Raw genomic sequence first — 62,594 nt, 5'->3', positions numbered from 1 at the left:
CCCTGGAAACCAGCCCACCCGTACCTCCAGTTCAAGTTACTGAACCTTTGTCTGGCCCTAAATGTCACGATGACATCCCACCCCCGGTCCTGCGCCTGCCGGGGGATTTGTGCCTCCCAGGGGCACGGCAGCCCCCGAGCCCACTCCTCCGCACAGTCGTGACTTGCGGGGAGCCCCGCACCCTCCTCACTGTGTGACTCAGCCCCTCCAGCCCCCGCAGGGGGGTTTGTTCCCCTTAAAAGCCGGAGTGTTGCTGGGCAAGCCCTCCCTGACAGGCAGAGCTGGCCCCCCCGGGAAGCAGCTTCACCTTCGCTTGCTGGGATAGAGACGTGCCTGGGAGTTTGCCAGCGACGCATGGCCCTGTTCCCCGTCCTCCTGCCACCCACGGGCACCGCGGAGGCTGGGAGCAGGCTGTGGGAAGGGAGAAGCGGTGGGTACCCGGCTGGTGCAGAGGGACCCGTGGCACCTCGCTGCTTCTCGCTACCCACTGGGTGATGCCTCCCTGCGTTGGCCATGTGCTATGAGATCCACCTTCACCCGTGCTGGCCGGGCTGCCAGGGCAGGGCAGAGCTGGGCTGCCCAGAGGAGCTACAGGGTATGGAGGATGCGGGTCCACTCGTGCTCCCAGGAGATTTTGGCAAACATCCGCGTCTCGTCGCTCACGGTTGAAGGAGTCAGCGGCTGCCGTGCTGAGGAAGGGGATGGCCAGGCTGGGGTGGATGCGATTTGGAGGCTGGGGGTACGTGGGGTCCGGGTGCGGGAAGGAGGGGAGAGCCACCTGGGGGGCATTTCTCACTGATGGCCTCGTCATCGGTGCCATAGGAAAGGAGTTTCGGGGAGGGAAGCTGAGGCCCTTATTGCAGGAAACCTCCCAAGAGCCAGGCACAGCAGAGCTCAGGGGTCACAGCACCTCTGGTTGAGGCAGAGAGAGGGGCAGGACAGTGGGTGCCTCCTGCCTTCCCACGGGGGCTGATCCTGTGCTACAGAAAGCATCTCTGGGGGAGGAGCAGCCACCAGAGGATTTTGCCCCTTTCTACCCATGTGCCAAACCGTACGGCTGTCACACAGGCAGCGCGTCCAGATTTTGTGCGTCTGGAGAAGAGGAGACATCACGGGATGTGCCTGCGTGAGGGGAGGTAAAGGATTGCTCAGGCTTCTGCATCTCCCTACCCACCTGTCTCTGCAGGACGTTTCACATGTCTGTCACTAATGGGGTCACCTTTCCCTTGGAGGATGCCATCAGAGCAACCTGAGGACGTGGGCAGACACTGGCTGGGGACAACGTGGCTGGGCGGTGGGGTTGTGTCAGTCCTTTCCTCCTGGCACCCAAGGCACCCTTCACTCGGCCAGGTCACCTGCTTACCTGGGGCACAGGCCTGTGTCCTCGGCAGGGATTTCCTTCTGTGTGGGCATGCGGGACGGTGCAAGGGCAGCTTGGTGCTACCATACAAACCCCATCCTCGTTTTTGGCAGGCGCAGGAACGGTATGGGCTTCCTAGGAAGCAGCATTTCTAGTAAATAAAGCTCTGGGAGGGTACAGTCTCCTCCCCTGGGTGTAAGAAAAGGAACCTCCACCCTGCTCACCTGTAAGCCCCATTTCAGCTACCAGGTTCGAAAATCAACACAGATTTGTTGAGGCTGAGGCGGGCTGGGTCAGCCTCCGGCCAGGTGCCATTGCTATTAACAAGCCTCAGCACCTGGGGGGTGTCAGGAGGTGAGACCGCCCGGTTCTCCCCAGAAGGTGTCCAAAAGCCCGGGCTCCTTGCCAGGCAGCAGGACGGAAGCCTGCCAATCCCATGATGGATCCGTGTGAGAACTGCTAGCACAGTCCCAAATGTTGACAGCAAAAGGGACCACGTCAGGCTTGGAGAGCGGGGCTGCTCTCCTGAGAGCCCTAATAGCACATGTCCTCCTGTAACAAACTCAACATAACCATCAGGTTGCTGCCACGCACTGCCAGTGGCCTGCTCGGCAGCGGTGAGATGCAAAAGCCAATTCTTTTCTCTTTTTTTTTTTTCAAGTTGGCCTGGTAACAGAGAACAGTTGGGAATAATTTGTCTCTGAAAAACGAAGCCCGTGTTCTGTTAGCATTCTTTTGTTCAGGGCTTGTACATATCGACAGTGCAGAGGCTTGTTAGAAATGTGACCCTAAATGGGCAAAAGCCCGGCTTGGCGTGGCAGATCTTGGCTGGGGGCATTTGGAGCAGACCCAGCGTAACTGAGTGAGGCTGAAGGTGACTTGTAAAGAAGGTGCCCTCACGCTTTGCTAATTCTCTTGTTCCGCTCTAATTAGTCGCTGTAGCCAAATTGCTAGGTGTGATTGTCTGGCTGTGTTTCGGGAGGCATAGTGAGGATCAAAAGATCCTAATGTGCCTCTTTTGAGCAGCTCAGAGTTATCCGGTAGACTGCAGAATTAGGAGGATTTGTCGAGATGGAGGGAAATTTGCTCCTGACGGACAGGGTGTTCTGCTCACTCCGTCCACATCAGTGTTAAAGGAGCCAAAGCCTGAGAACTCGTCCTTTTAAGAGCTCCCCTCTTGCACCCGTTTCCCTTGATGTTTTGGAGCGTGCATGAAGGGTGCAGGCCAGAATGTCCCTGGAAGGCAATGCCTGAAGAGCTGGGTGATGTTTCACCAGGGGTGAGCAAAGCAGGACCCCCTCCCTCGGGTGAAATCGGGTGGGTGAAGGGAGAAGCCTGGTCGCACGGTGGGGGACGGTGCATCACACTGACACAGGGGTAGGAGGCTGCTTCTGGACAAGGTGCTTCAGGGAAAAAGTCAGACCCTCGACTTAAAACTAGTTCTGGCCCAGGAGACAAACTGCAGGGCAAAGTCAGGCATTTCCTTGCATCCGTGGGCGTGCGTAGGGGAAGGGAGCTCTGCAGGGGTCTGTAAAACCCATGTCAGACTACCCACCATGAATCCCATGTCAAACCCCCTCTTGGCAGTACAGACCCAGCCAAGAAAAGAGAGCTCCTGTCTCTCCCAGCCACTGTTCAACGGCCAGCCCTGTCACAACAGTGTGGCAACATCTCGGTGCTTTACTCCTCTCCACCAAGAAATTCTTATCCACAGAAAGAGATCTTTGCAAGCCCCGAGCCTCATAGCCTCCTCCTGTGGCAAAGTCAGAGCCCTGCTGTACCAGCCCAGCCAGAGGCGGGAGATGGAGCCACCTTTTAGCATCTCTGAGAGGGGCTCCTGCTTGGGCTGCCTTCCAGATGTGGAGGGCCTGATTGCAAGGAGTTGTTTCAATGGCCAAGTTCTAACAAACCCACTTGGAGCCTTCTAGAAAATGAAGATTCATTTTCTAGACCCCCTGTTGCCTTGTGTTTCGCACAAAATCAGGACAAAACCTATCAGTTTTTGCAGATGTAAATGGACTGTCAGAGGTACAGGCTGGCAGCCAGCCAGGTCCCCAGTCGTTACCGATCTGAGCACAGCTGCACTGCTTTTACAGTTAACAGAAGGATTTAAGTATTTTTTCAGACAGGATGGGACTAGAGCCATGGTGCTACTAGCAGTGTCTTTGTTGTACAGACCCCTGCACAGCCCCTTCATCAGAGGAGATCACTGCACCTCATAAACTTTCTTCCATGATCTTCCTTCCTCCGAGAGGATGATGTTAGCAGTATTTCAGAGGGGGAGAAGAAACTGAGGCAGAACAATTCTGACTTGTTCAGAACTGCAGAAGAAATCACAGTGCTGCTGGAAATAAAACATGCAAGTTTGCTTCTAGCCCCTGACACCGAGCATGAGGTCCCAGCACTGAATGAATTCTGCACGCAGCCAGGGAACGGGACAGTCAGGGAGCAGGAGGTGAGGAGCTGTGCGTGTGGGCTGGCGTGACAACCATGCCTCAATGAAAGGACCCGTCAACCCAGGGCTGATGCTGCATCTTTTTATTTTATTTTTATTTTGCTTCACTAAGCAAATGCAGAGCGAGTGATAGGAGGGGGGGAAAAGGTGGCTTGAAAAAACAAAACAAAAAAAAAAAACAAACAAAAAACAAACAGGAGGGAAGAGGCAGCTGCTGGAGTATAAGGGGAAAGTGAGCTGCTAACAAGAAAGAAGTTCATAGATGCCAAGCCCGCACTATTTCTTAATAAAATACAATACTGAAAATAGGATCTGAGAGTCTCCAAAATACAATATCTTAAGGGATCGGCAATAATACAAAATAAGGTTCATTATGTACAAACGAGTTCTGCTCTTGGTCTCTGTACAACGGTGGGAGTGGGAGGCATGGGGACATGCTCGGTGGAAGTGTTGGGGTGGAGGAGGGCGTGCTTGGACCCGGCAGTGGTTCTTTGTGCTGGGGTGGAGGCGGAGGATGGGGAATGCAGTGGTATCTGGTGACCAGCAGGTCCTGTATGAACCTCAAGAAGAGCAGATCTATGCTGAAGGCCTTCCTCTTCCTCACCCCACTGGTCACGCATGTATGGTTGCAGCTAGCTGTGTCCAAATTTGTCCTAAATGGCTTCAGGGGGCAAAACCAGTTTTCAAAAGGGAGAAAAGAGGGATGTGAGGGCCCTTCCCTCGCTTCTCCCAGTCCTTGAGCAAGAGCCATCCCATCCTTCCTCTCCAGGGAGCCCTCTCCACTCCCAGCCTGAGTGGAGAGGCGAGGCTGGGGCAGTGCAGAGTGAGTCCAGGGTGCTTGAAGAGAAACAAGCCAAAGAGAAGCCTGCTGTGAGACCTGGAAGAGTGCACAGGGACTCCCATGTACAAACACGGGGCAACCTGCCACATCCCAGATCTCCGACACTCATGTCCCACATTGTCCTTCCATCAAATGGCAGCTGAGGGAACGGAGCGAGGAGACACTTGAGCCTTTCAGCAGGGCTTTTGCCGGGGAGGAAGAAGGGTCAGAAATGGGTGTCTGGTTGCTAAAGAGGATGGCATAGGCTTGAGATGAGGTCATTTCAGCACCAAACTTGGCAAGTCTGGCCTGAAGGGTGGTATGGCAAGAGTTTGCTACTGTTGGTGCCAGCACTTAGAAGGAAGAGGTCTAAAACAGTCTTTGGTCACCCTGGCCAATTCCAACATGCCACCTCTTTCTTGACAGACGTACCTGTCACCAGAGATGCCAGTATGTCCTCAGTGACTTTCACAACACTGCTGTGCACACGGAGGATGTGAGGGGAACGATGGCTATCCGACAGCCTTCCAATGGGCTGCAGTGCTCTCCTTGGTGGTTCCTAGAAAGACCCCATTTGGCATGAAGCAGAACTGGGGATGGAGAGCTGGGATGGGGATCAGGTTATGGGAGCGGGTTTCTCTCACCCACTCTCAAGGGGGGAGGCCTGCAGAATGGAGAGTGAGAAGGCCACTGACCTGGTTAGCACTGCACTGTAGGGCCCAAGCTAGGAACAGAAAGGGAAATACCACCCCTACCAAAGCAAGGGTGCCGAGGGTGGGGACAAGTGGGTTGTGGGGGAAAATTGTTCTCTATTTCAGAGCTCTGGTTGCCCAGAAGCTGCTGGCTAATTTCTGGTGGTTTATGTGTCTGGGATCTGTCTCCCCCACTCCGTTTGTGTGCAGATCTTTGCAGATAGTTGGCGTGGAATTTATGTAAGTATGTCCCTCAAGAGAAAACTAGAGCAGGAAGAACTAGGTTTTCTCTCAATGGAAGCAGAAGTATACTAACAGATGGAGGGGAAGGAATGAGCTCAAACTCTCCAGAGCCATCTCTCCAGCACCAGCATCACCCACTCCTAAGTCTCCCCAGGCAGGACAGTAAATCCAGCACTCTCTCTCTCCTTCAGGTGCATCTGATGTAGCCAAGGGGTACACGCCTGGGGACAGCCCCCTTGGTCTGGAGGCTTTGGGGAGTGAGCTGAATAGTTTGGGGGCTTCCCCTGATCTCCCTCCACTCCAAGGTGAGCCCACATCCATAGGGTAGTGCTCATTTAAGCAGGAGGTAAGGCCAGGAGAAGAGGGTGTCTCAGGGTTTCGCCAGACATTTATTGCTGGTTCTGGCAGTCCTGCGACTCCCCTCAGAGAGATCAGTACTAACGGGGAGGCACGGGGAAGGGGAGGAGCTGAACCCAAGGCCAGTTTAGGAGTGTCTGAATGCAGTGTCCTCTTCCGCCAAGTCCCCTCAGTTGCTCGGTGAGGAGGGAATCCTGCAATCAGACAGGTGAGGCCTTGAGGTCCAGCAGCTGCTACAAGTATTCAGCTGTCTCACTGGAGCTTGTCTCCCTGAGGAAAAGAATAGACAAGGCATCAGGCGAGGTTCATTGCAGCCCCCTGTGCAAATTCACCTCTGCGTGCCCAGCCCGTTTGCTCTGACCAGGATGGAGCCCTTTCCCAGGGCACTGAATGAGCAGCAAGCCTGGGACCACCTGAATCACCCAGTCCTCCTCAGCTCTATGCCAGTGGGACACTGCTCTATGGAGTCCCAAACTTTTACTCTAGAAAACAAACTTGGTTTTATGCTCCGTGCCAGCATTGGCCTCCTCCAGTCACTGCTCTTTAGCTAATTGCCTGTCCTGGGCACCTCAGCTGTCCTTAACTTGCAGCAGAGGGGACATGCCTGTTGCTCACTCCCAGACACCATGTGTGTTTTTGGCTTGGAGGGTGGCCCCCATCTGCTTACCTCTCACGGAATTGCTCTTTGAGGTGGGTGAGAGTTGGGTCAGTTCGGTTCTGGTCAGGACCCTCCAGCTGGGATTTGCTCAGGTATTTGGACGTCTCGTGTGTCCTGGCCAAATGAGGCCTTCCCTCCTCAGACTGCCCTTTTTCAGCCTCCCACCCCTCAGGATGGTCCATGGTCAGGAAGGAGCTATAGCTCTCTTCTAAGGAGCCAGCACCCTCATCATAGAAAAGGAGGCTCCGTGACTGAACTGGAAAAAAGGAGAGCATTGGTTAATAACGAGGACAAAGTCTCTTGCAATGGGCATGGGTCACGGTGGTGGTTTCAGCACATTCTCACACAGCTGTGGCCTTGTCCGTGTGTAACTGTGCAGCAGGCCTGCTCTGCAGGATACCCACCTCCCCACAGTCTCAGAAGGCAAACGCTCCCCTGGACACACAGCCTCTTCAGAAGACAATCCATCTGCCCTGGGACTTTTCCCTTGCGTTCCTTCTTTTGACACTTGTCATGTTTTGGGACAATGGTTAGCAGAGAACGACAACAGGCCCAAACAAGGTGCTGTTATCAGAGTTTGTACCACTGACCGGCCAGGAATCTCCCCTCACCAGAGCCCCAGCCTATGCAGTAGGCACTGAGGGGAGGACGCTACCCCTGAACCAGGAGTGTCAAGAGCTGGAAATGGTTTGACAGGGTGAAATGGAGGAACAACATTAGACTCACTCTTACTAGTTGTGTAAATGTCTGGTGCTGGTGTTGCTTTCACTGTCTGTGATGCTGAAGAGAACTCAGGGAGACAGGGCATCAGGGATCCCAGGATCAGAACAAAGCAGAGTGCCAGCACCTAGAGAGGAGACCAGCACAGAGTTAGTGTCGCTAGCCATGAGGGAACACTCCTCCCGCAGCACAAAACCAGGAGGCTGTGTGAGAACATGTGGTCAGGCTGACAACCAGGTCGCTGTGGTCCCCCAGGGAGGGAAAGGGCTTGCTCTGCTAACTCTGCTGAAAATCTAAGAAGGGAAGTCAGAAGCTTCCTCATTTTGCTTTATTTGAAGTATTTCTGGTTCAATGGTGAGAACTTGCCTGTCCAGTTGATGAGAAATGGTAGAAGGCATAGCTGGGGAACAAGTTGAGAAAGAGGGAGACTCAACAGAAGGCACGAACTCTGCCTTGACCAAAGGGGACCTGACCATTGGCTCAGTAGGAGCTGTAGTGTGCTGTAAGAAAACAAGCTCACTGGGAGAAATCTGTGAGGTACCACAGCACATAGCAAAGTGAAGCTACTGTCCATGCGAGGACAGAAATGACAGCAGAACTGTAGCCGCCTAATACCTGATAGCAAGGATGGAGAGTCCAAGGAAAGGGTTAAATTTATGCTTGACATGCACGTATACAGGACCATGTGTCCGTGCCTTCTGCTGTCAGGCAGATCCGTCAGAGCTACTGGGCAGTGATAAAGGGAGAGAAGCAGATGAAATCTCCCTGGAAATCCCCCTCTGGTAGGTCTGCACCTGTCTGTAAATTCTGCTGTAATAGTAAAGCTTCAGAGTGATATGCCAGTGCTGATTGTAAGGGACTCTACAGAGTTTAGGGAACTACCAGTACAGAGCAAGAGGGGACACATGAGAAATTATACAGAGCCAAATGCTTATTACCTGAATATCCATGTGCCAGGGGTTGTATATAACTAGCTACCACCAGCTCAGTGCTCAGACTGAGCAGTCAAAGAGGCAATGCGTCTCTTGGTGATTTCTACTACCTACGTGTAAACTAGCTAAGTTTGACCTGTGGGGCCACCTGTGGGGACAGCCAGCAATTGCTTGACTGCTTTTCAGAATAACCATCTATTTTGGAATAGCCATGCCTGAGTAACTCCCAGAAGTGGGTACATCAAGGTAATTTTGACCACCAGTGGAGTCCAGGAGATGTGGAAGATCAAATAATAGCACGGGGATACTATGTTATGTAAAGAGGGATTTTAATTGTCCAGACTCTTCGTGGCTGGTTTTAAAGTAAGGAAATGAAATGTGGACAGCATAGATGCTGTCTAAGCACATCATATCAGGCACACAAGGCATTTAGAACCCTTATTCCACAAAAACAGGGGAAAAAATAAATTCTGAATAGATGTTGCTTGGAATTATCACAGCCAAACACACAACTTCCAAAAAGGGGAGACAGCCCTGTGAAGCTTGTTCTTCTCGTCTAAAACAAAACAGGCTTTATGGGCTGGGAAAGAGCAGTATAGATAACATCTTGCTTTAATATGGCTTTCAACTCGGGCTTTGCAAACCAGCATTGTTTTCACTCTGTTTAGGTCCAGGTTAACTCTGATTGATGGTCTGATTCGGTTCTAGTTCAAACTCTGTAACACTTCATAACAATAACTCTTGGTTTGACTCTGAGTACCATTCATCTCACAGCTTTTGACCATCTCACCATTTTGACCTCTTCAAAAGCAAGGGAAACTAAGCTAGGGGAAACTAAGCTAGAGGAAACCACTGCAAAACCATTTGGAAAGATGGAGGCAAAATTAATCAAAAAAAGATGTCCTGAGAGCATAGTTATCAAATGGTTCACTGTCAAACTGGGAGGAAGTAGCAGATGGAGTAGCAGAGAGATCCGTTATGGCTCTGGCAAGATTCAACATTTTTAAGCTTGGCTTGGATGATGGACTGTATCAAATCTGCAGATGGGAGAGACTACAAGCAGACTGGCTTTTGGTCAGGATTCAAATTCAGAATGCTCTTGACCATGGGGAGAAGTGGTCTAAGGAAACAGTGGGCAGATCCATACAGACAAATACCAGGACCTGCTGAGACCTGCGAGGTGGCAGGACTGATTAACAGAGGAAACACCACACGTCAGCGACTATGTGGCCTGGCAGCTGTTCTGCAGAAGAGGATCTGGGAGTTAAAATGGAGCACAATGCGGGCACAAGTTGGTGTCACTTTGCAAAGGGCAAATCTCCGCTCAGGCAGTATGAACAGGCTTTCTGGCTGCCTCTGTACCAGCTTTCAGGTGGAACAGTGTCCAGCTTTGGGCCCCATACTTCCGAAAAGATGCGGGGCAATCAGAGAAAATCTGGAAGAGAGCTCTGGGAACAAGCTGTGATTCAGTAACTCAACCTACAAGGGAAGACTGAAGAAATTGTGGTGATTTAGCAGAGCAGACTGAAGGGAGTTGCTCGAAAACAATGGTTTTCAAACATGTAAAATGCAGCAGCACAAAGGGAGGGTAAACTGATCTTGCTTACTGTCGGCAGAAGTTGTAATAGGCTTAAGCTGTTGCAAGGAAGATTGAGATGAGATAGCAAGAAAGCTTTATCTGTGAAAGATAACAAAGCACTGGAACAGTTTGCCTGAGGAGGCTGAGGACTGCTCATCGCTGGAGGCTTTCAAGAACTGGCTGGACAAATATCCGGCAGGAATGACACAGGGCTAAAAGAGAAGGATGCTCTGACCCACTCCCATGCTGCAAGGCATGATGATTCTACATATCTGTTGTGATAAAGAGTGCTGTATTTGAAAATGGAAAATGGGAACTCGGAGGCCTTTGAGAGGAACTGGCCAAAGATAGAAAAGCAAATTACAAATTCTTGAAATGCTTCAAAGCTAGGAAGCCTGAGAGAGTGGTGTGTGGGCTGGGATGCCATGGAACGAAGAGAGCAGCAAGGAGAGATAAGACATTGTTGGGAAGCTAAATTAGGTATTTTATCAGCCTATAGTGCAGGGAATGTCTGGAAGGCACCTCTTCTGGACTTGCTCATTTCAGGTAGTAGCGATGAAGAATAGAATTGCTGGAGCCGGGGGTGCTCTGATGAGCTGCTGCATTAAGGAGCAATGAGTCACTGGGCCCAGCTGGGTCACACCCGAAAATGTGGAAAGAACTTGGGAATGAAGCCACAGAACAGCCAACAGAAAAGAAAGTAATTAAAATCTGGTCTGACATGGGGGCAGCAAAGAGTAGCAAAAGTTTGAGCAGATTTTGAAAGGAGAAACTGCTGGAAATTACAGAGCAGGGGCTCTGGAACCCAGGAAACTGAACCAAGAGCGAAAAACAACCCCTCAGGACACTGAGGGTGCTGAGAAAGCACCTCACCATCTGTTTGTATTTCATGACTGTTAACAGTATAGAAGTGATAACTAGATACAGATAACTTTGACAAATTTGTCACAAGCAGCTACTCCAACAATCCTGCAAAGACATCACAGGGTTGAAGGTTATATTTTTACCATGGATCAGAAACTTTCCCCTGGCAAAAAATGAGACGAAGAATAAGCAATTGACTCTATGGCCACACACGGGCATGCCCCAAAACTCTGCAGTGAAGCCAATATTGCTTAACCATGATCCTCCACTGTGAGAAAGGAGAGGCAAACAGGGATTACCAAAACCAACAGACAAGCCTGAATCATTCTGGTTAGTCAAAAGGGCAAGCGAAGAGAATTCCAGCTGGATTTAACAAAGCCTGATGTGCAGGCATAGCAAGAACAGATGCCATTTCTTGCTGATAAACACAAGGTAATGCCCACTGGGAGGAATACTTGAACTGTTCATCTGCCCTGCTGAGTTAAACATTGAGCATTACCAACTCAGCAAAAGAAAACTCTACCCATTACGATGGAAGCTCATTGAAAATTTTTGCTGAATGGCTGATAGCTAATGAAAAGGAAACAAAGTGCTGTTTTGCCCAAATAACAAGACAGTGAAAATGCAGGAATTATTCTAATGCTGTTGCATAAAAACCTGACACTACCGATGTATGTATGACACAGGGCCCAGCTCTGGTGACTCTAACACAAAAGGAGAGAGCAGATGTAACTGGCAACAGAGCCAGGCAGCAGGGAAGAGGGCACAAACAGGCAATCGACAAAGCTGTCTGGGGAAGCATGGTCAATAAGGAAGATGGAAATGAAGCTTATACCATTAGACAGGTCCCGGTCTGCGTGGAAGCCATTTTGTAAGGTCTGGAGACTTTCCCAGCTACCAGAGCCTGCAGCTTCTGTAATTGCTGGAGCAGAGTCCTGGGACAGGAAACAACCCAAATCAAAACTTGATAAGGAGGTAGCAGCCAGTCAGTGATGCAAGAATACCACTACCCCCTTCATATTTTACCCTGATTTTCCCTTCTCGTGAAAATAAGTATCTCCCCCTTGCTATATCTTGCCCAAGTTCTCCAACCAAACAGGCTTGGGAAGCAAGAAACAAATAAGGGTGAGTTTGAGATATAAAGTGTGCAGGAACTGTGGGAGGAACGCCCCAAGGTGCTGTTATGTTGAGGTAATGCCCTCCGTCTCCTCACCAGTAGATCCACCACAAGCTTCACCGCAACCACCCACCACTGCTACCACAGCCCATTCATTTAGGGCTCCTGGGTGCCTCAAAGCCCAGCTGGTCATCTCCCAGAGCAATGGAGAGGCAGGCTACCATGAAAACCAAGCTCTGGGATGGAGGCTGGACTCTGTAGTCAGGTCAGACATTGAGCACAGGCCCACCTGCTCCCACTTCACTCACAGACACACACTCTGCAGCTTGACCTGTGCCCCAAACCATATGGTAGAGAAAGAAATAAAAACCCATTTTGATTCCCTCCAGCTTCTTCAGTCTCGGCAAACTCTGCAGAGGGATGTGGGCAAAGCCAAATCTTGAGTTCAGCAATTAATTCACTCTCTGGCTGCCCCAGCTGGAACACACGCTAAGGTCTCTCTGCCCCACTTAACTGAACAAGGGCATCAGCACACATAAACACAAAACGGAGGTAGGTGTATTACTAAGAGTCACCAAACGCTTCACTGGGCTAGTCAAGAAATCTGGGATGAGGGAGACTACAGAGCACACAGTTCCCAAGGGCTGCAAATTACCGAAATGCAGACTACTGTATGTTTCCCCTTGGGAGCACTGACTGTTTTACACAAATATGTTTGAACTTTTATAAAATGCCAGGTCCTGAAGCCAGGAGATTGCAGGAGAATCCCAGCTTTATCTCTTTCCAAATCCTCTTCTGCTCCTTGTACATGTGGAGAGAAGCACAGAGCGTCCCCCTGGCAGTGCTCAAAAACCAAACCCAATTAGAAAGAACACAATGTGTATTTTGAAAAAAAAACCCAAACAACTCTCTTGGCTTTTAGGCCAATCTCCCGATTTTGCAGGGTGAGGCTTACGCTTTTTCAGCAGCAGGGCTGCCTGCACTCCCAGAGAGGCTGGGCAGCCGGCTGTGCCCCATGGATGAGAGCAGCTGGGCAGCCGTGTCTCCAGCAGATGGGAGGCTGCAGCCACCTCAGGCTGACCATGCCTGACAGCCCCTGGTCACAGCACCAGTGGCTGGCCGGGAAGCCGGGGCCACAGCACTCGTGTCATGGATGGGAGGAAGGAGTGCGGCAGAGCCTCAAGGAGTACTCCATGAGCTGTAGTGGCAGAGGAGGGCTGGGTAGGGGGACTGGCTCTCTGGCTGTGGTTCTCCCCTTCAGTTCGAGCTGGGGGTGATAGAAATGGGGATATAGAAATGAGTGTCCTGCTCACCAACCCTGCAGCTGACCCTGCCCTTGCTCACACCTGCTGCACCCAGTAAGAGGGAGCAGAGCTGGGCCCTCCTCCAGCTTCTGCTGCCCATCCCCACTGAAGGCGTGGGAGTCTTCATTATTTGCTTCCAAGGAAGCAAATTCCCCTGGTGATCAGTTGGCCAGCTCTGCTTTTTAGGAGCTCAAGTGCTCACCAGATTCTTGGGCAAGGGAGCCAGGAGCGTGCTTTGGGGCTGTGGGAGCAGCTTGCTCCTTCCAGGTGAGCAGCAGCAGCAGCAGATAGGAGGGAGATTCTCCAGGCTTGCTTTGCAAGGGGAAGAGGCAGGGCAAGGCCTGGGGTACCACATGCACAGGGAGTTGCCCTGGATTTGGTGGGAGCTGAGGTCTCTACCTTTATTAGAGGAATGGGCTTTCCCTGTATTCACCAAGTCTGTTCAGTTCTTTCTCAAGAGAAACCTGAAACAGCCATATTATGCCCAGGGCTTCGTATTCCTCCAAAGAGCCCAAGAACAGAAACAGTGGGTCTGAGAGGCTGGAGTGACAGGCCTCCCTCGATGCAGCTGCCCTGCAGACAGCCAGAGGCCTGGAGGGCAATGGGGAGGGCAGCATGAGCCCAAAGGGCTGCAGGGAGAAGGAGGAAGAGACAGACGTGAGAAACGCGCCTTCCCTCCCTCCCCTCGCTGCAGCGCGGCCTGGCCGTCCCAACACAAACATTCCAGGCTCGCTAACCAAACCCAGCTGCCTCGCTGCTGCCACGGGCCGAAAACCAGCGCCTTGCCGAGCGGCGCATGTCCCGCCAGGAGCTGGGGGAGCCTGCCTTTTTCCTCTCCCCCCGCCCCCGCCCCAGTGCTCCCCTGGCTTCCCTTCCTGCCCACCCCGCTCTACCCACAGAGGGTCAGGTCTAGCCCTTCTTACCTGTTTGCGTTTTCTAAGGTCTCCACTTTTTTCCAGAGTTCATTGTTTTCTGTTGTGTATGTCTCAACCCTGCGGGAATAAAACCCATAGCCAGTTAGTTACAAAGGCCAGACTGATAAAGAAAATTTAGTCCTTGCCTCTCTTGGGGTGTGGAGGCTCAGTGGCCTCATCCATCACTTGCAGATACGGTCCTGGAGCCAGATGTTCCTGGCCTGTCTGGTTGCAGCCAGCCCCGACAGACCAGAGATGAGACTGCAGGTGGACAGTTACGTGTGATAGTTCCCAGTTCAGGCTTTCCCAAGGGCTGGGAGAGCCAGTGGCACCCGGTTACAGGCAGGTTAAGTCAGGACAGCCCCAGAGTTATGCAGGCATTTCCATCACTTCCAAACGCCCCTTAGGAGCATGGGAAAGGAACAGGGGGACAAATTCAAACCTCTCCCACTCAGACTGAGAACCTGCCCTGGGTGTGCGCCTTGCATATATTGAAAACCAGGCAGTTCTGTGCAAATGCTGGGACAGCTCCGACTGCAGGCACTTGAGGGCAGCAGAGAACCTGCAGGCTCCCTCCCACTGCTTCCGAAGGGAAAGTGGTTAGGCTGCAGTTGGGACGAGGGAAGGGGAATGTCTCCAGGCCCGGAGGAAGGCAGGCCAGGGACACAGCCTGATCCTGCTGGAGGTTTCCAGCACGGCCTCCGAATCAGGCGTTCCGTGTAAAAACTGGGCTTGCAGCAAAGGTGTCAAACTGAATGGTGAAGGGCCCAAGTACAGGTTTTGACAAACCAGCTGTTACAGGAAGCCAAGTTGACCAAAGACTTGTTCCATTAAAAAAATTCACTGAATACTGCTTTTGGTTCACATTTAAACCTGGCATTGTTTGAAAGCCATCTGTCACAGCAATGCGCTAGCGTAACAAACCGCTGAGTACATACAGGCACCACAGCCACGTCTGGTGAAGAGGCCCAAGCACAGAAAGCCCTGGACCTGCCACTTGAGTGAGGCCAGCCAACTCCCCAGGCCCAGCGTGAAGGATCTGGGTGTCAATGTGGGACACTAGCTGGAGGTCATGTGCTCTGATGCTTGGAGACACACATGCACACTGAGGTGCTGCTTATGGAAGGCCATGAGAACTTGAAGGTTCCTTGAGTCATCTGTTTCTATTCAGCATTTCTGCACTCTTACAGAGGATAAACAAATAGCATCAGGGAGAAGAGTTAATTAAAGTTGGGTTTGGGGGTTGGATTTTTCCATTTTGCTGATCTCAGGTGGTGTTAATAACAGGAAAGAAGATGGTATTTAAACAGAAATGTGAATTTGCACCTGGATCCTGGCATTCTTCTTTGCCTGGGAATGCCCATCAGGGGCTGCTAGTACAGAAGGGATCACAGGATCAGGCCCTCAAGAGTTTTCTACCCTGTCAGTGTCATGTGATGTCACCTTAGGCCTATGCCTGCCATACATGCAGGACCTCAGGGTTGCAAGAAGAAAAACAAGCTCATGCAGGGAACAGTGGAAGGGGAGGGAGTGTGGGGAATAACTGTAGTGCAAGGTTTTTCTTGCTATCAAGTACTTGTGTGTCCACCCTCATGGGAACAGAGGGGGAAAAGCCATGGTCAGTGCCCTTAGAGGGCCTGCTGCTTACGGGACAGACAAAATATAAGCAACTTCTAGTGGGGAAACATGACTCTTACCCAAAATCCCACCTTGTTGGCAGCCAAAATGGCCTGTGTTCTGCAGGGGACCAGCCAAACTAAGCAGTTGGAAAGACAAGGTTTCTAGAGCAATCTTTATCCTGCAAGAGGATTTCTAGGAGGGAGGGGAGTAGGGGCAGGATCCCAAACCAAACTTCTGTGCAGCCAGCCTTGCAAGGAATCGTACTCTTTGAGCAATCCAGAGACAAAAGCACTAGAAAGGGGGCCTGTGCATGGACAGGGCTCCTTTTTCAAAGGTAAGACTGAGAAGAAGAAACTTACTTTTTCTCTAGACACTCCACATATTCTTTCTTCTTCCTGCGACTCTCCTGAGCAGAGATCTGTGAGGGGAGCAGCCATCAGAGAGGAGTCAGTATCAAAAGCCTCTAGACATTTCTTTGTGGCTCCCTCGTCTTGTCTGTTCCCTGCACACACAGCACCCTAAAGGTAAATGGGGAAGTCGCCTTCCAGTCTACCATTCCTACTGGTCTCCAGGCCAAAACTGGGAGGGATGGATGCTGTAGGTATGCAGCCTTCTTTGGCCTGTAGGCCACAACCATTTGTTGCAGTATCCCTGACCCCCTTGCTGCTGAGAGCATCTTTAGGGTTGCTTTGAACTCCTCTGACTCACATGGGTACGTGCTGTGGCCATCCGGGCAGATTCTGCCCCAGACCACTTCTGAGTCACTGGGTGACTAATTCAGGGTCTCACCATTTCTCCCACGGGATGCTTTCTAATCACAGTCTAAAGTCTCACAGCCTCTGCTTGGCTAATGAGCTCTGTGCATCACCCGTCCCGCACCACACAATGGCTCTTGTTTCCCTGCCCCCACAGCAAGGCCTGACCAGGCTGGTTTGTCTGATCCGTGATGCCTTAGCTTGTGGGCCCCATCCCAGGCCACACACTCCCAGGAGCTGGGCTGGAAGCCACACTTCCCAGACATGGCTGCATGCACAGCATGCATGCAGAGATGCCCCATGGTACCATTTCTGTGGGCTGGGCAGCTTGTGCCACTGTACCAAAGGCAAGATCCCACCTTTTCTGAGCTGCACTGCAGCTGAGGAGGTGAGGGTAACTATAGCACTGGTCAGCTGAGGACGCTCTGGAATCATGGGAACTGCATGGTTACATTTTTTGCAGTCACCTTGTTCTTGATTTTCCTCCTGACCCTCTTCAGTGCTTTCTCCTCTGCTTTGGTGAGGGGCAGCTTGGTAGGAATGGGGTAGCCCTCGGCAATCAAGGTGCGTTTTTCCTCTTCAGTCAAGAGCAGTGGGCCAGAGGTCCCTTGCAACTTCTGAAACACACAGAGAGCAGCCATCAGCGTCAGCAAGGAGTTCTATCCCAGTGATCCTTCTTAAAGCCCTGCAGAGCAGCTAGGGGCTCAGTACAAATAGATGCAGGGCAGTGCTCTTTCCTGCTCTCAACCTGATCCTGGGGGCACAGCTCAGCAGCTGTCTTCCTCCTTTACTTGGCAGGGCATCTGCTCCTTCACGGCGAGGCTGGCTACACACTTGCACTACATGACCCCGCCAAAGAACTTTTGGGTGATGGTTAAAACACAGTCTGGTTATGGGAATTCTCAGTTATTCCCTTCTCTTCCATTAACCTCCTCAGAAAGTCCTCCAGTGCATAGGCCACTTGCCAAAGTACGGGGTGAAAGACAGCCCTTGCTAAAACAAGGTAGCTGCTGGTAGGAATTGTGCAAGACTCATTGCGCAAGACTCATTGCACTCCTCCTCACTCCTGTGAGCACCATTCTGTCCCCACATCCCTGTGCTAAGACATCACATTGCCCTGCCAGCGCATTTCAGCTGGGAGACCTTAACAAGGGCAGGATCCTCCACATGAGCCTCATAAAGCCTCCAACCCCCTCTGAGCACCAAGGAGCCCTGTGTCCCAGTGACATCCTGCTGCCTCCTTACGTGTGGTGCTGTGAGGAGAGGTGAGGAGGAGATGGCAGTAGAGGAGCGAGCAGCAGGTCGGGCTGGGCTGGAGGGAGGCAGGGACCGGGGGCTTTGAGATCCATCGCTGTCACTGCCGTGGCTGCTGGGTGGAGTTGGAGGCATCTGCACCAGGTCATCTACTGCGAAATAAGGAGATCAAGTCAATGGCTCTCATGTCAGCCTGTTTGTACAGAAATGGGGCCCTGAGTTGCAACAGGAAAAGGCACTGCCATAACACAGGACTGAAAGGAGCCGGTGATGAGTCTCACAAAACAGGGTGGGTCTGAGAACAAGGCTGGACTGAGCACTGCCTTAGACAGAGGTGAGGCTGACCTCAAATGTGCTAAACTAGGAACTGCAGGAGTCAGAGAGCTGGCAGGGGCTTTGCCAAGACACTGAAGGTATTTACAAAGCAATAAGGTACTCCGGTGTCAACCAAAATGGAGTACAAAGCCTGTGATATTTTGCTCCATAGCCTGTTCACAAGTACAGGAAGCTCTATAAGAGAAGAGCTCTTCCAAAAGCACCACAGGGCTCACACATTTGCCAGGACACTTGATCCAAAGGGGCTCCGGTCACTCAGTTGGTTCCCAAGCACTTGAAAACTGTCCCCACTTTGTACTGGAGAGCCCTGGGGGCCTTAATGGAGGTGGGAATATGCCTAAGGAATGTCTTTCTGCGGCAGTGGGAGTTCCTATAGTGCTTTCATTTGTGCATCGGCAGATTTTCAGATGCTTGGGTTTCTTTCAAATTAAACTGGATCCTGAATTTCCTGACTTTCAGATGGTTGTTTTTGGATAACACTACAGTCTCTCTGAGGATTTTAAAGGCACTCTTGCATATTTCCAACTCCGAAGTAGCCTGTTTTGCCTGGGAGTCCCTGTCTGAACAATTCTGTGCATGGCTGCTAGACCAGACACTGATCTGAGTTGGAACAGTGCAGTGCTCACTCCTCTATGGGTCTGTGCCCCAGTGCTACCTTGTATGCGCATGGCTCTGCTCTCAGGTGCTGTCTTTCCTCCCTGTATAGTAATGATCTATACCTGAGTAGCATAGAGGGATATAAGTTGACCAGAAAATTCTATCTTCTTACCTGCAGGTACATTTAGAAACTGGTTCACCTCTTTGGGTTCAGCTTTGATCACAGGTGCTGGAGTCATTTCTATGGGAGTCTGTGGAAGAGAAGCAGAAAGAGCTCTTGGGTGCTGCTACCTCCCCTACCCAGAGGGCTCCTACCAGTTCTGTTCATAGCCGCTGCTCTCCTGCTCTCTGCCCTGCCCCATCTTACAGCTCTGCCCCAAAGCAGCCTCTTACCACACATAACAGAAACCAAGAGTCCAAACATAAGCCCCCTGAATTCTCTGTCACTGGGCACACAGAGTGCAAACACGTTTGCAGAGGAAGAGGCAGTGGCAGATGGATATGCTGCCAAGCAGTGCACTGAGTACCTCCAAAAGGGAGATGACTTTTATCCTTGGCAATTCTTCCCTTGCTAGACCCAGGCAGTGCAATTTAAACTAACCTATGCATTACCATGGGAAGTCCCTCTTTGATCTGCCTTCATTAGAAATGGGAGTATAGAGGTTGTACAGAAACAGAAACAGAACAAACCCCCTGTCTTGCTCACATGATTTTCACCAGGGCTGCTGGACAGCTGTTTCCAATCAGAGGGGACTGAGAGTTAAATAAAGAGTAGATTTATTCCCATCTGGGCTATGCTGCCCCTCAGCTCCCTGGCTCGCCAGCCCCCAACCCACCGTAGGCTGGGGGAGTTTTTACACTAAACAGACACATTGCAAACTCCTCCAGACTGTAAACACAGCTGAGAGAGCACCACAGTACGGCTGCTGAGCACACACAGCAGAGCTTTGAGGGCACAGCAAGTTCAAGCTGTGTAAATAATGAAGGAAGTTTGTGCACAGTTTTGGCTGGAAGTACCCATTTGTTTTGGATGGTTGTTTAAATGGGAAGATGCTCAGCATGAGTGAAAAAAGGAAGTAAATCCCAGAGATGCTCTACTGTTATCTACTGAGCTGCTAGAAGATAGCCATGGTCTGTGTGAGACTGGTTGGACCTTCCCATCCAACACAGCTGGACTCAAGGCCAGCCAAAGTGAGCCCCCAACTTATACCCACGTACCAGTGGCATAAGTGAGGCTCCTTCAGACAGACTTCATAAGAACTTGGCCCCTTGTTTCTTAGAAATAGTAATTCCTGCTGCTTCATAGAAAAAAGCAAGCAGGACCTGGAGTGGGACCTCCATTTCCACTGAGCAGCTGAGAAAAGTGAGAGGCCATATGATAAGCCCAAGGCCATGAAAAAGACAGTGGCAGAGCAGGGGTCTATACTCAGGAATAGTGGCGTCACTGGCATCACATTAATTGACACTGTTTGCTGAAAAATGAAGATAAGCCAAGAGTGGCTATAGAAATACTGGCAGATTGGATGGTACAGGCCTCCAGCACGTGCAAGCTTAAAAGCCTTTGGCTTTTGTGACAAGGAAACATGCTTGTATATAACTGAGATTGTAAAGTCTCCTGTGCTGGAGAAAACCCTCCTTCCACGATTTTCTCTGGAAGGATAAGCTGTCTTGTAGCTTCACTGCAGGGATTAAGCACAGTTCTAGCTAGATCAGGAGTGCTGCTCCTCTGACTGCCATTTCAAGAGGAGAATGACAAATAATGCAGTATCTGGGCTTTGTATCACCTTCTCCTGTCTGTCCAGCGGCTAAACCACCTAGCAGGACCCTGCAGTCACATGGCTGGGTCTGTACCACCAGGGGTGCCACTGTGTGAGAGCCCAGGTTCCCGATGGATCTTAGATGGGCTCACCTCCTCGGGGACTGGCAGTCTCTGCAGAGGGTTGAGGTTCAGCACTGGTATGGAGCTGGCAGCTAGCTGGGACTCAGGCAGGTCTAGAGCCAGGTTCTGTTCCTGTTTCACCATGATGGAGCAGAGCTTGGGCCCCAGCGACCACACTCCATTCTCCAGCTCTGAAACATGCACAACGTGAGAGTCAAACTCCAGCAAGAACAGGACAAGAAAAAAAAAAAAAAAAAAAGCCATGTAGACAGCTTCCCCCCATTTGGGGAGGCTGTCTTTCCAACTTTAGCACTGTCACCACACAAGCATGTGCAGGCCCACAACACAGAGTACAAAAGGGAATGAACCCCCAGCGTGCGGGGAGCAGACGGGACAGAGTTAGAGGGATTGTGTCTCTGCTCTGCTCTGACTGTGCAGCCCGAGCGCTGGAGGACAGCTGCAGGGTTTCTTCCCCCAGTGATGTCTCGGTCTGGTCCTCTGGAGCTTATTTATATTTAGAGCTCAGTGAGAGGAGGATGCCGCGCTGTTGCTCCTTAGGCAGCATGGCCAGCATCACAGAGCTGCCAGGTGTGTTACCAAGAATAGCACCATCTCTGTGCTAGAGAGCTGGCGAGAGGGCAAGCACGATGACAGTGAAAGGCTGACAGCGCTGCTCTGGCCTCCCGCCGATGTTGTGCCAAGTACCAGAGCTTTGTTGCATGACAGGAGAGGAGGACGGTCCATTTTTGTGGAAGGAAGTCCAATGTGGCACCTGCTTATGAGGCTGCTCCCATGGCTGCTCCCCTCAGTCTCACCTCCAAGGCTCCTTCCTCCACCCTGCGCTGCTCAGGGGGACTGCTGCCTACAGCCATGCCCCGCTGCCATTGCTTGCTGGGACAGAAACAGCAGTGAGGGAAAGGAAGTGTCTGAAGAGAACTGAATGGATCTGTGTGGGCACGCTCCCCTTGTCCCCTGCCTGCTCTGTCCCGTGCACATCTGTGGTGTGAGCCTGGCTTGTCACTGAAGTAGAGATCCTGGGAGGTGGGATTCAGGCAGTGGTGGATAAGCTGCAGCTCAGATGGAAAAACAACACGCTAGGCAGGAGAGCTGCCTGGGCTCTGCTCTGAAGTTTTGGTCCCCTCATTGCTGTTCAAACACTTCAGCCTGCCAAAAAGCAACTCCTAGCTGGCCTGGAGCCTGCATCTTCCTCCTTAATCCTCATCCCTTCCCTTCCCCTTTTTATCTGACAACCAGAAATGCATTTAGCTTGACACAGGACAGACTGTTGCTCAGTGTGTCACCAGATAGTGCCCCAGTTGGCTCAACATGAGGCCACAGTCAGGCTCACTCCCTGACCCTTCTGCACTGCGCTCTGCATACAGCACTCACAGACCCAGGGATGTTGCCTAGCTGTCTGCTGCTCAAAGCAGCTCTGCAGTGCAGGTCTCAGTCTAGAAGATGTCCTGGCAAGAGGAGAGGGCAAGAAAGGTTCTTCTCAGTTCCAGAAAAATCTGCACAAAGAAGAGCACAAGCAAGCAGCTGTTCATGTGGGAGCTTCCATCTGAACTAAGCTTAAAGGTAGCTTAACATTGTCTTTGCCCAACTTGGTCTCTGTTGCCCTCAGGAGAGGACAGGGCAGAATCCTGCCTCTGGCTTTTGCTTGGACAGAGTGGTGTTAAAGCTTGGGCAAGAATTATATCAGTTAACAGTGTTGCCCTTGCCAGTGGAATATGTTCTCTGCCTGTCTTTGGTGTAGCACCTCTTATTTTGCTGCCTAGATAGGTCTCTCCAGGAGAGGGTCATTCCTCCCAGCTCCCTGTGTGACTGGACATCTTCGAGCACAGACACGAGTTCCTGTGGCTGCTCCGCGTGTGTGTGCGCGTATTAGCTGTGTGCACTGCTCTCAGTGCTGCTGGATCGCTTCCTAGAGCTTCCCACAATGCAGCGGGGCCAACGTCGTCAGGCAGCGTCTCAGGCAGGGGTGCACTGCACAGCCATGACAACAGAGAGGCTGCTGAGCAGACAAAGACTGAATTGCATTTTCTCTGTGCCACCAAGGACACCAAACCCAGAGCTGATAGTGAAGTCCCCATACCAGTTACCCCTGATATGCAGACAAGACCTTTCTGATGGAAGGAGGCAAGGTGTTACATAGCCACAAGTGTTTGCAGCCAGAAAACTTGGACTGACTTCTTCTGCCTGATTACAGCCTGCCACAGAGATGAGGGACCTTGCGAATTCTTCCAGTCTGTCAGACTGCTCTAGGCAAGTTCAACTAAACCTGTGTCAGTTCTGACAGATGGTTGTCTGACTTGACTTTACCCCTCTGAAAAGTGATGAAGAGCCCCCAGCTTCCCCCATTAAATCTCTTCTACGGTTTCACTATGCCCACTATGGGAAGGTTTTGCCTACTGGCTAATCTGAAGTTCCCTTATTGTGATTTTAAGCTTCATCTTCCTCATCCTCCCTTTCTGTTGCAAAACACATTTCGCTTTTTCTCAGAGGCGTGGGGCATCCTCTGTCTGGGAAGGCTGCTGCTGAAGGACGTTACCAGACAAGGGCGAGCAGACCACCAAGGGCTCTCCCCGTTCAGACTTGACTCAGAAAGACAGCAGCCCCCAGTGCTGTCAGTCCAGACAGTCCAAGGAGCAGACACTCAAATAAGTATGTGCTGTCCTCCCATTTCCTGTCTACATTCTGACCCTGCTCTCTTTCCCACCCTTGGAGATTTATCTGGGGAGCGATTGGGTTACAGAATCAGAAACACATAAGCCATCAGAGGGTCAATGAGGGACTGAGGAGGAGGCATTTTGTGTGGACACATCTATGTTCTACTGCCTGAGAGAATGTTTCAGAGGTATGGCCAGTCTGTAACCGGTGCAGAGTTCACTGTATGTTGGTGGGTGACGCATGCCAGGAAGCTCATCCTCTGCTCTAGAGACTCTGTACATAATGGGAAGAAGTATGGCTGAGAGATATTCATATCTGCCCTGGGCTGAGGAAGTGAGGCAAAGAGCAGTGAGGAAGCAGGACCTGTACAGGAGTGTGGGCACTAGTCCGAGGCTGGTCCAGCACCCGCTGTTCTGCACAGCCTTGGCTCCCCCTGCTCCTGGCATCAAATCACACCCTGCAGAACTGAGGGCTGGTACTGAGAACCGAAGCAGCCGGTCCATATGCGCAAACCATCTGGAAAGCAGATTCCACTGATAAGCAGGGTCACAATGCACCCAGTGGCTTGCCCTAGCTGACCCGTGTTAGTGGGAACCATGTGGGAAGGGGCAGGATTTGGAAGTGTTTCGGAGATCTGCAGAAAAGCTGGAATAAAGCTGATAAATAGCAAGCCTCAGCCAGCTCCAAGCCTAGACAGAGCCCGGGCATTCCTGAGGAGCTCTGCAGACCAAGCAGAGCTTGCTTAATGTTAAAGAAAAGCCATTCCTGGGTAATTAATTTGAAGTGAATGTCTAAGAGGACTGAGACTGGATGGAGTTGTGCCAAAAGGACTGCACAGCATTGCAAATACTGGACCTGACTCAGGGCTACACTAGAATATGACTCCCATCCAGTTATGAGCCAAGATAGCCCTGGAAAGATGGGTTGAATTATCCCACTGCAGGACTGGGTGCATAGATACCCCTATACCTGCCACATTAATACTAGGCCTTACTCCCTGTATAGAGCGGATCTGCACTCTCAGAGAGCAAGTGCCAGGTCCATAGGTCCATCTCAAGCTCTCCTGGGTTATGCACTGTACACCCTGTGCTGGCCTCTGCCCAAGGATCAGTGTCACACTCCATTCAGGAGAGTCATGGTCTTGCCTTGGAGACACTGCAGCTGAAGCAGGGGCATGTCCAGACACAGAGGGGAGCAAAAATGGTAACAACTGTCTCAGAGAGGAGTCCCTGAGGTAGCTTCATGCAGGCAGACTTAATTTCACCGCTTTCTACAGACTCATGCTTTTGCTTCTCTCGTTCCCAAGCCTAATCTCCTCCTATTCATTTCCAGGGGCAAAATAAAGATGTGTTTATGCACTCATGCTGGTTTGTTTTTTGTTAGTCATCTGGTTGCCTGTTTGGGCTGAGTGCCCTTCAAGACTGTATGGGGGTTAAAGCTAAGGAAAAAAAAAAGTAAATGGAAAGCTGCTTTGATACTGAGGCAGAGCTTGCTTGGCCTGCCATGAGCCTCTCTCCCAGCACCTCTCTGAGTGGCCCCTAAGGAACCTGGCACCGATGGCTGCGCCCTTTGCAGGGACCAAAGAGGCAGTGGAGGCCAGCTCCTCTCCTCCTGCCTTGGCATTTGTACCAGAGAGCTGGGATCATTCTTGGCCATGAGAGGGAAGCCTCTGTCCCAGGTCTCACTCTCACTCAAAGGAATGGCTTTCTTCTGTGTATACTGAGCCTGTGCCACTGCTTTTTCAGGCAGCCTGGTGTCCATCAGCTGTTGGGACACCCACACAGTCCCGCAAATTACAGGACTCTCTGCAAGGACGGCTCTAAAAATATCCAGCCATCATAAATTATCCTGAAATGAATTGTTTTAAAAATAGGTTTTGAAATGACTGTTCCTCTCTGTCTCCTGCTAAAAGATCTGCTGGTAAAGAAGCCACTTAGCTTTCCACATGTACCAGCACTGGTTGCAGCCAGAGACTCATGCTTCCTATATTCAAGCCAAAACCCTGCTGCTTGATGCCAAAACAGACCTGGATCTAGGGCATCCACACCCAGGTTTGCAGGGTCCTAAAGTGACATTGCCTATTGCTTGCCAGAAGCTGGCAGCACACCAAACCACAACCAATTATCATCCTCATAAATAACAGCCCGGCAAAGGAGCAATGTGACTGTCAGAGCACAAACTGAAGGAAAAAATGTGGGCTGTATTTGACAACGGCAGATCAAATTCTTGCCTGGATTAGCCATGCGCAGGCCCAAGGAATAGCCAGTTTGTCCTTATATATGGAAGCCAGCCAGAGCCTCTGCTAACAGATGTGCCCGAAGCTGTGCAGTGTGCACATCTCACGCTCACCGTTAGCATTATCTTCAGTCTTGACAGGCACGAGGGGGCTCTGGGGAGCAGAGTCTCCACTGAGGGAATAGCTGTGCTCTGCCTGGATGCCTGGAGTGGGTGGATCCAGGTCCATGTCCAGCAGTGGGTTCTTCTCAGCCAGTACTGGGTCATCGAAGAAACTGCTGAAGAGATCGTTGGAGAAATCCTCCATGTTGTCGGAGAAGTGATCCAGGTTCTCTGAGAAATGCTGAGGAAAAACAAAGGGAGAGAGTATGTTAGTGTCAAGTCCAAGAGGGATCCGAGAGCCTTCCTCTGCACTGAGAGCCAAACCTCAGCAACAGCCCTTTTTGGATGGGAAAAAGCAGTTCCTATCCCTTGCCTGCATCAGTTTCATAAAAACACCTTGAATTAAGATAAAAAGGGCCATGGTGCTGTACATCTTCTCTGCCTGTTTATCTATGCCACAAACACTCATGAAACTCTTCTATATTCTCACATTTCCCCCTTCCTCTGTGGGTACCTATCTTTGGCTTCCTAGCATCATCTCACTGTGACAGTGAGCTGAATAGAGCACAAGGCAAGAAATCCCTGTGATGACAAAATGCAAGTGTGGCAGAAAACTGTGGTCTTCAGCACCTGTCCTTGGTGACAGACACTTTCTCATGTTCTCTGCCAGCAGCAATAGGCACTCTGATGCCCCAGAGAACATCAACCCAGCTGCTGATTTCTATCAGAGAAAAAAGATCAGTTGGATCAACATAACAGGAAGGCCCCCTGTTGTGTTTAATTTCCTCTGGGATTTCACAGCCCCTCTGTGGACCATATGAGGCTGTCCTCCAGCCAGATAGTGCCTGTGAAATTCAGCTCCCCGATGAAGTTTAAACACTACAGATGGGCTGTTAACAACAAACAATCATTCTACTAATCATTCCAGTAACAGTCAGTAAATCTGGCCAGTGCTGCTGCAGAGCTGGGCTCCTGATGCTACAGGGAACCTGTTTCCTTTGAGGCATATCCTCCTGTTCAGAAGTAAAATCACTAACTTTTCCATTTGCTACAACAAAGGATTGGTTGGGCAGGGAGAAAAATGATGGTTGCCAAACACCAGCTGAAAAATTATCCCATTTGTTGGCAGATTGAGGCTTCTGGCTCAGGGAGAGGAAAGAAAAGACAGATACATTCAAGTGACTATATTACACAGACGGAACTGTGTAACTTAAATGAACTGGAGAGAGCTCAGAAGAGTCAGACTGGGTCCCCCCCGCCTGGAAAAGCATCTGGGTGGGCAGAAAGGCATTGAAAGCAGCGTACTGAAATACCAAGAGCAACAGGGTATGGATGAGAGAGAGTGGGAGAGAGCACGCAGGTCCTAGAGTGGAGACATGAATGCCAAAGAATTCCAGTGTGAGAGCCGAGCTCAGGAAAGAGCCCGGCTCCTAGAGGAGCATGGGGTGTGTGCAGTCCTTCCTTTCCCCAGTGCTAGGACTGAGGGAGGAGTTGGCCAGAGGACCCCGGATGCTGTAGCCTACAGGTTCCTGCTCCGACAGAAAGGTATATTTGTTTTACCTGAGCACTGTATCACTCGGTCAACATTACGCTGGCTGTCAGAGGGTTGGGGTGAGGCTGGGGAGTGAAGTAGGCTCCAGCCGAGCAGACCCAAGCTTCCCACCAAGTGGGGGAGGGAGACGGTGAGCTGCAGCGATCTCCAACATGCCGGTGCCCTTCACCCTCCAACATCATCCCTCAGCCACTCAATTTAAAAACAGATGCCCACGGAGCATGCTGGAAGTAGGGGGGGGAGTCCCTACTGCCTGCATTGTGCCTAATACGAGGTTTCACTTCCTTTGCTTCCTTCCCACTTGTCCTGTCCTCCCACTGCCTGGAGCGACAGCCTGACACACCACCATCCGAGGCTCCCCTGGGAGGGCAGACACTGCATGTGCAGGTAGGTGAAGGCACACTCATGCTAAATCCCAGTGTTGAGGCCCTCCCTGGGATGTCTGGGCTAAAGTTTCCTCCACTTGTTCCCATACCGGAACCAGAGTTGGCGGGGTAGCTTGATAAAATCTACCCAGCCATTTCCAAGTTGCCTAGAAGCATTTCTGCACTTGAATCAAGCAACAGAAAACACCTCCCATCTGTGCTGAGCATAACAGATCTTCAGAGGGAGCTGAGTCAGCAGATGGAACTGGGTTAGATACTTATCTAAAAAGCACTGGAAAACCAGGTTTTGTGCTATCCTACAGCACTAAGGGGTAAAGAGTTTGGAGTCCTGAGCATTAACCCCAGAGAGTGCCTGCTCATGTAACAGCTGTTCTTTGTCTTGCTTTCTCTAAACGACACAAGCAAACACAGGATATGAACACGATAGCCTTACGGTAAAGGGTGAGAACATAACTGCAGAAAAGGGAAGAGATTCAGAGTTCTGGCTGCCAATGCACCACGACAGCACAGCAGAGCCGGGATCCAACAAGAGGCTCTCAAATCATATATACTGTTGTAACCGTCAAAACTAGAACCACAATGTAACCCTGGAAAAGCAGCAGAGCTGGATGGACAGCTGCAGGGAGAGCTGTCTGCGACTCTGACACATGCTTCAAATCTCTTTTACAACTGTGCATTAACAAAGGCAGAGGTGGGAGTGAAGAGAGCCAAGAAGATACATTTATGCTGTAGTTCCACACACTTTTAGTGGCATCCCACCCAGGCTTATAACAAGGATCTCTTGGTCAGTCAACAGTCTTCCCATTGTAGGACAAACCTACCCTGAGGGAAGAGGTGGAGATGTGTCTCTGGTTTTATTCTGAAACCAAAAAATCACCCCAGCAGTGGCTATGGGGTGAGAGGTGAGTAATGATTGCAAGGGGCTGAGTATCAGAGCCTTAACACAGGCACCAGCATTGGCAGGAGTAATTGCAGAATTCTGGTTCTTCTTTTAGACACCACACAGCAGGCTTGCTGGAAGACCTCACTGCTTGGAAGTGAGGATGAAGGCAACACTGTTCTCCCAGAGATGCAGGAGTTCAGGTCCCCAAGAGACCGTTATTTCCCAAGAGACAGAGACCTACTGCACAGTATGGGAAAAACATGGGTGAGAATCATAGAATTGTTTAGGTTGGAAAAGGTCTTTAAGATCGAGTCCAACCATCAACCCAACACCACCATGCCCACTAAACCATGTCCTGAACTGCCATGTCTACACGTTTTTTTGAACGCCTCCAGGGATGGTGACTCCACCACTTCCCTGGGCAGCCTGTTCCAATGCCTGACAAGCCTTTCAGTAAAGAAATTTTTTCTAATATCCAATCTAAACCTCCCCTGGTGCAACTTGAGGCCATTTCCTCTCATCCTATCACTAGTTACTTGATAGAAGAGACCAGTACCCACCTTGCTATAACCTCCTTTCAGGTAGTTGTAGAGAACAATAAGGTCTCCCCTGAGCCTCCTCTTCTCCAGACTAAACAACCCCAGTTCCCTCAGAGAAGCAGAGAATGAAACTCACCCCCCCCGCCAGGAATCCAGAAATGTTGGGGCACATACCACTCTCTGGGCTCCTGGGTCTTATCCTCCAGCACAACTAAATGCTGGCAAAGCCTTCTCATCAAAGCAGCCCCCTTTCAGCTCTCAGCAATCATACATATACCAGTCCAACATCTCCAAACACAGGTGGTGGAGAGAAGGGAGCGAACCTATGAGATTGGGAATAACTATGGTTATTATCAAAGGGGGCACCAAGGATCAGACACCCTCAAAAAGGGAGAGCACCTAGAGCTGTCACAGAGCTGGAGATTGCTATTTTACTCAAAGAAGGTGGCAGGAGGCAGAGGAAAGCAGAATAAGGAAGGGTAGAGCAAACAAAGATAATGACATGGCTTTGTAGCTGGCTATATCCACAATGGAAACTACAGGACAAGCAGGAAGCTAACCCACCATGTCCCAGGAAGACTGCTGTGTCTCTTAGCTTGGCTCCGTTCTCTCCTGATGCCAACAGGTATTGCCAACTAGATTTCTGATTAGTAAAGACAGCCATGCACGCAACCACAGAGTAATAGGAAAAAGTGTTCTCTTGTCCAGATCCAACTGTGACGAGCACAGTGAGGAGCAGCCCAGAGCTTATTTTGGATAGATGCCATCAAAACCACTGCTAATTAGTTCAGATCTAGCCTGCTAACCCAGAATATGCAAACTCTGTCCCACCCAGCTCTGTTGGGGGAGTTGCACCTGTCTGGCAAAACTCAGAGAAGGCTTCAGCCGTACTCTTCCTTAACGTGTATGAGAGAGAAGGCTCCAAGGAACTGCAAGTCCCAGGGTACGGTGTCTCAGAGCTGTGTGGATCATGGCAGAGTATGGCAGGGTCAGTGCTCTAAGTTTCTGAGTGATAAACAGAAGCAGGTTAATCACTTGGCCAAATAGACGGTAGCTTTATCCTGGCTGGAAGGTCACCTGCCAAAGGAGTTGCTGGGCAGCTACTAGCCCTCCCTTCCCACCCAGACTGGAGCCAGCACAGCTAAAGGCCTTCATGTGCTGCCACTAAATGAAACGACCGTGCTGGGCTTTAGGGAGACTTTTGCCCATGCCGTGGCAATGAAGATCTCAGCAGACCAAAGGCACATGTTGGTGGAATGTCCAAGAAAGAGCCCACAGGACTAGGACATGAATGAAGGTGGGATGGACAGAGATGCACAAGCAGAGCAGGCTCATACTCTCACAGCCTCTTCAAGGCCTAGACTCTCTCCTCAAGAGCACCTTCCAGCCAGGCTGAGATCAGCCAGCTCCCGCTCCTCAGAGAATTTGAGCAATCTGGCCAAGAATTTCTAACTGTGACAATGAAGGACTCTGCAACTCTGCTGAGATTCTCCTTTAAGGTATCTCAAGCAGCTGTCACACAGAAGGGCGTGGCTTGCGCAAGGGGGACCAGTCAACTGGGAAACGTGAGCCTTACCATCCTGGCCCAGAGGGAGCGGGTGTGAAGTGTACTGGGGGAAAACAGCTTCCAGATGGGATACGAAGCTCGCAGCTCAGTCTCATTTTGCATTATTTGCTCCTGCTATCTCCCCCTCCCTTTCACACCCTCCTTCCTTCTCCTTCTAACTATGCTCCAAAGCCAAGAAATAGCACGAGATGTGTTTCCAAAGCTGTATTACCAGTGAAGCGGTCAGGGAGGGGGCAGCCAAGGGACAGAAACGCAATGGCGAGGATGTGCTGGATTTCCTGATCCAAGCCCGATTTCTGGCTGCCCGTCCCCCCCACTGCAGTTCTGGGAGGACAGGGAGGCAGCGCCCGAAGGGGACAAGCCAGCGTGCGCAGGTACAGGGGAGGCAATGACCACCGCATCTCCAGGCCCAACAGAGAGCCTTAAGCTGCTCTGGTGCCACAGAAGAATCTGCTCGGGCTGAGGCCACCCCAGCCACGGGGAGAGAGTGTGAATCTGTCAGCTGCTGGCTCCCGCTCTCTCCCACTCCTGGTGACTGACATAGGCACTGACTCTTCCAAACATATTTCCACCACATGTTTTCATCCTGACCTCATGCTTCGGGTTGTCTAAATAGCACACTGTATGTGCGTGCGTGCACTTCTCATTCGAACACCCTTTCCTGTTGTACAACAGTTATCTTGGGAGCTAATGTAAGGCATCCAGACATCCAAACGCAAGCTCTCTATTTCCCCCCACCCAGAGCTGGTGTTAGACCTCTGGGGGACCCAAGCAGAGACTGAGGCATTAAGCCTTTTCCCCTGGCTGGTTGCGCATGGGATGCCTTCAGGTGCCACTCTTGTAGCCCAGTGGCACGACGCATGGCTGAGGGGATGGTTTCTTCTCCCTGGATCCACTTCTGCTCTGTGGTCACCCTGGCTGCATCTGTCTCTCCTTTCCCCTTCCATGCTTCCATCCTTTGACTGTGACTTTCCCCTTCCCACCTCCAGCTGAGTTGTTTGGAGATAATCTCCCTTCAGGATCAGCCTGGTTCTCACAGCCTCCCTGCTCTCACCACAACGGTCTCGCTCCAAAGAGAAAGCGGCGAGGGCCTAATCCAGCTGGGCGGCAGCCCAGGCCCAGGAGACGAAGGGCCTTTGCAGGTTGGAGGTTCTGCTCGTGCTGGCAGGCAGTGCAGATGGGGAGGGGATTCTTCTGAGTTTTCTCTTTTCTTTTTGAAAGTATTTTTCCTCTTTGCTTGCCAAGATAAATCTCCTGTCCCAGCTGTGACATCTGCATTTCCCTTCTCTGCTTTCACTAAGGAATGAAGCCCCCTGCACTCCAGCTGCACAGCCGAGGTTTCCTTTACATTCCAGGAAAGAAGAGCCCATACACTCCAGACAGTCCTTCTGCTCTCTTTAAAATACAGTGAATTTTAGACCTTATGAAAGTGAAGGCCTTGACAGCGTTAACAAGATCCAGGCAGGATGGACAGATGCTGTGCACACTTCTCCTCACAGTCTAGTCGGTGCATGTGCACCCCAAGGGGCACAAGTGATCATCCAACCACCTCTTGGCTCTCTCAGACCCCTCTGGTCCCCCTCCATCCTGACTCCTGTTGCTCTTGGTCTCTCCTCTCACGTACCACAGCTCCCTGCTGCTCCACGCCTGGTCTGCTCAGGCCCCTGGTCTGCCTGGATAGCTTGCCACTGACCTTCTACCCCTTGCTGTTCCTGTTTCTCTGCATGGCACGGCCGAAGCACTTCAGGCCAAACCATCTGCAAACCCCACTGCTACTTCCCTCCAGCAGCAGGACAGCATCCTGACCAGCAGCACCCCTCAGTCTTCCTCAGAGACTGCCAGCAATGCCCGTATCACCTGCGATTACCTTGCACATCACGACCTTGGACCGCATGGCGAACCAAACGCTTACCTGACACCCAGCCTCCCAGTGGCAGAGGGTTTGACTGAACCTGATCTGGAACCAGGCCCAGAATTTACTGCCGTCTGTAGAGTAATGCAGAACGACAGAAAGAGGGAGCTTTATGGTCACTGAAAGCAAGGCAGGTGACCTGCTTCCCCACAGGCCAGCTGCGCCATCAGCTCCTTCCCCACAGGGACCGCAACCCCTCAGACCAAAGGCGCTACAAGCGGCAGCCATGTCCCCGGTGCCTTGCGAAGTCCCAGCAAGGCTCAGGCGCAGCTCGCTGTGGAAACCTCCTTCCACCGCACATCCGTGCCAAGGACCTGGATTTACAATTTCCAGCGCTAGGCGCCACAAGACCTAGGAGGGACGACAGAGGCTCAAGGCACAATCAGGGGAAGGCGATTGAGGGAGCCGCGCCAAGGCAAGGCGCTACCCTGAAGCGAGGGAGCAGCGGCAACGCCGGCCCGACGAGGTCCCCGCCTGGGTCCCGGGTGCCCGCAGCCGCTTCGTTCCCCCGCCACCCCGTCCAGCGGAACGGCCCGAAGAACCCGGGTGAGCGCCCAGCGCTTCCCCGCTGCCTCTTGCGTCCGAGGGGCGACCGGCGGCTACGGCCGAACCGCCCGCCCCCTCCCCAGCCGCTGGCGGTTAACGGTCGCCGCGGCACTCTTCCAACGGCCCGGCAGCGACGGCCGCCCATTGGCCGGCGCCGCCGAGCGGCGGCCAATGGGAGGCGGCTGCCAGCGGAGCCGCGCGAGGCGGGCGGGAGGAGTGCAGGGTTAGGACGGAGCTGGTCCCCGGACCCGTCCGCGCCTCACGGCCCGGCCTCCGCCGGGGTACCGGCGTTAGCGGTCCTGTCCCGGTTCTCCCGCGGTGCACCGGCCGCCTGCACGGCTCGGCTGGACGCTGAGGTCGGAGGGGACGCCGAGATGGAGGGGGAGAGCCCGCCGGGTGGGGGGGGTGGGGTGGCGGGAGGGGGGCGCAGCCCCCCTCCCGCCACCCCCCCCCCCCCCCACCCGGCGGGCTCTCCCCCGTGAGGAGACCTCGCCTTTGCCCCTTCATGGCGCTTTCTCATCGTGGGATGTCAGAGGAGGGGGGAAGAAAAATATCAGCTGACAGAATGGGTGATGTTGTTAAAAGCATACGCACAATACAGACCACATCAAAATTCTGCGGCTGTGATTGCAGCCGTGTAATTCCCAGCTCGGGAGTTCGCGAGCCTGCTGTTCATTGGGGAGGAATCTTGGGAGGCACCCAGGCGTGGGGGGGAGTGGGCGAGTGAAGTCTTTAACTTAAATGTTTTTGCCCCTGAAAGGAAAAAAAAAAAAAAAAAAAGAGAGAAAAATGTATGTGGAAAGCTGAAATCCGCCAGCCTGTGACCGGGTTTCTCAGCAACTCCGAAGGAGGCACCGAAGGCACCTGCTGCAGCAGTGGCAGAAGAGTCATGGGCACTCGTGTACCCACACCTGGGTTCAGTGTGCTCAGCATAAATGCGATTAGCAGCCAGTGTGGGCAGTGGTGATGTGGGAGACACTGGAAGCGCCCTGTGAGGGGAATGACTTGTGGAGCAGGGCAGAGCCCAGGGTGAGGTGAAATAAAAGGCAAGTGGCATCCCAGTGTGGCCATAACGGTGTGGCCATCTGTGTGCCCTCAAACCACCTGCGGATGCCAGGGTGCGGAGAAGGTAAGCGTGTGCTAGGGAGGAGGGGGAACACGTCAGCCTCCCCTAGGGCAAACCAGGCTCCACTCGCCTGGGGTGGAAAGCAGCTACAGTACACCATTTGCTTGTTGCATGAGACTTGCTGAATCTGCAGAGACAGAAGCACCTCTCCTCCCAGCAGCAGCACCCTAGAGGATAAAGAGGAATGCCTCTGCTTTCCAGCGAGTTTTTGCTGCGTGTATGCTACATATGCAACGAATGTCCCAAATTTCCTTTGGCTTACAACTCCCTTGCAGCCGACTGATAAAAAAAATTTGAGCGGGACTTAAACCATAGGCAGAAGTGGACACAACTCTCTCAGGATGAAACATTTAGATCAGCTGCTCTTAACCCTCATTTGGCAGAAGATTTGGGGGCTATGTCTAGGAGTCCATGAAACGTAAATAAAAAGTTTGTCCTTCAAGGCCTTTCTTGAGCTCGGAGAACTGAAGACACCTGCTTGCTACAAAACAAAGCCGCCTTTATTTCTGAGCTGTCGTGGTGGCAGCTGGGTCATGTTAGAACGGAGATGCGTGGGAGGTGTTCTCTGTGGGAATGCAGGTACCCCTGGGCAAGCTGGCAGGGGTCTCTTCCTCTTCTTTGCTCCTTCCCAAGCCAAGGTCAGTACAGTCTCTGGGCAGAGACTTCACACAAGCAGTAGCTCTGAGAGAAAGAAGCTGTATCGTTATCTCTGCCCTCTTGTCTGAATTGGTGCTTTACGTCTTTGTGTTAACTTGGCAGCCTCAGCTGAGTTTGCAGCAGGATCCCAGTGACACCCTAACTCCACACAATGACGGGGGGCCAGGGGTCTTTCTGCTGCTGCAGCACCCAGGGGATGGGCTTCACGTGAACTTTGTCTACTTATGTGTGAAAATATAATCCATCATCTTTGGGAAGGCCTTATCTGCTATGTTACCCCGATCCACCTCCACCCAGGTGTGCCTTTTGCAGAGCCCAAACACATCCATCCCTTCTCAGTCCCCACAGAGGCACAGCAGCCAGAACACAATTGGGTTTCCATAGCCATCCCTGTTGTCGTGTGGCACCCCCGCGCAACCTAGGGATGCAGCTCCAGCCCAGCCCTGCAAATCTACCCTGAAAAAGCCTACATAGATTTAATTGTGTGTGACATGTCTGCCTGGACAGTTTAGGGAAAAATGCTGCTTGATGGAGAGGGACGTGCCATGCGATGAAAGGCAGCAGGCAGGGCCAACAAAAGAAAATACTGGTTTACTCTGCATGATTCTGTGAACTATACTGCCATTCTGCAGTGAAGCTCGGTCACAGTATCACCAAAAGACATGAAATACAGCATGAACGTTCAATACAATTAAAAATAAATTACAGAGGTGCAACTGTTCAAGCCAGTCACCAGTCAGTGGGATGGGGAAGTTTATTCAATAACCAAAATAAGCTGGAATAAATGCTGCTCCACCATTTCTTCCATCTTTCTTGGAAGCTTCTGGCCCTGCCCAACATGGGGTTGGAGCCACCAGAGTTGGCAGATCTCTGCTCTTACACAGCTTGTCACCCTCATGCCATTATGGGCCTTTTTTCTGCATCTTGCAAGAAAGGCAATCTAAGCAATGAGAAAAGCACCCTGGGAGATAAAGGAAATCTGCTTTGGGAGATAACCAGAGAAGGAGGAAAGGTCTGTATTATCTTTACAATCAGCTTCATTTGTCTCATTGAAACTGTTTCTCTTTAGTGCTCAGAGAGCAAAATCAGAGATAATTCACATTTTGTCCCCTGGCAGGTCCCTGGAGACCCATAAAGAAAAGCAGGCCTTGGAAGAGGAAGATAGCTGTACTCTGTTCAAGTCCAAAAGCTGAGGCATGCAGCTAATACCAAACATTACTGGTGGCTTTCATTCCTTGGGCCTTTGTAAAGGGCAATTACAGAGCAACTAAGTCTGGACCAGCTGATTTGTGATTCAAGTATCTTCACCCAAAATCTTGAGAGAGCAAGAGCTGGGACTCTCTTCAGTGGCCAGGCTGGGCAAGAGCTGGGTTTTGCAACCAGCAGACTGAATGGGGTTCTGCACCAGGACTGTTTTCAAAGCAATTCAGCTTGGAATGCAGATTTCTGACCTGCTGCCAATATCCCAGTGGAAAATCTGTGCCCTGAGCAGCAGATAGGAAATTAAACTTCAGCTCCAATGCTGAGGGTATCATTTTCACCTCAGCGGTGGCGCTGCAGAAACCAGAGTCTCTGGAGAATGGGGAAATCCTTCCTAGCCCGCGAAGGGCAGTAACACCTCTCAGACCATTTGTCACTATGGGATTAACACCGTCCTGGGGGAGAACGAAGGTGTGATGTCGGTGAACGAGGGGTCAAAGCCCTGTGTTTCCAATGACGAGGATAGAGATCTGACTGGTCAGAGATAATGCAGTTACTTCAACCATGGGATGAAAATCAAGGCTGAAGGAGAAAGGCAGCCTGTGAAAATCCTTTCCCAATGCCTGGCTCTCCAGCTATCCTCTCCCCAAGCCAGACTTCTCCACGACAAGGCCCAGCAGCCGAGTACCCTGTAGCTGGTGAAAAGAAGTAGAAATGTGAAGATGCCTGGGATCGTGTGCTCAAGTAAAGTCAGAGGCTTCTGGGAAGAAAAGATCCCATGTTCCTTTGAAGACAGGAATCCTATTATGCCCTGAAAACCTGCCCTGAAAGCTCCTGTGTCTGAGATCAAGCAGGCATCTGCACCCCAGCATTGGAGCGGTGTCTGCAGAAATGGGTGGATTTGGGAATCTGTTCTCTGGACACCCCTGGAGCGGCACAAGGAGACGATGGATGGCTTCATGGGTTTTAGGGCCTGGAGGAACCAGTCTGGTAATCAAATATGGTTCCTTACATAGCTGAGTGCAGGAGCTATATTCATGCCTCCCGCTTCAAACTCATCATCTGCAACTGAGCTTCACAGAAAGAAACATCTCATCTCAGTTTAAAGGCTTCAGATAAATCCACCCCTTTCTAAAAAAAACTGTTGTAGAAGCTAACTACAGTCACCAAACATATGAGTCATTGCAAAGAGGGACTCTCTAGCTTAAGCCTCCAAAGTGTTTTCTCAGGCTTTTTGCTCTTAGATGAACAGGTCCTTGCTACCAGAGGTCTTCCTGAGAACAAAACCAAGTCACCTTTTAATCTGTGGAGCATGGTATGGCATGGCCACCCTACCGGGTTATTCTGCAGACAGCAGAAACAGCACTGGTCTCATTGCAGGCAGGGAGAACTTGAGGACTTATTTAATGACGGCGGGTTGTACTCACACAACTCCACATTAGCGGCAGATTCAAAGATTAAATTATCTTTCTGTATAATTAATTGCTAGATTTTAACATAATCAAATTACAGGTGGAAGTGAGTGATTGCTGTGGCAAAAGAAGTTACAGCCCTGCCATGGTGGCCAATGCTGCAAAGCAATAATGAAGGCTGTGCGAGCCCTAGAAAATCGAGATAAAATCTACAGTGGTTTGGCTTCTGGGCATTCTTTCAGACATGGCTTTATTATGCAGGTGTAAAATCCAGGACCAGAAGCAACAATAACCTCTTAGTATCCATCACTGTTTTATGCGCAACAAAAGAGAAAAAGCACCAGTGAGATCTTCCCCTTCTGTCCCTTAATCCTGATGCCAAGTGAATTTTCCTAAGTATGGAGTTCTCTGTATACATGAAACCCTTCATAAGTGCCCAGTGTGTGTCCCAGCACAGATGCACCCAGCCCCTGTTCCTGCCTGGATGCTCACAGCACCAGCCCTTCTCATGTCACCCTCCTCCTTCATGCCTCTGCTGCCTGATTCTCCCCTGCTTCGCTCCTCCATTGCCTTCCTGCTGCCTCCTCTCTCCGAAAGGGTGCACACATCTGGCTTGCCTTTATTGTGTGATAAATCTCACCCTGCATCTTGGGTTCATTTTCTGAAAGTTTTGAATGGTGTCTTGGAAATGCTGTTGGACAATAGGAGCTCTCTGAACCCAGGCCAGCTGGACGGGACTCCTTGCGTTGCAGCTGACATGCAGGCTTTGGCGGTCTTTCTCGACTCTTTCCTCTCTTCTCTTTTCTTTACAGCACTTGAATTGTCCTCAAACTTTATTTTTGGAGTGGGCAGTGCGTTTCTGAATCTTTTCATCGTTATATTATTATTAATTATGGTCATGACTATTTCTCTTTCTGCTGGCACTCCTGGGTGGATCTCTCCTCTCTCACTTAATGTCTTGGGTAAGACTACCTTGGCTGCAACCCACTTAAGCAGTGACTCAGAATCCCTGGCCCGCTCCCAGGAGAGATGCAAGAGTTTTGCCAGTCGGCTTATAAAGAGGCCATCGTTTTCCTCAGCTACTCTCTCTCCCAGCAGAGCTGAGTTGGGTGGAAAAGCTCAGCTCTGTGGTTCCAGGGAGTCCATCCCTGGTGGACACGCCATCCCTGGGGTATTATGAAAGCAGAGCCTTGCTCCGTCCGGGTGCAACCAGGACAACTTCTGAACCAGGCCATAGGATTCTCCGCTGAACAAAATTTTGCTCTCTGGGGGGGGGTCACTGCACTCAATTTCCCTGTTCCCAAGCCACTGGAGGAAACAAAGCTAAGCAAGGCATGTGGGTAGGATGAGGCATTGTGAGGGAGGGAGTACTGTGTGCTTATGTCAAACCATTGCCTAATGGCTCATCACACAGCTACCCACATCTCTTGAGTCAGAGCGGAGAATGGCGTACTCTGAAGCAGGCTGTATCACTGGGTTTGAGGTTTGCTTGCAGCAGTGGTATGCTGTAGAGAAATCCCATCTTCATCCTCTGGGCATCTCAGACCTTTCCAGCCCTGTGGGAGGGTGGGAGTTGCTCTGTTTCGGAAGGCAGGAGGAGACCTGTGGCTCTGCTGTTTGCCTCTCCATACATTGAATTTAGGTAGTGAAGAAGACCTCTTTGCTCCTGTGTGGCTCCTGTAACTTAAAGACAATCAAACAGTGTGCTTTTACGGAGGCGGACGTGCAAACCCTCTTCATTTCATGTGCTGGGAAGGACTGAAGAAAAAAGAGATGGCTGGCCTTGGTGAGGCATGGCTGTCTCCCACAGACCATGGATGGAACACGAGTCTGAACCCTTCCCATTAGACTGCAATGCCTCCTGCAAATGGCACTGAGTGATGGAGGGAAGCAGATCACAGGCCTTCCCCTAGCAAGGGTGGGCACTTGGCGGCGTCGGATCACGTCCTCCCCAGCTCCCCTTCCCACGTGCTGGGAAGCCCACCTGCTTCACAGGGCAGCTGAGAGCCTTGGTGCTCCCCGGTGCTGGTGTTAGAGAAGGAGAGGGACTAAGATCATCGGTTGCTTTTTACTCACATCTACCAAAGGGAGGAATAGGTCTTGGGCCAAATAAAATTCTCCTTCCTCCCATTCTGCTGCAAGACCCATCAGGCCAGGGAAGCCCACGAGCAGCCGGGAAGGGCGGTCCCGCCAGCCCTTTCTGTGCTGGTGTTGAAGGTTGAGCCGACTCCTGAGCTCAGCTGCACTGGTCCAAGCACCAGGCAGAGGTGTCACCCTCTCCAGCTGCGGCACGGTGCAAACCACAGCTGGTTCCCCATGCGGGGCTGCCCCTCCCTGGCCCGCAGGCTGGCCACGGCTGGCCTCCACTCTGCGCTGATGGGGTGGCATTGCTTCTTCAGCTTGAGGAATGCAAGCCGCCCGAGCTGCTCTTGAGGATCGGCCAGGAAAAGTCCACAAATAGCAACAGGAAATCAAAATGCCCGCTCCAGACTTGCACCAGATACGAGGCCATCCAGCACAAGGAAAAAAATCAAATGCTGGACGATGGAGATTACATCATGCTGTGGATAAACCTGTGAGCCCGTCCAGCTGGGGCCATGCCAACAGGTCCAGATGGCTCAGGAATGCTAACTGCATAGCTACCTCTCTCTTGTCTTTGCTTCTTCTTCCCTCTTTCTTTCCCTATTCTCCATCCCTGCTGGCCTCCTTCCCTCTTCCCTTTCCCAGAATAAATAAATAAATCGTCTGGCAGCTCTACATAATCCAATTTCATCGAATATCAGAAAGGCATCTGAGACCAGTGGACGGGGCACGGGTCTGGACATGGGTCTCTGACACTTACTTGTAGATATCAAGGCTGCTGGGTGACCTCAACACAGTGCGTAGCTGCTGGGGTTGACATAGTAATGTGTGCCTTCATCTCACCTGGGACTTCAGCCCCTGACTACAAATGAAGAGGTTGCCAGGGCTGCTCCCCTGGAGCCTGGAGCATGCAGGAAAATTAAGAAATGAGCATTGCTCCTGCTCTGCTGCAGCTCACCCCAGCTGCTTACAGCTGCCACTGACTGCTCGCCATGGCTGCAGTTACAAGAGGAGGGAGAAAACAGTTTTGCTCTCACAGCTAGCAGCCTCTAGCTACCACCCTGGTACTAATTAGCAACAAAGGAAGGAGTGCAGCACCCTCTGTTCTGTCCCCAGCATTGACCAGAGCAGCATCTGGTAGTCAGCTCTCTCCCAGTGTGATAAAAACAGGGCTCAAAGACATGTAAGAAAAGAATGAAAGGTGTGTGTTTTGCCAGGTCTGAAAAAGGGCTGCAGGCCATTTGCTCATTATTTAATGCTAATCCAGCTGCTGGATGGCTGCCAACTACATTTAACAAATCCTGAAGAGCAGGAGAAGCGTCGGAGAATGGGAAAGCAAGCTTTGCATCGCTCTTCCCAGTGGACGATGGCAATCCTGACTTTACAACAGGTCAGGCAGACTTACTGTGGGGAAAAGGCACCTCCAAAGAGAAAGGGAAAACACAAAACCATACGCTGAGCAGCAGGGGAGACTGACATGGGTCTTGAATGCCCTGCTAGGGGACTGATAAAGCCATGGCACTCTGGTACTTTCAGCTTGTTACGTCCTTCTCAGATACAAATGAGATGAGACCATAGTTTGGGAGCCTGGGAACTCGGCACAGTCCTGACCACGCAGCAATTTCGGGCAGAAAGGTAACGGGGTGCTCTCAGCAAGTTGCGCCAAACCCAGGGAGAAGTTAGGTTTTGCGACTGAGCCAGGATCTGGTTGTGCAGTGGAGGCTGAGGTATGAGTACAGCCCATTCACTGGATTTATAAAGCACAAATTGTTTGGTTTTCAGTAAGGCCCAAAGAGGTCAGGCCAGCAACAGCATGGGCCAAGTACTTCAGTTTAAATCCTGATGCTGACCAACACAGTCATTCAGGCTGACACAGAAAGATTACTCTCGATTAGCTTGAAGTATGAGGTCAGAATCAGACATGTGCAGTCCCCAGGGATAAGGAGCAGGAGAGGGATGAAGGATAGCTGGGACATCAGTGGAGGATGGACCTGCCAAACTGAAAATGTTGCAAATATCATGCATAGCTGCAAAGTCATTCAAAGAGACTCTAACCGGGGAAACAAAGTAATAGCTATAGCTCCTCTGGACCTTTTCTGGCAGATATCTACTAGCAAACCCCCACCCCAGTATAACTTTTTGTTAATCTGCTTCACCCATTGATGGCACTGCCACATGTCGGTAAGAATAAGGATGTGCACTATTTTATAGCGAGCAAAAGCTGCATTGCTGCAAGTGACACCCTGAGGATGGCACACTAAGTAACTGGCAGAGCTGGGACTAAAATACAGTTCTCCCATTCCCGACAACCTCACTGCACCACTGTCCATAAGGAGAGAAAAAACACAACAAAAACAAACCCAGCATCATTCAATTGGCAATTCAATATTTGTGGCTCAACGGCACCTCATCAACTCTTACAGTCTGCCACATTTGCTTGGAAAGAAGAGCCAGATTTCCAGCACTCCCTGGGCAAAGAGCTCTCAGATCGACAGACTGAAAAGGCTTTGAAAGAAACCTTCCATCAACAGTCTTTACCAATGTCAGAGCTGGTTTCCTCCTCCCTGAGCTGCCCGGCTTGCAGTCCCTCCCCCAGGGCAGCAGTGAGCTCAGCCAAAAACACCTGCCCAGCTCCTTCCTTCAACCGTCATGAATTTACGGGACTCATTTAACATCAAGCTGCTCTGACATGCAACAATTAACTCTCGAAGCTCTGGACCTGGGTCCTCTTCTCCATCCTGGTTTCCCTCTGCCTCAGCTACCCCTTCTGGAGGGAAAAGCTCTCCTCCCAGGAGAGGGAGGGCTGCAAATACTGCAGAGCCAGAAGCAGGTTCACAAGGTAGACTCCCTGCGCCTTGGCCAGCAAAGACGTGTTATTCTTGAGCTGCAGTGCTCCCACCTGGACATGCCATGGCGTTGGGAGGAGAAGCCAGTGCCCCCATGACACTGTGGTGGGGAGCTCAGCACGGGAGGAGTTCTTTGGGCATCAGTCTAAGGAAGCTCACCTGCAGGAGGGATGCTGAAAATCCAATGAGTGTCCAAAACCAATGTTGTATCCAGCTCCCTCCTGTGTAATGTGCTTGGTGTCAGGCCCAAGCTGTATTTCTCCTTCAGCCTCAGCTGCCAGGTTCCTCCCAAGGGAGCCCTGACATTCCTGTTGCAGGGGAACTCCTGACACAGATCGCTGAGCTGAACGCGTTACGTTGCATCTATTCTAGGAAAAATGTTAACTGCGTTTTGAGCAGGCTTAGCTAATTGGGTCAGCCAGACTGACCTAAACGAACATTTTTCCTAATCAAGACAAAGTTGCAGTGTAAAGAAGCCAAAAGCAACTTTGCTGAGGTAGTCAGGGGTGAGTTTCCTCTGGAACAGGCTGGACAGTGATAGCAGTGAATGACCTCACATAAGGCATCACCTTTGAGCACTAAAGGTCGTACTAATTACCCCAGCTCTGGTTTAAATTACATACTAGTTTCAGGGAGAATAGCCATGCACATTGCTTCCATCCTGTATGAGGAATTTCTGCAATCTTAGAAAGTGAGAAGATAAAACAGAAAGAGAAAGAAAGTGAAAGAGTGACTATCTGCAGTTCCAACCTTCATGAGACCTTGTTCTGGCTGAACAATGTGTCAAGATCAGTGTCAAGCATCTATCACTTGGACACTGACCAGATCAGAGCACCTCCACATGATTTCAAAGGCAGACAGCCCTGGAGACATTTAAGAAAATAGGAGTAAAAGGAGAGATGCCAAGAAAGAGAAGAGAAGGTGGGTAAAGAAGTCAGAAAGTGGTGGGTGAGAGGGGAAGGCGGGGGTGTTCGGGTCAGCTCAGGAGACTACAGGAAAGGAAAACCTTAAATGATGTGACCCTACAAGAAAGAGAAGCAAAAAATTTTTTCTTGAGCAGCTGGGAATAAGTTAGAGAGATGTAAACACTATGACAGACATGTGGGGAGCAACTGGGTTGAAAGACACAGCCTGCCTTTCAGCATGCTACCTGCAGTCCCCTGATGCTCTGGCCATGCCCTCGGCTCTTCACAACCTTTCAGCTATTTCTGCTCTGAGGTACGATGCAAAACATGCAGGTACCAACCCAAGAAAACACCTAACAACTCACAACACACGTCGAGTTTCAAAGACAGGGAAGAGTAAGAAAAGGGCTCCATGCAAGCACCCACCCCGTCCTATTGCCAGCCTGAAAACAGGATCGATGATTTCAGCCAGAGGATACCAAACTACATTCAAGTTGCACACACAGAAGTCACCTGCTGCAGCAGGACAGCCACGGTGCCAGCACGGGGGTCAGCCAAGAAACATGGCTTTGGTTCCACCCTTGCTCTCACTTCTCATCTCCCATGTGGAGACGTGAAGTCCCAGCAGTTCAGGTGTGTAAAGGAGGATAAATACAGTCCCCAGCAGAAAGCTGGGATTGGTGGGATGTAGTAATCCCAGGACTGAGATTGGCCTGGAAGTGAGGACTAACACACTTGGCTCCTCCAACAGACACCTCTCCTGAAGAAGAACAATCCTGGCCACAAGGTTGCATGTGAAGCATAGGTGACTGCACCTGACCCTGCAGCACAGACCTGGGATTTCCCTGGGAAACCTCCCGGCCAAATCAGGTCAAGAGACAGCTCTTGGCCATTTCTTAGTTGAGCTGTAATGGTCCGCTTCATCCCTGGTGCCGCACCTCTTCCCCGGTAACTCTGCAGCAAGGAGAGTCACCAACTGGCTTTTGCGAACCAGCACGTTTCCTGCAGTGGATTGTCCACAACAGGACAAGGATGCACGGGCTTTAGTCGGTTGACTCATCCCTTCCTTGAAATGCACTGGTACAAGTCAGTCCTGAGAATCAAATCTTCATATCAAGCACAATCCTACCTGTGGCTATGAGAAGAGGACCTGCCGTGCAGCTGTCACAAAGACAACCCCAGAGAGTTAAGCGTTTTCATTCACTTAACACTGAGAATTCTTTAAATAGTAAATAAGTAATATACTAAATGCTAATTAAATACTACAGTCTTAAAACCTACAGGGAAGTGCTGAGAAAAAAAGGAGCAAGGGCAGGAATAGACTTTTCTCAGAGGAAACACGAGAGTACATCACAGAGGTGTCAGCCTGACTGTATTTTGAATAGCAGGGCTGCACCTGTGGCTATGAAATCCCTACTTCTAAATTTCCCTTTAAGGGGCTGCTTCAGAAAACGCTCTTCTTTCCACATTTCCCTCTCTACCAGAGACAGCTCCATTCCAGTCTTCAGCAAGACCAGCACAGCACCAGATGGGACCAGCACAGTGCTGGATGAGACCAGTGCAGTGCTGGATGAGACCAGCACTGTGATGAATGAGACCAATGCAGCATGGGATGGGACCAGTGCAGCACCAGATGGGCTCCTGGGCAGCAGAAGGCACTTTGCATCAACGAACCCAACACTTGTCATGGGATTCAGAAGCCACCATGGCTAGGCACTCATACTGGTATCAGGAGGAGGTCTAACAGGCCAGTCTCAGAGGCTTTCTACAGTCTCATCTGTACAAACGAGACCTCAGGTTTCTTCCTCTCTGAAAGTGGTGGTGGCACTGAATGACAGCCTTATGCCAGAGGGGATGGGAATCACCTGGCAGACATGGCCGGAGCTGTACACGACTCCAGCGTCTCCCAGCTGGTGCTGCTGACACCCTCCCTCAGTGGGAGCAGACTGTATGCACAGATGTGCTTCCACCTCCTGCCAAACCCTCCCTTTGTTTACCCTGAAAGCACTTCACCAAAGTCCTTCCTGCTTCTCCCCACCAAGACGATGGCTGTCTCCACTGTTTAACCCTGTTTTGGACACATGCCTTCCTGCACTCCTGCTCAGAGTTGCAACCTCTCTCCTAGCTCTGGCCTACCAGCGCAGTTAAAGGGTTCTCCCACTTGGTCTGAGATGAGCATTTAGGCCAGTGGATCCCCAGCACATGCAGGCAGTTGTCCAACAGATGAACGTTTTTATTTAGGAAGAGTATCCCAAATGTTCATCATTTTCTTGGCAGCTAGGAGGGACACACGAATGATTACCAGTCTCTGTGGAGAAAGTATTGACCTAGAGTCTTCCAAAGGAAGTTCAAGTCTCTCCCCCTCTTCGTTACCAAAATGGAAATATGTTTCCTGGTGATGACCCTGCGGTGATGATGCTGTAGGCTCAGAGACCCATGAACTTCCGCGTTCAGCTCTGGCTTCATCCTGCTGCTAGAACTTCTGCAGGTGTAAGTCCTGCTATGAGCCAGTAAGGAGCAGCATGGACATGAAGTGGAGGAACCACGAGATGGATCCAAAGAGACTAAAGAAATAGGAAAATCTGGGAACTATTGTTTTAGGATCAATTTCCATCAGGCCAGGTCTGATGGCCCCACCATGTCTCTCTGTACTTGTGCTCCAGATCCCACAAGAATCTCTGACTGGCAAGTTCCAAGCAAAATTTAAAGAAAAAAGTCTTGCCTTAGCCAGTACTTGGCTGACTAACCAGGGATGTGTCACTGACCAAATTTTACCAGGCGTGGGAATAAAGGGCCAAAATGCTTGCTGCACATGTCCCCATGAGGGACTACCATCAGTCCCAGAGAGCCAGGCTCCCATTACAGCAGAGCTCCCCTGTCTAGCAACTGGAAGGGATGAGAAGTGGATGACCAAATCTGCCTGAGCTCTTCATCCTCACTGTGTGCACAGATGGTGAGAGGGATCTTACACAGCATGAAACTCACTCAGACCAAAGATCGGTCCAAGACCTAAGCACCACTTAAGTGCTATTTATGTCCCTGTAGCAGGCATAAGAGGAATAGAAGTGTGTACAGGCTTCTTGCAAGAGCAACAATCAACCATGGTAAATAGCCTCTCCTTATCTTCAGGGGAAGCTCCCCTTACGAGTTGCACCAGCACCGCCCTCAGCCTGCTCACTACATACAGTCCTGCTACTCTTCTTCTTTCTGTGGGCCAGGACAATATTAAAGAAAAGAGCACACAGTAGGCACAAAACCCAGTTTGCACTCAAGGAGCAATCCACAGAGACAAGCCGTTCTTCTCTGCTGTCCCCCAGTAGGCTCCAGAAGATGCCGCTTGTCACATTGCCCAGGCATACAGGATCACAGTGAAAGAGCGCGTTACTGTGCATTCCCCAAAGGGTTAGCACTACTGAGACAGCCTGAATTGCCATTTTGCAACTTCTAACAGTGGAGACCTCGACTAGTATGTAGGCTATTTTTTTGCCTTGATGTCTCTCTTTTAGAAGGAGGTAAAGAATATGCTTTGAAAAGCATAGAGTCAAAATAGAGCTGTGTTTACATGAACATCCAAAATAATCTTTGAAGGTATTTTTCATACTATAAAACGCAGAAACATAGGGAAGAAACAAACCCACTGGGGTACTGGGTTAAAAAGAAACACATGACTCCTGTTTGGCTGGTTTATTCTGGCTTCATTCTGACACCAGAGTGTCACAAACCCAGTGAAGCACAGTGGTAAATCTGACTCAAAAGATAAGGCTTTTGAAGAGTTTCACAGCACTGATAAGAGCTGAGAGAGAAGGTAAGAGCTCTCTGAGTGCAGCTGTAATAGACCGTAAGTGAATAGATGGGTGCTCACAGGAACGACCAGAAATGATGACAGGTGAAATTGATAAGCAGGCACTGCATGAAGGATCAGCTTCATTTATGGTAGGTCCTTCTGGCAGAAAAAGATGAGCAAAGTTGCCTAAGTTCAAGAGCAGTAGGTGGCCTCCTGAGCCAAAGGAGACTGATAATGCTGTTAGTAGTCATCGTATGTAAGTCTGGTTAGCAGAAGCTAAGTGAAGTAAAAAGAAGCATTTCGTGTCCCTTGGAGATTTCCCCTCCAAGTACTGAGCAGACACCACTCTCCTTGAGATTTAAACCTCCCCCCACCAAAACCCGTCATATAATCACAGACTCATGCAGCTTGGGTGGGAGCTCAGGAGGTCTCTAATCTGACCTCCTGCTCAGAGCAGGGCCGACACTAAATTCAGGTTGCTCAGGGCTTTGTCCAGATAGGTCTTGAAAACCTCCAAGGACAGAGCTTCCACAGTGTCTCTGGGCAGCCTCATGCACTCCTAATTCTCCTCAGTGTGAGAAATTGTTTCCTTATACCCAGTCTAAACCTTCCCCGTTCCAATTTATGACGACTCATCCTCCTGCCATGCACTTATGGAAAGAGCCTGGCTCCGTCTTCTCAGTAACTTCCTCACCAGTGCAGGCAGGCTGCTGCTAGGTCCTCCTGGAGCCGCCTCTCCTCCAGCTGAGCAAGCCCAGCTCCCTCAGCCTCTCCTCAGAGGAGAAGTTCTTCAGTCCCCAGCTATGCTGGCGACCATCCCCTCCACGCACTCAGTTTTATCAATGTCTTTCTGGCACCGGGCAGTCCAAAACTGGACATTGTATTTCAGACACAGTTTTATGATTGTCAAGAAAAGGGGGATAATCACTTCCCTCTGCCTATCTACCACCGCCTTCCTGTTGCTAGCTGCTAGCTGCCTTTGCTACCGGGGCACAGCACTGCCCCATGACTCCTGCTGGGTCAGTCCATCCATCCCAGGGGCAGGAGTTGGTATTTGTCCTTGCTGAATTTCAAGAAGTTTCTGTCGACCCATTCCTCCAACCTGGCTAGGTCCCTCCGAATGGCAGCCCCCCCCACTTAATTCAAATTAATATTTTTTTTCTGTTTCAAGCACACAGACCTTTTCGAGGATGCATCTACAGACGTGCCTTCATTACTTTGTCACAACCTTAGATGAACAATACAGAGAACCATTTTTTAAAGACCAAGATGACTCATTAGGAGTGCCAAGGTTCAGGAAAGGAGAGTAGTTCAGAGAAGTGTAATTCTTGCCCCAAAGGAGCACAGCCTCTGCAGTAAGGTTCATCCATCTTTTCTTTCCGCTTCCTTTCGGAATAGAAGAAATCATCCTCACAAAAAGTTTCATACTGGCATTTTGTGGCCAAAATTCCTGGCCTGCTCTAAGAAAAATGCTTGCTGAACAATATCTGGAAAAGTTTGCCATCTTTGAAGCAAAGGCACTGGCAACTTTGTGAGCTATTGTGCACGGTGATGCTTTGCACAGTTCTGTGTCAAAAGAACTTCTCAACACATCTCAAGATCCCAGGAGATTTGCTGGATTTAGTAAGAAAATGTAAGTGTATTCCTTCCCCCCATATTGTCATGCAGAGTGAGAACAAAGAGGGTGATGTATTATGTTCTGGCTCTTGTATCACCAACAGATTTGGTAGGCGAGAAGCGGCTACAGAACCTCTTATGTTTATCATCTGCAGCAAGAGAAGGTATCAGCTTGACTCTCATACTCCAGCAGAAGTTTGCGGTGCTGGCGGTTGGGAAAAAAAAACTCACAAAAAAAATTAAAATTCTTTCTACTTGTAAGTTGAGCACAACATTGCCTGAGTCACTGCAACCTAGTTAACGTGAAGGCAAGGGTAGGCTACTTCCAAAAGCAGCTCTCCAAGCAGAAAGGCCATTTAAATGAGGCAGGACAGAGCCAGCCTGCACATGGCCACCGCACACTTGAAACACACTGTCCTGGCAGGTGGCACCAGATGGCACTCTTACACAAAAGCTTCTTTTTCACAGGGTATGCTTGCAGGCAGGAGATGTATTTAAGCTATAAAGAGGTACCGCCTATATTGGTCAGGGGTTCCCCGACTTCTGACTGCAGCCTGTGTTGCACTTAGGTAAAAGGGCTGGTGCCAATACATACTATTTTCACTTCGGTGAGGGAATAAACGGTCCTGGCAAAAAGCACTTCGTATCAGCATAGCTTCATCCACAGTGCATATATATGGAATTAGGGAAAGCACAAGACTCCTGACAACAGGTCTCTCAGATATGAGCAGGCAAGGCCTCGCGGTGCGAGTGAGCGCTCCGTCTTGGGGTGACGTGCCATTGGAAGGTCTGCCTGAACACAGCGGGACCGTGCTGCCTCCCGCAGAGCCCGACCGGAGTCGGTCCTTGCGGCACGGCGGTATCTCGGAAATTAGGAGCTGGTGCGATTTCTGAGAGATGGGGCTGCCTGCATAATCTCTTTCCCAGACCTGGTTTGTCTCCACACACCGAGTGTAGTGCGCTTAACATTTATGCAAATTCTGCATCTCTCCTCTCTCCTCCACAAGGGAGGCAGCATAAAAGGCTTTAGGTATCTTTTGTGTAGCAAAGCAGAAGTGGGTTCATCAGGTGTTTAACGGCTACAGCCCTCCTCTCCCTGTCCCCTGCTTCTGTGTCACAGTGCTGGCATCTCCCCTGCTCCCGTTGCAAGGGTAGCCCTCAGAGACGCTCGCAGTGCTACAGTGGGAACGCGGGAGGTGCCAGTATTGTGACAGGGGAGTAAAAAGCCGTGGCGAAAATCTCTCTGTCCGGGGCGGGCACACCGTCCCACGGCTGCAGCTGCTCGGAGGCCGGTGGAGCCCCGAGTGCAGGCGGTGCTCCGCTGCCCGGCGTGGGATGATGCCCTCGCCCTCACCCCAAAGCACCTCCGAGGTCGGGCCCTTCTGCCTCAGGGCCGGGTCCTCCCTGGCAGAGGGGCTGCGGGATTCGCAGCACAAACTCCCACCGAAAGCTGGGGCAGGACAGCGAAGAGCCTGTGCGCGCCGCTCAGGGAGAGCCGCTGGACTGGCGACTCGCATGACTCCTCGGAGAGGCTGGGCAGTTTCCCTAGAGGTGAACAATGCCCCTTTGGTTTCTTGGGACTGGCAACGCGTTTTCCTCCCGAGTGGCTCTTCCCCCTCACCCTTCTCTCCAAAGTAAATCAGCCCAACCTTGACGCCAAGCGGGAGACGCTTCGTCTCCCAAATGCCGCTCCGAGGAAAAGTTACCAGCAAAGGAGAGCGGAGGTGCGGAGCCCAAAGGTCTCCCGATGGCACCCGGCCGTGCCTCCGGTGCCGCCCGAGCCGAGCGGAGCCGCGGCAGGTTGTACGCTCCCCGCCCGGGACCGCACGCTTCTCCCCCGGCCACGAGTCTCAAAAAAAGCGCATTGTAAGAAAAAAAAAAAACCCAAAAAAAAACCTGCCGTTCCCCAGCCGGGGATCTCCTCGGGGTGCCGGACGCCCGCGGGCGGCGGGGCCGGTCCCGGGGGGCGCTGGCCGTGTGCGGCGAGGGGCACCCGGCTACCCGCACCCCCCGGGGACACCTCCGCGCTCGGGGGCACGACCCCGGGGCCGCGGCGAGCCCCGCCGGCGGGTCCCGTCCCCTCTGCCGGGTCTGCGGCCGCCCGCCCCGGGGCGGCGGGGGCGGGAGGGGGGCGGGGGGGGGGGGGGGGGGGTTGCCGCCGGCGGTCCCTTACCACATTGCTGAGGAAGTCCGCCTCGCTGAAGTCGCCGAGGTCGAGGAAGCCGGCGCCGGCGGCGGGGAAAAGCCGCTCGGCGGGGAAGGGCTCCAGGATACTGTCCATGGTGCCCGCGGCGCGGGGGCTCGGCCGCCCCCCGCGCTCCGCCGGCCGGGTTCACTGCGGCGGCACGCTCCCGCCCGCCCCCCGGCGGCGGCGGCGGCGGCGGTGGTGGCGGTGGTGGCGGGAGGGGGGGGGTTCCATGGGGCGGCGGTGGGCCGCGGCGGGGAGCGAGCCGCCTGCCGGGCACGGGAGAGCGGCGGCGGCGGCGGCGGCGGCGGCGGGTGCCCGCTCGGGGCAGCTGTCAGTGCCCCGCTGCCGAGGGGGCGGCCGCGGCCCGCCCCCGCCCGCGCACCGGCTGCCGGCGGGGCGGGGACTTTCCCCTCGCCGACACCCCCTTAAGGCGGCGCGGCGGATCCCTCGGTCCGCCCGGGGAGGGCGAGCCCGGTGGCTACCCGGGGGGTGTCCGTCCCCCCCCCCCCCCCACTCACGCACCCCGGGGGCTGGCGGAGGGGGCCCGGGGGCGACGCTGGTCCCCGGCAGAGCGATTTCGGTTTGACGAAGTGGAGAAAAAAACGTCCCTTCGGCACACGTCCCTGCCGGCAGAAAGGCGGCGGCAGCCCCCGCTGGCCCCTCTGCACCCCTCGGGGAGCAGAGCCCGAAAAGATGGGTCTTCCGAGGGGTCAAGTGCCCGAAGGGGAGCCGCAAGCCGGCAGGGAGATCTCCTTGCCCCGGCTCTCCGCAGCGGGCTCGCAGGTAGGCCTGGCTGCAGCAGCCCGTGCGGGTGCTCTGTAATTAAAGAGTTGGGCACCATTAAAGAGCTTCAGGAAGATTATATGGCTTCAGATAAATAGGATTACGGATCCCTGTCCTCTCTGATCCTTGCTCCAACCAACACTCAGGAAAACCACTTAAAATAATCCCGTTGAAGAAGCCCTGATGTTTTATTAATCTGTCCCTGCTTTCGTGGCTCCACAGAGAAGGGGCTGGAGGCCCAGCCCCCCACAGGGGCTCGCTTGGTCACAGGCATATGGAGAAAAAAAACCAAAGGCAGCGGTGCACCCTGGCTGGAAGTTGCCAGCAGCGAGGGTCCTGGTGGAGAAGTGCCGATCTGAGGCCGGCTGGAGCCTGCGCTGGGTTTCCGTCCATCCGGGCTCTTGCTCCACACTCCCCACGGGTCTCAGGGCTAACAGCACAAACCGAGGTGCTCCTCGGCGACTCATTGCACAAGCGGTCGCATGCCACCTTCTGCACACAAAAGCCTTTATACTTGCACACACAATGGGCTCTTTCAGTTACATTTACTTTTACCTTCCGTTTCAGTCAAGTGTAAAGAGCCTTTGGGTAAAAGGTCAGAGACATAAATTCAGCCAGGATGGGGTTGTGCTGAGAAAATAATGCTGTTCCTCCTTCCTTAATGGTAAAGAAACCTCTTTGTCAGTGCGGGTGCCAGTGGGTTTAAAGGGGGGAAACACAGAAACCTTTGCCACCGTAAGATGGGGAGAAGAAATACGTCCAGACCCTTCAGCAAGAAGCAAAACTCTATCTCCAAGCAAGGGGAAAGACGTCTTTCCTTTAAACGTCCCAGTCAGCAGGGTTCTCGGCTGCGAGGGGTAGAAGGACCGAGCCCTGCAATAGCAGTGGGGTGACAGCCCACGGTCACGGAGCACGGGCAGAGCCACGACAGGGGCAGCTTCACCTCCCGCTGCTAACCAAACACGGACATCGCTTCCCTAACTGCGAAGACTCACCGGCGAAACCAAAAGTTTCCGGCTCAGTGCCTCGCCCAAGTTAACACAAGGAAGACTCTTCTCAGGACACACGCTGTATTTATCCTCAGCGCCAGGCCGGGGAAGCTGAGATGGTGTCAGCTCCAGTGACTGTTTGCACAGCATGGGTGGCAGTGTCATCAGAAAAGGTCAAGCAAAGTAAACCTCGCTTACTTGTTTGCGCTCTGAAGGAAAAATGCTTTGGCACTTTCAGACAGGGATTGTGAGGTCCATTCGGAAGATTAAAATATCTCAGAAAAAATGAAATTGCCTGCTCTGAGACCCTGCTTCTATTTAATACTTTCAGTACTGAACATAACTGCCCAGACGCAGCTACCCTGTCTATCGCTGCTGCACCTCTGCAGGCAAGGAAGGACTATAACAAAACTCCTGTTTTGCTATTGCGCTGCAAAGCTGCTCTGTCCCGTCTTGGAGAGCTCCGATAGAGACCCCCATCCCTAGCACTTGTGTAGAGCTTTGAAACGGACATTTTCCCCGTGTCAGACACGAGTGTGGTCCATTAAAGGCAAGGCAAACGTTACCTCTATGTTCAGAGTGTCACTGCTCACCCTCTGGAGCCAAAAAGGAGAGGTATTTCTGCAGGCAAGAAGTTCTCTGCTCCAGAAGAGATCTGGGGACAGGGAAAGTGTTGATGGGGGTGAGGAGGGGGTGATCGCAATTCAGAAGCACTCGGACGTGCTGCTGCAGCTGGCAGTGGGTGCCCGCAGCGAGGGGGGAAAGGACAGGCTGAGCAGCACTGCTGCAGCAGAGGCCTGGCAACTACAGCACTTGCAACGCTCGAACAGTGTTGACAGCCTCACACGGCTGTGAAAAAGGCAAATGTCACGCTGGGATGTAGATGTAGGAATCCTCCTACAAAACCTTTACGATGTAAAGTTCCCCTTCTGCTCTGCGGAGGACCTGTGCAGAATATGGCATTAGCCAAAATACCATGCTTATCTGAGGTGCCACCCCTCAAGCAAGATGGGGACTAACTGGGCTGGGTCCAGAGGAGGGCAGTGGGAACGACTGGAGAAAAAGTGATCCCTAAAAAAGGACTGAGGGAATTGGGCTTCTTTGGTCTAAAGAGATGACTCTTGCGTCAACAGCCTTTAGGCACTCAAAGAGCTGCAGGAAATAGGAAGAATTGCTCTCCATTGCCACACTGGAGAGGACAAGCAGTAACAGACGACTGCCTGGGAAGCGGCAACGTCGCCTTCACCAGAGCATCTTTGAAACCAAGTTCTGCAGTCATCTCTTAGGACATAGATACAGCAGATCAGGAGGCAACCTTGGGGCAGGGGCTGAATCACACGATAGCTCAAATTCCTTTTCAGCCCTGTTTTCTCTGATTTTATATTTAGACTTACTTGCAATCTGATCACAGCAGGAGACTGAAACAGCAGCCAAGTATGTTTAGATTGAACGAGTCTCAAACTGACATCAGATAAGCCTTCCCGGCCTCACGACGTTTGATACTGCAAATGCACATGTATGACCAAGCTCATTTTATCAGTGCTGAGAAGTGAATCATCAACCCAGTTCTCGTAAGAAAGGGATCCCGCTCTCCTGTGCTCCATCCTGCCTTGTCTCGCTGCCACTGCCTGCCTTTATGCCCACAGAGAGAGAACCGCAAGTCTCTTCATACCACTTTGCATTTGCTTTGCCTTCACCCTGCACCGTTTTGAGCAAGACATGCAAGACAAGGGAAGCAGCCCCTGGGCTTGAACACGTGCACAGCAATCCAGGCCATTCTGCAGCCGGCAAAGCTGAAGCTTTTGGTTCCCCCCTCCCGCCCCAGACCGAGCCAGGAGGTTTCACAAACTCATCGAGGATGAGTGTTTCTTGAGGAATGTGAGGCGAATTGTCTACGTCGGTGATTTTTGGTTTGCTGCATGCAGGCTCCGTTGTTACAGGAGGGCTCGTCTGTCTGGGGTTTGCCCTCATCTGCAGCCTGGAGAGCTGGTATGGGAATGATTCACGCTGTTGGAGCTGCTTGCTTTGGGGGTCAGCCTGGCTCTTTAGGACTGCCACCACAGCAGAGCTTTTACTTCAAGTCTGGTGAAAGATACCATTTGTCCTGTTTATTTTTCCAGCTTTGGTGTTCATATGGATGGAATAGCTGGTTTCTGCCACAAGCCATCTTCCTAGCCACGAAGGCTTTCTGGAGGCATGCAGGCTCCATACTTTGGCCCTTTAGTAGCTCTTTATAGCAGTCCTGCTTTTATTTCTCTCCAGCTATTCTCTGGATTCCATTACCTCTCAGTGTATTGCTTGGGGGTGGTTTTGCTCACTGTTTCGTGCAATACAGACAGAGGGAGCAACTGCTGCGTTGTAGGTCCCCTCTGCTCCTGAAGTCCCACTGACAACAAGGTGAGAATGGAAATGGGACTTACAACCTAGTTCAAAGAAGGGGCACTGCAGCCCCAGACAGTCCCTTAGGAGTCAGGCAGCGTGTGATGGCACAAGTAGTTACACATCCAACACTCGGGCCGTGATTTCTTCATTTAGGTTTTGTGGGAACAATTCAAAACCCATGAAAAAGTCAGGATAGGAGGGGAGGAATCCAGCAAAATATCCTCTAGCTAAAGGTAACTTTCGAGGAAGGACTTGCAGATGCTGGAGCCTTTCTCTGCCCTCTGCTCCACAGCCCCGCCTCATCCGGGAAATCTGGCTCCCTTTTGACTTCCTTCCAGCGGCTGGTTTAAATTCTCTCTCACACACTCTTCTCCCTCCAGCCAGCTTCAGCTGCTCTCCATTTCACCCTTCCTCCCGGGTGCCGTCTCCCAGCCAGGTACCCAGCACACCTGCTCCCACCGCCAGTGAGCAGCAGTGGGACAGGGAGAGCAGCCAGCAAGGAGATCACACCTATCACAGCTCCCTGCTAAAACCAGAGAAGGGACACACACCTGTCAAACCAGAGTGTTCGTAAATCTGCTGCCGCAGCTGAAAGAGGAAATGAGTTGCGTTCTGCGTGTTGCTTTGCGTGCAGCCGCACAGAACTGGTGCTGCATCAAATTAAATGTCTGCCTGCAAGCAGACGAGTTTCATCAGTAACCTCCAAGTCCAGATAGGTGCGAGGCACGCTGGAGCACTCGAGCGAGGTGCAGACACGCACGTGTGCGTGTGCTAAGGAAATGTACACCACGACTTGTGCTTTTTTTCCCCCTCTTGCTTGGGAAGTAGAGGGGAAAGTGAAGAGCGTATTAATTGCACGTTTGCATATGGCAAGGATCCATGAATGCTGTGGTTTCAGTGAGCACCCTAATGCTATGTGGGGAATGAAAGGGAAGCCGCGGAGCTCAGCGCTGCAATTATTATTCTTTCTGGGGTGAACTTAGGGCCCTCGGATAGATCTAAATCAGCCTTGCAAACAAGGAGTGAGTGACAGGCAGGGAAGCGGGGAATGCAAGACCTAGGGAAAGGAAAGCCTTGAAGACAAGACACCAGACCCTAGGAACACCCCTCCATGGAACCCCTTCAGCCTCCCGGGAAAGTGGCTGAGCTGCCTGCAGCGGGATCAGGTATCCCAGAAAGCAAAGCCCCAAAATAGAAAATGGGTACTGTAACAAAAGATGAGAACTGAAAACTCACCACTTTGAAGGTAATTGATAAAGGGGGGGAAATCTCTTTGTATCTCCTTCACTTCTTCACGGTGGGCTAAGAATATTTCTTTGCCTTGTCACACACAATCTGCCTTCCCTGCTCTGTACCTCAGAAAGAGCAGAGACTCTTCCCCACCCACCCCCCGACTTTTTTTTTTCCTGGCAATCTCCCTGGAGAACCAGACAACTTTCAGGGTGACTAACTGAATGAAGACTAACTTCAGTATGAGGGCATCTCCTTCCAGCAGTTTGTTAGCATTTGAAGATGTAAATAACTCCCCTTCAGGAAACTCAGGTGAATGGGAAGTTGCAGGACAGCAGAGGAGGGCAGCTGCCTCTGGTTTCCATGCACTAATTTTTACTTACTCTACTCTACTAAGCTTCTAGCCTGCATGGTTGCAAGGCCATCTTCCAAAAGGGACCTGGGCAGCCTTCATGGGGCTGCAGACAATGTGAAGAGTCATTCTGAGGGGGCTCTATTGCCTCATTTCTCTTAACTGTTTCCCACATTTCAAACCTTTTCCAAGGAAGGATGAGGGGTATAGCTGCACACGCCGTTTGACTGAATTTTATCCCAAGAAGATACCTTGCATCAAGGAGCGGGAAGCAGACGTCTTTGGAGCAGGAGGGAGCTGAAGAGCCACTGGAACAGGACTAGCCGAGTCGGGGCAAGGAGACTGCAACAGCTCTGCTTTGACACGCTGCATGCGCCGTACGGAGCCACCTCCAAACCCCCGGTGATGACTAGGGGGCAATCCCCACTGATTTGTGCCACTTGACCCCTCGAGCATGGCGGAGAAGTCGGACGCTCACACCTTGGCCATGTCCAATAGGATCTGCCCCGATTGGAGCCAGGCAGTTCCAGCACACGCAGGCTGGTTGGGGGGGGGGGGGGGGGGGGGACAGTGTTCCCTGCCCTGCCAAGGGTTAAAAGCAATGTCCGGATCCACAAGCAGTCCTGCGAGGAAAAAAAACACAACCCAGCAATTCAGGCAGGTCTCACCCCCGTTTAAATGACATTGTTTCAGTGCTGTCTGCCTCGCCCCTCAGTGGTAATTACAGACTTTCACTACAGGGGAAAGAGAGACACGGCAGAGGAAACCTTCATTACAGACTTATCTCCTAGAGCAAAAGCAACCCCAGTGTAATGTCTGGGGCACATTGCCAGGATCAGCCACCAAAGCAAAACACTTACATTTAGGACAAAAATAAAAGGGGGAGAAGTGTTAAGTGATTTGGGAAGATCAGAAGCCCACCAGGTTGGCTGCTGTACAGCGCTGGGTGTGGGGAGCACTTTGGAAGAACTGGAAAGCCGCCCTGGTTTTAAGTGGTGCGGTTTGCATCTTACATTCTTCCTTCCTTCCTCCTTCTCCACATGCTCGTGTCCCCTGATGTCTGCGTGTGTCCCTTTGTCACCCCTGGCAAACACCAGCGGGCCGGGAAGGGATGGTTTCCCGAGGCTTCCCAGTTTGATGTTCCTCAAAGGGGGAGATAAAGCTGTAGGTGTCCTTGGCTGACCCCTCTCCCTTTTGCACACCTAACTTACAATATACACTCAAGAACAGGCTTCTTGTATCCAAAGCTGGGGGCTCCTTCTCACCTTGTCTATATCACGGCGGCCCAAAGTTTGAGCTCTGTTAGAAAGGATGCAGGAAGGATGCAGAAGGGGTTTTCTTCCCAGCACGACACGCCTCTGTTACAGCCTGCGGCTGTTTCCCGTTGCTGTGGTACATCTCTCAGGGTTGGCGTTGACCTGCCCACAGGTGGCTGACACCTCTGGCAAACACGGTCTCATTCCCGCTGCTCTCCTTCCTTGTCCCAACTTTCTGTCGGCAAGTGACATAGGTACAAGCTAAGTTGCCCCTCTTACCCCTGGGCATTCTCACGTGTGAAACTGGGAACCGCTATCATGGCACAGTTAGCTCAGTGTTTGTGGGAGAGCTCATTTAAGTGACAGAGTTTTCCTGCAGAGCCCATTTTTGCTGCCGGTGGTAACACCTCAGTCTTGCAGGATCTGGGGTTTGATGCTGCATTAGAAAGATCCTTCAAACCAATAGGCCTTGTCCCCAGGCAGCTAGCGGCAGGGATGGGAGAGGGCCGGGAGGAGAAAAGCGTTCATCAGATTGCTATTAAGAGGTGTCTAGGGAACTGGCTGAATTTTAATTGTTCCTTCCTACTCAGTGAGTGAGCACAGGAAAAGATTTACCTTCTGGCCTTTCCATTTGGGCATGTTGACATTTCCAGGCGGCACTTTCCTCTGATGGAGAGGTTTGACGTCAGGTGGGCTGATTAAAGCCTGCAGTGCCTCTGACTCATTTGGCTACGGCCTGCGCAAGGGGATTTGTAACGTGTCTCTTCTCTTTCTATCACTCGTTATGGTTGGTTTTAAATAAATAAAGCTAAGCTCAATTCACAACTTCAGGGAAGACGCAGCTCGGCTCAGGCTCAAATACGCATTGCCATGGCAACAGATGCTGTCAGGCGCACGCAGACGTGTCACTCTCGGCGGCGAACTCCCCTGCCCAAGCGGTGCGTGGGGCTGGGGCTGGCAGCAGGACGGCAGCGTGGAGCTGGCACTGCCCGCGCCGCTTGGGCACGCAGCTGCTCTTGGGAGCAGCCCAGCGCTCCCTTGCTGCTCTCCCAGCCTCAGGAGAGCTCACCTGAGCCAGCCAGCCGCCCTCTCGCTGGGCAAGAACCACTTTGGGGGAAGACCCAGTAAGCGGGGTTTGCAGAACTCCCTGCTTGACCGGCATTCCCAGGCTGAAAAGCCCCAGTGTGGCTTTTTCGACTTGCAAAAAGGAAGAGAGGGACTTCCTGGGTCAGCAAGTCTCATACAGCTGCAGCCAAGCGTGTAATGCAACCCTCTTCATGCACCGATCGAGCTCTGAAATAAAGAGATAAAAATTATCAGCTGCCTTCCAGAAGCCCCACTGAGCAAAGCCCTCACGCTTGCTAGATAGATGCCCAGCAAGGAAACAGAGATGCAGAGAGATGTGGTTTCTCCAGCTGACTGGCGGGTAGATAGGTTAGGCAAGGCAAGGCAAGGCAAGGCAAGGCAAGGCAAGGCAGTAGAGTCCCTGTCTCCTCTGTTCCAGAGTACCTGTCTCCTTGGCATGCTGAGCGTGGTCCCTTTGGTGCTGCCATGTCCTGTACAGCTCTTGATTCATCAAGAGCTTCAGTATGGCAGCAGCCCAAAACATGAAGCATGAAACATGCCCAAAGGCAGCAGCACTACGGAAAAGGCTCTTTGAAGTACTCAAGAACTCACCGCCTGCGGCAGTGCGCCTGTGCATCCCTAATGTCCACTCGTGTACAAGAGAAATGAGAGGTTCTGGTTTGTGTGGCAAACAGGGCTAACAGCGCTGCCAGATCTTTCTTTCTCCAGGCATCTCAGGACATTTAGTGGTTTTCTTAAAGCCTGAGCACCTGGAGTCCTGGGAATGTGGAAGATTCTCACCTCCCCTGCTCTTTTCTTAGGTGACTTCTGATGGTTGCAAGGAACCGGCTGAAAATGCAGCCCCCTGGCTACAACACAGGCAGGCAAACCTAAGAAACCATCATTGACTGGTTTCAATGCTATTATTTTTAGACCACCCCCATCGACTGAGATCTGAATTATGGTTTTCATTTTGGATCGTGGGCGAGCACAGCGCACACAGGGAGGCACTTGGGTGCTCTCCCGCTGACCTGAGCTGCACCAAGAGGCAGCATATACCCTGTTGGACACTTGGGAAGGGGCAGAAAACAACTTGAGCCAAGAACGCAGTCCTCTCACATAGATCACTAGGACTGGGGAATGGTTTCTAGATTAATCCTCATTTTGTAGGTTTAATGCTTCCCCAGCTGGGGTGCCAAGTCATTTTTCTGCCACAGCTGATTTGAAATTAACCTTACCTCCTACAGTCACTGTACCCTGCCACATCAGGGAAGTTAATAGCATGAGAAGAGTTTGAACATGTGAAATGTTTTTATGACTGCATAGATTGAGCCACATTTCCATGACAAATCACTGAAATCTGAGAAATCTAATTTACAACACAAATTCCTTTCTTTTGTGTGTCTTTCCCAACTCAAATTCAAGTCACAAACTCTCTGGGTTCTGCAGTAACTCTAATCTAGCAAAACTGTGGGTGTAAGAGAGATGAAAAACAATTGCATGAGGTCTCCAGGGCTGGTCCACAATGACTCCAAACCCTAAATTGCTCATCCCTTGAGCGTGGTTTACAACTGCAATGGATCCTGGCGGAGCTGTGTAACCAGCACTTAAATAAAGGGGAGGCAGCAAGCCCTCCTGAATCAGTGGCATCTGTTCTGGGAAGGGCTGACCCAGAGACAGCCACAGCAAGAAGGTACTGAAACCCACTGTCTCCTGCTAGAAACAGAATTGAAGGTCACAAAGTAAAGACCCCTGCAACCAGCGCTGGCCTCTGATTAAAAATAAATCCCTTTCATGCACAGACAGTGGTTTGAGAAGGGGAAATACTGAACTGCAGTGAAAGCTTGGAGAGCTGATGCCTGGGCATCTTGGAATGGAAACACAAGTGGCATCAATTCAGGTACAGCTCTATACCCCCAGCCATTGGCATCAATGTACAGGCGTGCTCCCTCCTCTTACCCTTCTTTTACAATAAAACTGATTTTTATGGTGATTTCATCTGGGAGCAAGTGTGAAAGCAACTCAGCCTTAGGAACAACAGAGATGAAAGACTGCTTGGTGTCCTACCCGTGCCACCTCTGGAGTCAGGAAAATCATGGTCCTCTGTGGACAGTTGGTGCTTTGCCCCAGTACAAGAATTGGCATCATTATTTCCAAGTGATGGGGGCTGCCACTGTCTCTCGCCAGAATGATAAACAAAACCAGCACTGTGGTGTGGTACTCCTACCCCCTGGTATTGTACTCTCAGGACTAGCAGAGAGCAGAGATATTTGGGCACTTACAAGGCTCAGTTCTTCTTTTAAAATGCACCAGAGGAAATACTGGTAAAATACATTATATGGTTGGCCCACATAACTTACTGCTGTCTGTTGTAACTGAGAAGGAACTGTGAGGAAAGGATCCGACATTTATATGCATGAAAACATCCTCCGTTATACCACAAAAGGGAAAGGCATGGCTTGCAGCCCCATGAACCCTTTGAAGAAGACACGTTTTCATAAAGTACCTGAAGCAGGGGATTGAAAATGCAGAACCATTAAAAAACCTCAGCACCCTAAACTCAGACCAAACCAGAAATGTTCCTCATGAGCAGGTTAATATATAAATACACTTCACAACATATCCGTATTTCTGTGGAAGACCATTAAATTCCCAGGAAGCACCCAGTGCCGCCCCTGGCAGAGGCAGGGCTACCGACCAAGGGAGGCTGTGAGCCCAAACAGAAGCTCTTACGATCCCATCACAGACAGAAAATCTTGCAGTATCCTAGGCAAATATTAGTCCTGGTGCCAGCAAGTAGTTTTTGCCCGGTCTTTTGCTGTCTGATTGATCCTGTGTAAGTCACTCTTCCCTCACTGCAGGCTGCCATCCTTTCCTCCTTGACCAGATACCCAGTGGATTATTTTTGTCTTGGATCACATAGTCCCAATGTTACAATTACACGCTGACCTCAAAGACTTGCTTTTAAAATTACCCTTCTTTAGCAAACCCTCTGTCTAGTGGGTTGGGTGGTTTTCTTATTTTTTATTTTTATATCTAAATGGTTAAATAGTGGGTGTGGTTGAGGAGAGAGGAAAAGAAGAAAGAGAAAGAAGCAGACAGAGTAAGCAGTAGGGGGGAGGGTTGTGAGGGTCACAAGTGTCCTCCTCAGGACAGGGAAGTCCATGTGCTCTGGAGAGGACACTCTTGGCTTCCTCTCTTTCCTCAGCAGCATCTTCTTCTGGAGGGTTGGTTCTCCTTGCTGACAAATGTCATTTCACCACAGAGACAGTGGCAGTCCTTCTTCCTCATGGCTACACCTAGGGAATTAATTCTTGCAGCCACTACCTAAACCCAGAGACCGAACAAACTAGTGTCCTTCAAACATGGCATGAAAATGGGGACTCTCCTCTAAACGCTCACTGATGTTAAACATTTTCTAAACGGAAGAGACAAAAGCAACTCAGAAGTGCTCTGAAGGGCCTAAAGGCCAACAGCCTAGGACAGGGATAGGTGGCCATGACTGTAGAGATGTGTTCACAGAGAAACCCATGTAGGATACGTGTCACCTGTCCGTGTTGGTGCTCAGCTGATAGTTCCATCAAATTCCTGCAAAACTTCACAGAATGCACAGAAACCTCTTCAGGAGAGCTGAGCATCTTCTTCGAGGATGGAGAGTAGGAGGGAATAGGACACCAGTCTGTCCTAGCAAGGAAAAAAAGGGAAGCAACTCACAGGCTGACAGGAGAAACTCCAAATCTGCAGCAACATCTCACACCCAGGGCACGCACACACAACTTTTTCAGTTTGCTACACACTAGGCCTTTCCCTCCATGCTCTAAATAGCTTTAAAGCCCAGCTGAAATGGTTTTAAGGCTGACTGGAGCCACAAT

The 62,594-nt window shown here is 51.4% G+C and overlaps 1 protein-coding gene across 5 annotated transcripts; it reads right to left on the bottom strand.

Annotated features, from left to right (window-relative positions):
• Positions 1-3,883: 3,883 nt before the first annotated feature.
• On the bottom strand, positions 3,884-51,019 carry CREB3L1 (cAMP responsive element binding protein 3 like 1). 5 transcript variants are annotated; one of them, XM_030005786.1, is made up of 12 exons: positions 50,651-51,019; positions 25,476-25,704; positions 20,487-20,647; positions 18,750-18,828; positions 17,636-17,796; positions 16,858-17,007; positions 15,995-16,053; positions 14,025-14,093; positions 11,516-11,615; positions 7,312-7,432; positions 6,595-6,841; positions 3,884-6,197 (listed from the first exon to the last, which is right to left on the bottom strand). In XM_030005786.1, the coding sequence occupies exons 1-12, from the start codon at positions 50,756-50,758 to the stop codon at positions 6,161-6,163; spliced, it is 1,521 nt and encodes a 506-aa protein (XP_029861646.1). In that variant the 5' UTR covers positions 50,759-51,019; the 3' UTR covers positions 3,884-6,160. The 5 variants fall into 5 exon arrangements, with proteins under 5 accessions (XP_029861646.1, XP_029861667.1, XP_029861657.1 ...); XM_030005807.1 differs by having other exon boundaries at positions 7,318-7,432; XM_030005797.1 differs by having other exon boundaries at positions 17,636-17,793.
• Positions 51,020-62,594: the final 11,575 nt, after the last annotated feature.

This window comes from Aquila chrysaetos, chromosome 2 (assembly GCF_900496995.4).
Source record: "Aquila chrysaetos chrysaetos chromosome 2, bAquChr1.4, whole genome shotgun sequence".
NCBI classification, from domain to species: Eukaryota; Metazoa; Chordata; class Aves; order Accipitriformes; family Accipitridae; genus Aquila; species Aquila chrysaetos.
This window is presented reverse-complemented; position numbering and strand designations above follow the sequence as displayed.

Excerpts from the sequence above, each read along its gene's own strand:
- CREB3L1 (XM_030005786.1), bottom strand. The coding sequence starts at position 50,758 with ATGGACAGTATCCTGGAGCCCTTCCCCGCCGAGCGGCTTTTCCCCGCC. Across the intron at positions 20,648-25,475 it reads GACTGAAGATAATGCTAACG|AGCTGGAGAATGGAGTGTGG; the intron begins GTGAGCGTGAGA and ends TGCATGTTTCAG. Across the intron at positions 18,829-20,486 it reads GACTGCCAGTCCCCGAGGAG|ACTCCCATAGAAATGACTCC; the intron begins GTGAGCCCATCT and ends TCTCTTCCACAG.